General features: G+C 36.7%; 5 protein-coding genes and 4 pseudogenes across 5 annotated transcripts; 4 read left to right on the top strand and 5 right to left on the bottom strand.

Moving 5' to 3' along the window:
• Positions 1-335: 335 nt before the first annotated feature.
• LOC110104784 lies at positions 336-935 on the bottom strand (annotated as a pseudogene).
• Positions 936-15,578: 14,643 nt separating this feature from the next.
• LOC114581010 lies at positions 15,579-20,909 on the top strand (annotated as a pseudogene).
• Positions 20,910-22,020: 1,111 nt separating this feature from the next.
• LOC110104776 lies at positions 22,021-23,512 on the top strand (annotated as a pseudogene).
• A 2,370-nt stretch (positions 23,513-25,882) lies between these two features.
• Positions 25,883-26,550, top strand: LOC110104777 (annotated as a pseudogene).
• A 4,867-nt stretch (positions 26,551-31,417) lies between these two features.
• LOC110104779 (40S ribosomal protein S5-like) lies at positions 31,418-32,097 on the bottom strand. Its single transcript, XM_020834023.2, has one exon. The coding sequence runs from the start codon at positions 32,095-32,097 to the stop codon at positions 31,492-31,494; it is 606 nt and encodes a 201-aa protein (XP_020689682.1). The 3' UTR covers positions 31,418-31,491.
• A 4,335-nt stretch (positions 32,098-36,432) lies between these two features.
• LOC110104786 (60S ribosomal protein L18a) lies at positions 36,433-41,653 on the bottom strand. Its single transcript, XM_020834035.2, has 4 exons — positions 41,531-41,653; positions 41,236-41,351; positions 41,085-41,148; positions 36,433-36,995 (listed from the first exon to the last, which is right to left on the bottom strand). Exons 1-4 carry the CDS (start codon positions 41,543-41,545, stop codon positions 36,654-36,656), a joined length of 537 nt encoding a protein of 178 aa, XP_020689694.1. The 5' UTR covers positions 41,546-41,653; the 3' UTR covers positions 36,433-36,653.
• Positions 41,654-43,421: 1,768 nt separating this feature from the next.
• LOC110104771 (tetratricopeptide repeat protein 4 homolog) lies at positions 43,422-58,050 on the top strand. Its single transcript, XM_020834019.2, has 8 exons — positions 43,422-43,591; positions 43,694-43,906; positions 53,122-53,313; positions 53,387-53,587; positions 53,680-53,760; positions 54,868-55,003; positions 57,333-57,419; positions 57,539-58,050. Exons 1-8 carry the CDS (start codon positions 43,487-43,489, stop codon positions 57,607-57,609), a joined length of 1,086 nt encoding a protein of 361 aa, XP_020689678.2. The 5' UTR covers positions 43,422-43,486; the 3' UTR covers positions 57,610-58,050.
• Positions 58,051-58,476: 426 nt separating this feature from the next.
• On the bottom strand, positions 58,477-60,337 carry LOC110104788 (pentatricopeptide repeat-containing protein At5g66631; the record flags this gene model as incomplete). The annotated part of the gene is made up of 1 exon (XM_020834037.2): positions 58,477-60,337. A coding segment is annotated over one exon (1,794 nt), but the record flags the coding sequence as incomplete, so codon positions are not given.
• A 1,116-nt stretch (positions 60,338-61,453) lies between these two features.
• Positions 61,454-63,612, bottom strand: LOC110104770 (28 kDa ribonucleoprotein, chloroplastic). The gene is made up of 4 exons (XM_020834018.2): positions 63,085-63,612; positions 62,492-62,593; positions 62,106-62,378; positions 61,454-61,699 (listed from the first exon to the last, which is right to left on the bottom strand). The coding sequence occupies exons 1-4, from the start codon at positions 63,463-63,465 to the stop codon at positions 61,646-61,648; spliced, it is 810 nt and encodes a 269-aa protein (XP_020689677.1). The 5' UTR covers positions 63,466-63,612; the 3' UTR covers positions 61,454-61,645.
• Between the last annotated feature and the right edge of the window lie 8,327 nt (positions 63,613-71,939).

Raw genomic sequence — 71,939 nt, 5'->3', positions numbered from 1 at the left:
GGGAGGAGTATCCAGAATATTAAAAAATATCCTCTCTAAATATTTAATATATTTTTTTAGGGTAGGCATTTGCCCACCCTGAGTATATGAGGGATCAGCCCATGGCAGCCTAAAACCAATCAGAATAACCAAAACTATTTCAAAGAAATCTTAAAATAAAGGAGAAAATATTAAATGTAACATGAAATGATAATTAATATCTAATAATATTTTAATATTAAAAATTCTGAAACGTACAAGTACAATCTGAAGCCAGATAAGAAAATATTAAATGTAATTCAAAAGGGCAAGAAATCATTTCAGTTCAAGACTTGCATGTATTTTTGAAAAATTGGCTAATTCAAGGATTTGCCTTTAATTGACAAACATTCAATCTCATCCTTCTTCTTGATAGCATAACTGTTGGAAGAGTTGTATTAATCAATTCACCAGCAAGACATTCAGATTATCTTGATATTTCAAAAAGCACTCTGACGGGTACTTGTTGTGAGAAGATATATTGATTGATTAACCCATCTGAGAGGGAAAATATCATCAGCCTGAAGCCTAACAACACCAGCAGATCCAATTCTTGTAGCATCCTCACATGGGCCACTATTAATGAATTCATCTACAATGATATGAATTGGATTTGTATCAATAAGGAGATGAATGATGTCCATAGCATATTTAACAATGCGAACAACCTTCAGTTTCTTCCCATTATTGCGGCCATGCATCATCAAAGAATTTGTCAACCTTTTAACAATTGGACATTGTGCTTTCTTGAACCTTTTTACAGAGTACCATCCTATAGTGTGTGGAAGATAACTATCATGGTTCGAAGGACTCGCCGCAATATAGTCGGCTACTGACATGTAAGAAACCTCCACTTCTTTTGAGGACCAACGATTGAAAAGCTTAACATCTGTGACAGGAGAAGCACCAGCTGCCATGATTTCTATTTCGAGGTTCGATGCTGCTCGATTTCTCGAGGCACAGAGGAGCGTTGTGAGCGACTGTGGGAAGAAGATTGGGAAAAGGTGCAACATTAAGCTAGGAGGAGAACAAAGAGAGAGGTTATACATTCATAGAAAAAATTTGACGAGAATTTTTTTATAAGTGTGAAGAGGGTAGTTGTTCAATTGTTAAATAGAGACAGATGCCCAAAGCCAATAACAAGCCAAAACATAAAAATAGAAATAACTATATTTGAGTATTTTTTTTTTTATTTAGGAGGTAAACTAAACGTGAGGTGTGAAATGATAATTGGAATAAGAGACATAAATAGAAAGAGATAAGTATGGTATGGCATATCAATATTTAAAATTTTAATTTAAATTTGAAACACAAAATTTTTTTAGGTGCCAAGAGGGTAACTGTTCAGCTACTAATTAGAACATTAAATACGGACGTATGGCTCGAATACGAATAACTAGTCAAAACATAAAAATAGAAATAACTATATTTGAGGAATTTTCTATAACTAAATTTCATTTTTTTTCAACCCAAAATGAAATCCCACTACAAGCAACCAAATGAGCCAGCCTATGAAAACTTAGAAATCATAATATTAATATGAAAAATGAAGCTGAACAATTAAATCTTAGGTAGGGTTAGGCTGCGTAGACAGCTGCTTTGGGAAAATATAGAAGAGAAACTTTGCAGGTTGTCCTCATGACGAAACGAGACTCTACAAACATGAGAAGTTACGGCTCTATGAACGTCACATGCCACCGATAGTGGATGTTCTTGCTGAGCTTATGAATTGCTGCAGCTTGCTATTTCTGTCAGAAACATGTTCGTATGCTGGCAATGCTATCAGGCTGATCAGTAAATCATGGGAATTGAAATAGAGAATGTAGTTATCTGCTAACGCCGCTCATCTTGGTCTATTTTTTAGGAGTTTTTAAAACCAACCAAGTGGCCTTGAGTTCGAATCTTACGTATGTGATGTGTGTGTGAGTTCTTCTTAAAAGTTCAAAATCATAAAAAAAATCAATATTGGTTAATGTGAAACTCCAACTCTAGTAGTATTGCTTTTATAGTGTTATGAGTTAGATAATACTCCTTGTTTCTTTGACAGATTTGAAGCAGGTAGCTGGCCACAGATCATACGTGACACATAGCACTTTAGGAGGATATGAGAACACTTGTGCAATTTTTGAAACAAAATTAGTCATAATTAAATTTACTTTTTAAAATAAAACAAATCTAATTTTATATTCATATTCCCTAATTTTTTTGTAAGACATTTATTTCACCTTTTATTTAGGAGGTAAGCCAAATGTGAAATGTGAAATGGTAATTGGAATAAAAGCCATAGTTTTTTTAGCATTCGAGTGCTTTAGTCATATAAAGAGATTCTCTGCTGGGGTTTTGGCATTTGAGTTCCCTCCCATGTAGGGGCTTCTCGCTCATGGCCGTCGCTGATTTTCTCCTCTAATCTCTTCTTCCCCCTCTCTTTCTCTCCCTTTTCCTGGAGCCTCCTCTGAGGCCCCTCTCGACTGGAAAAATCGCCTAGCTAGCATTACGCAAGTGTCTACTGAATTTTCTAATACCCTCTCCTTTGTCCCCAACCATAATGCCACAACCCTCTTTACTAATGAACAATTCACTATGGGAGCTCCGGAGTGGTTTCTTTCTTTGGTGGGATACCCGATCAAAAAAAGACTCTATTATGAAGCTTTACTTACGGCGATCAAAAAAGCTTGGCAGCTAAAAGGTTCATTGTCTCTCCTTACCATGGATGAAGGGTTTTTCCTACTCAATTTCAACACCCGGGAGGACTTTGAGTTTTCTTGGTCGGGCGATCCCTGGTTTTTCTTTGGTAAACCGTTCATCTTACATAAATGGACACCAGATTTTGTGTCCAAGCTTGAAGAATTCCCCTCCATTCCCCTGTGGGTGAAAATTATGAATCTTCCCCTCTCCATTTAAACTCCCGAATGTATCTCCAACATAGCAAGTTGCATTGGTATTCCGTTGGCTGTCGATACCCTAACTGCCGCAAAAAGCAGGTTGACCTTCACGAGGGTTTGCATTCATGTAACGAGTTCTTCCCCTCTACCTAATGAAATCTTTTACTATGTGGATGGAAAAGTTTCTCATCTTAAGTTATTATATGACTGGAAGCCTGAGGCTTATTCTCACTGTGGGTCAATCATGCATTCTCCCTCCCTCTGCCCCTTTGATTTAGCTCCTAAAATTCCAAATAATGCTCGACCTCGGGGTAGAAGCGCTACCCGTAAGCCACGACCCACGGCTCCTCCTCAGATAACTATTCTAAAACCACCTATAGCTACGAATCCTCCATAACCCCCACATAACCCGATTGTGCAGCCTAACATTCTTCTGCCCAATCTAAACTCCCTTTCCTTTGATTCCATTTCTGACTCTATTCCTATCTCTCCCAGGTCCAATGTAATTAGCACCAGCAATAAATTTTCTGCTTTGCCGGTCCATACAGAGCAGTACCAGAATGACTTGGGACCAATTACTGTGAACCAACCTCCTATTCTACCCAACCCCCTCTGTCTTACATTCCCCCTCTCACTTCCACCCCATCTCTTCCTCCCCTGCCAAGTTCTCCCAACTCCACCTATCAAGCCTCTCTACTTTTTGCCTCCCTGATGACTTCCTCCTCTAGCCCGACTATTCTTCAAGTCCAGGAATCTATCAACCCAGGAAACTCTTCAAAATCGCTCTAGTCTAAAAACCCTTTGTTTACCTCTAATAAAAGTCCCGCCACTTCGCAAACCCAATCCTCTAGTCTCCCTCAATCCAAAAATGCAAGAGCCAAAATTGCCAAAAATGTAACCCCCTCAAACTCTAAACATTAATGATCCTCCCTAACCTTGCAGCTTGGAATATTCGTGGCTTTAATAGTCCTAAAAAAGTCTATAGGTGTAAACAACTTGTCAATTCTTACAACCTTGAACTTATAATTTGGGGGATTTTAATAAGCTGATTTTTAGTGCTGGAGTTCACGAGCTTTCCTATGTCGGGCATTTCTATACTTGGTTTAACCAACGGGTAGACAACCCTATCCACAATAAACTTGGAAGAATTCTGATAAATGACAGTTGGCTGGCTTCATTTCCTAACTCTTACTATAGAGTTGGGGAACCTCTTTGTTCGGATCACTAACTTATCATGCTTTGCTCCACGGTTACCTCCTCCAACAAACATAGGTTCATGTTTTGCAATTATTGGACCTTGAAGCATGAATTCTGGGATATGTTCAATCTCATCCTTCTTGACAGCGTAATTGTTGGAAGAACCCTTTGCTACATTAATTAATTCATCAGCAAGACATTCAGAAATTATATTGATATTTCAAAAAGCACTCTGACGGGCACCTGTTGTAAGAAGATATATTAATTGATTAACCCGTCTGAGAGGGGAAATATCAATAGCCTGAGCCTAACAACACCAGTAGATCCAATTCTTATAGCATCCTCACGTGGGCCACTATTAATGACAGCATCTAAAACGATTTGAATTGGATTTGTATCAATAAGGAGATGAATGATGTCCATAGTATGTTTAACAATACGAACAACCTTCAGTTTCTTCTTATTATTCCGACCATGCATCATCAAAGAATTTGTCAACCTTTCAACAATTGGACACTGTGCTTTCCTGAACCTTTTTAGAGAGTACGTTTAATTAAATCAAAATGAGTAGAAGGGGCGGCAATGTTTATCATAGGATAGGAGCTCCGGAAGAAAGGTAATTATGAATATTTTTTATTTTATGTTTGTGTTTTAAATTTGATGTTTAGAGGCTCTTTCAAATTATTTTGGAGATAGATTTAGATAATAAATAATTTAACCTACTGTCCGACCATCCGTTCCCGCCTCGCCCATGAGAGCTCACCGAGTCGGGTCGTGATACTAGTTGTTGGTTGCTGATTATTAAAATAAACTACAAAATTATTAATTAATTAAGTTATGAATATAAGATGTTTTAAGAAATTATTAAAATCCGTCAGAAATTCCATAGGAAAACCCGCTGGAAAGTCCACCGAAAAATTTGTCTGAAAATTAATCGGAAATATTTTAGCGTAATCCGCCGGAAAGCCGCTTGAAAAGTCGCCGGAAAAATAGCCCGCCGAAAATCCGCCAAAAATTCCATCGATAATAAATAATTTTCTTGTAGTGTTGCCTTTTCAGTTTCCTCCCTGGCTGCTTTCCCGTGACTGCCTCTTCCCGGTTCCTGTGTTGCCTACTCGGTTTCCTCCCTGCTATTTTCCCGTGGCTGCCTCTACCCGGGTTATGTGCTGTCCCTTTAGTTATTGTTTTGTGTTAACTGTTGTCCTTCCTCTTCCCCTTACTTGATTGATTTGGTTGGAGGTGGAAGTTGGCTGTTTGGCTCCCCTTTCTCTCCTATAAATATGAGGTGTTTTTATCTTGAGAAGACCCTTGATTAACTTGAGATAAGTTGCTAACATCAAATTATTTCTCATTCATTTCCTCCCCTCGTGTTGAAGAATTTCCATCATTTAGCCAATCTCCTTGCCGCACAACAGTATCCCTAGCAAGGTGAGCTAACTCAACACTGGTGATAACGGATATATGCACATCTACTAGATGCACCACAACTTCCTCATTACCTTGTCTGAAGCCACGTACATCATATGAAGTACCTAGCTCACTTGAGTCACCACCCCCTCCGGAAGCTACAGAAGCCTCAACCGATAACTCCACAACATCAACATAAGTAGGACTAGCTCTAAAGTTAATGGAACATTTATTGGCATTCATAGAACTAGAAACTATGTTAGTGCAATGAATAGCTAAACATGCCACATACTCGCCAACATAAACATAATCATTCAAGGATAAGACAGAAGCCAACGAACTACCAGCAACCAAATAAAGACAAACATCATTCTCGACAACAACATCAGTAGGACCCAGATTTAGAGTCAAATCCTTGTCAACACAAGAAACAATATTACCCAAATCCAGAGCTAAATCATTAACACCACCATGCGTAAAATAGGGCCAACATGGGCCAAAGTCACAAGTTCAGACGAACCATTCTCAACCAAAGTCATAGGCCCAATGCCACCTTCATTGCCCGAAGAAACATTACCAACCTCATTCCCAAATACATAATTATCCAACTTGCAACTAACATTAACAGTAGGAGCATAATGAGGATGTAAGATGCTACATTCTAATTTTGAGTGACCTAAGGATTTACAGTGAGAACAGTATGGGGGAAAGTCATTGAAAATTATCGATTGAATGTAACCCAAACTTTATCATGAAATTTTTTAGTAACGTCTAACTCAACAAGGACCAGCATAGGGGTGTCAATATTTGACAAGACCTGAAAATTCGACCCAAAAATTCAGGGTTAGGGTCAACCAGGACCCGAAATGGGTCAGGTTCGGATTCAGCAAATCGGGTTCGGGTTGACCCAATAACAAAAAATTGACACAAAAATCAAAGATTGACCCTTTTTTGACTCAAAAACTATATATATATATATATATATATATAAGATTTTATCAAGTTGTATTTGAGCTAATTATTGAGTTAAACATGATCAAACACCAACGAGGAACTTATTTGATAATCCTAATGTACATACTATTACTGACTTCCAATTATACAGGAGAATCAGAGGAAGGAGGAGAAAGATGAAAGAAAATGAAATACAATGTCAAGTGGAGCGATGAGGCTAATTATGATAATGCGCTTCTATTTGATCTGTCTTGAATAACCAATTTTTTGATCTCTTACATGATTCTTACTTAATGGCAACATGAAGGTTACTGTTGAAGACATAGAAGCTTACATATTGAATAGGATTCATCATGATGATCCAATGAAGGATTTTTTTTACTAGTTAGTTCTTTAATGAAGATTATGGTCAGGTTAAATGTGTTGCCAATCGGTTAGTTTGGGGTACATGATTTTGACATATTTGTTAAACGAGTAAAAACTAGGCTAAATAGATTCAAAGCTGGTTGATTTTCGGTTGGACTTGAACCCAACCCAAAAATCCATTTTGATTCATTTGTAATTTTTTTATTATTGTGGAAGAAATAAAAAGCATCATACTTATAAATATAAAAAATCTATGTAAAAATTAAGCATTTTCTTAAAGAAATTTAATAAAAAACTAAGATTATTATTTACAAAAAGATCAAAATTTTATTTTAAAAAAATTATTTGCCAATATAAGTTAATTGAGTTAAACACAAGCCATGTTGACAAATAGACAAAATATAATTCAAATGTTTGAGTGAAAAGAATCAAAATAGAAAATGTCATCAACAGGCGGAAAAGTTATAAAAACAATTATAAAGCTCCACTCACTTAAGTAATTAGTAATTTTTGTCCTCTTCCCTCCACTACCATGCCGAGTGCTCATGCTAATGCTTTTATTCTTGTTATTGTTATTGATAATTCTGTTGGGAATGCTGTGTATGGTTTAGATAATTTTGATATTACTGTTAGGCTTGTTGCTTTTCCTATTCCTAATGAGGTGGAAAATGATGTCGTGTGTAATGAAAATATCTCTGTTGTGAACATTTCTGCTTTTCATGTTCCTATATGGTGGGTATTGATGCCTTGTGTCATAGAACTATCTCTGCTGTGAAAGTTGATCCTTCTTATGTTGTTGACATTGGGGATGTTGCGGGTCATGGTGGTGTGAGCATTGATCCCTTGATTGCTGCTCTTGATGATGATGTTGAGGTTGGTGTGCCTTTGACTAGTGAGGGCATGGATGCAAATAACTGTATAATGCATCTAATATCTATCCCTATTACCTTTTCTGCTTTAGTGGATAATGTTGTTGATGTTCTTTTTGGTGGCTATTATCCATCATTACCTATAGACATTGTGCCTATTGGGTATGGGGATGTTGTTGACTCTTCTGTTGAGATTTTTGATGAATCTCCTGTGCCACTGCCAAAACCAAGACTTTTTTATTATTAATGCGTAGGGCCTATACTAAGAAATAAAAAAAATAGTTACTAAGAAATAAATTTCAATTATTAAATTATAATGATAGATTCACATCAATTATCCAGATTTTGAATTTTATATATATTTATTGTACATATTAAATTATATACTTTTAAAATTTCAAAGATCTTTGATATAATTTATTATCATGTCCAACAACTCGGATAACTAGTTTGCAAGTTCATGAGCTCGTGACCAAATATTGAGTGGGTTCCGCATTGGTGAGTTATCTCCTCCTCCGAATCATACAATTCCAACCCTCTGAATTGCTCCGCTGCTTCATCCGAGTCAGATGCTTCAAGGCCCGGTGTGCCCCTCGCTTGATTTCGCATTCCGTCCGGTCCACGCCTGCCATTCGGAACATTCGTCGTCACCATTGTCCGCTGCGGGACATTGCGTTCCAGACGAGGGTAGATTGTTCGCAAATCCTGTCTCACCTTGTTCTGAAAACGATGGACATCTGCGGCTACTTCCTCCAGGCGTTGCGCGAATCGGTGTTGTTCTGCCCACAGGGCTTCAAGGCTTTGTTCATCTCCGGGAGCCACCGGCCGTCAGCTGCTCTTTGAGGATCCTGTACAGATTGAACTTAGCAAACAGTGAGTGTAATAGAACAGGGAAGGAAGCTAAACTTCTGTAATTTTGTATTCAAGACTAAGTTCTAATTCTTCTTCCTATCACATATATCCTTCTGTAATACCCGCCTATACTAGAAATAGGATAAACAGAAAATGCTATATTTGAGTAACAACTAACTAAAAATAGGAAATAAGTGGCAGAAAGATAAACGTAGCAGGATAGTGGAGCACATTCCGTAATAATCGAACATGTGCGGGTAAGGTGTTCCTTCACCCCTGGTTTCTAAAGATGCTCCGCATCAGCATCGCTGTACCTTCCCTTCTTAGACAACCTCCCCATCTTCACCTGAGCATATTTAGACAAGCTCTCAGCTGTAGGTGGCTGCCACCTTACTTGTTTTCTCTGCTGATCCAATTCATCCCATCCTCCAAAACTCGGCCGCTCTGAATCCTTCCCCCTGAAATCATCTGAGCCGTTCTCTGCTGCAACCCATGACTGATAGGCTGCCTTTCTCTAGTTCTTAACGCTGCTTTCATCCTGCTCTTCCTTTCTGTAATCAGTTGAAGAGGTGGAAAATGGCTTCCTCCTGATCCTAGAGCTAGTCCTTGGTTCTTCCTTCGCATCAGCATTCATTAGTAAGTTGGATAACATATGTGTAGTTAGGAAGGTGATAAGGGATTGTCTGTTTCATACCATTGTTTTGAGTTAAGTAATCTTGTAGCTCATCATTTATATTAGTAGAGAATGGGACATCAATAGTAGAATTTTTAATAGGTTTAATGAACTTGATTGAAAGACCACAATATAACTTCTCCAAGTATTAGATAGTTGAATTATGCGAAGCCAAAATAATTATTCGAAAACTTTTTGAATAACCTTGTTCCTTGTGGAAATGAAGTTATTAGAGTAACGATTAGAGTAGTAATCAGATATTTGAGAAATATCCAACCAAGATCAAGAACTATGGCATATTGCTCCGTTATCAGAGTAGGACTAGCTACCATAATATGTACAAGGAGTACATGGACACCACATTAAACGGCGCAGTCGAACATATGTACAATGAAATGGCTTCTCGTCATCGTGTTCTCTTCCCATGCATTCAAATCATCAAGACTGCAACTATTCCCTCGAAGCTCTGCAAACGCGAAAGTACCAAACAATTCCATGACTCAAAGATCAATTTCCTGGCCTCTTGTGTTCAAGAAGGTTAGGCCACCATCCAGGAAGCTCAAGACTACCTTGAAGGCATCCAGGCCCAATCTCTTCATGTAAAACAAGTCATCATTGGTTTTTTTGCATGAAGTTTACTATTACTAGGTTATGCTTGAGCCTTAATTTTATTGGATTTGGCTAATATTGTTACCTCTCCAAACTTGGCAAACTTATCTGCTTTGTTTTATTGTTTTTGAATCACTTTGCTGTAGTTTAAATGTTTGATTTTGGAACCATAAATTGTTGCATGTTTTTCATTATTTCTTTTATATGGATCGAATCAATCAGGGGCGGAACCAGCCATAATTTTCAGGGGGGGCAAACATATAAGTAACTGTTCACATAAATGTCGGGGGTCCAAGGGGGCAGCGCCTCCTGGCGGGGTTCGACCTGCCCGGTCAGGTCGCGGGGTCAAGGGGCAGCGCCCCTGCAGGGGTTTCCGGGGGCGGCGCCCCCAGAACCTTTGCTGTAGTTTGAATGTTTGGTATTGGAACCATGAATTAACCATGAATTGGTGCATGTTTTTTTACTGTTTCTTTTATATGGAATATTGAAAATTTTTACTGCACTTTTGGTTGGCAGAAGAGTTATTGGAAAAAAACAGTAGAGCTTGATTATAGGGAGAGATTACATTCACAAGAAACTGCAGACTTTTTTTTTAACATGTAATTATGATTATTTTTTTTTACATTCTTGATTAGTATTATTTGATCATTATTTTATAGTAACATCTGGGAGAGGAATTACGTTCATAAGAAACGACAGAGTTTTTTTTTACATGTTATTTCTTTTTTAATTTTTACATTCTCGATTAGTATTATTTGATCATTATTTTATTGTAATTATCTTATATATATTAAATTGATGAGCATACATGGTAAAATTTTATGCATTTGAATTTGAATTTGCAGCAGGAAGATTACATCACCTGTATCACTGTCCTTTTCACAAGTTCTTTTTTGTATGTATATATTTATTTTCAGCTACTTTATTTTTGAATTGTGAGACATACATATATTTGGTAAAACAAGCCTTCATTTGTAAGTAAAGATTTTTGTATAATAAAGATTTTTTTTTTCTTTCTAAAAATATATATTGAATTTTTTAATTTAAAAACGTTGATTATCATTCTTTAATTTGAAATTTTCAATTATCATAAATATTATAAGAATTTTCAGTTATTATATATATTTAAAATAAAAATTCAATGGTTAAATATTTGTTTGACATAACTTTAATTGAGTTTTTAACAGCAGATCTGATTATTCCTCATTTTAGTAGTAAACTCTCTTGTTCACTAAATTATTCTTTTTTTGATACACAATCGTAATTTTTATTTGCCCATTATTTTTTTTTACTTACAAAAAAACGAAGACTTTTTTTTTGAAATTTGTTTATATTAATTATTCATTTTAAAATATTTCGTTATTTTTATAATTTGAAATTATGAAAATTACATTAAGCATTGATTTTTTAAATTCTATTGTATATAAACTATATACTTGTAAAATTTCAAAGATCTCTAATGTAATTACTATCATGACCAACAACTATGATAACTACTTTTCAAGTTCATGAGCTCATGACCAAATATTGAGTGGGTTCAAATTGGTCACAAAAATAATCCGACAAAAATATAATAAGCACCTAGCCAACCCATTTAAGAAAAAAGATTAAAAATCACAACTTGAAACCAAATTCGGGCCCGGCTTTACCCAACACAAAAAATTATATAAATCTTAAATGGTTATTTAAGTATCACAATAAAAAATATAAAGTCAAATAATTAATCATTATTATATCTGACTCAAATCTTATAGCGATTGATTTTAATTAAAAATTTGTGTTTAAATTTTAAATATTGATATGTAAAATCATACTTGTCTCTTTCCATTTATGGCTCTTATTCTTTTTTTTTTTTTTTTGGGGGGGAATTTTTGGGGCATAGCCAGTATCATTGATGTAAAAAAATTACAAGTAAGAAAATAGAAAAGCATCTAAAATGCTCAGGACAAAAACGAGCACCAGGTGAACAAGAGAAAAAGGAAGAAAAGGGTGCCCACATGCATGCACAATGGACTCAGGCAAATCCCACCGGATTAAGATGATGTCCCTGGTTGCCATGAGGCCATCCAAGGGACATCCAGCTTCAAAGAGCATGCATCATTGTCCATTCCAAAATCGACGAGCAAAAAAGGCGGTAACAGCTGCAAAGCAACAGATATCTCTTGTATCTTCAGAAAATAGCAGCAAATCCGTCGACTAAGATAACAGACGTATGATATCATGAAAATCCTTCCAGGCCTTAATTTTGTATGTAAATGCTTTCTTGATTTTCCTCAAAATAGTAACTTTGCATTCAAAAATGGAGCCAAATATCCTATCATTCCTTGCTCTCCAAATGTGGTAAAAAACAACACTTATAGTAAGCTTATAAAAGTTGATCCAACTGGAATTATAGCCTTGCTCCATAATTCTATCATATACCTGATAGAGGTTGGGTCGGAGGAGGAGGGAACCCAGCCACGGGAGGAAGGATTTATTTGATGACATCAAATGTAAAACAACAGTAAAAAAATAAATGCCCATGGGTTTCAAGTTCAGAATTGCAGAAAGAACAAAATCTGCAAGTAAAAATCCCTTTACGGGCAAGAACATCAGAAGCTTTGAGGCCTCCCTTAAATGCCAGCCACGCATTCACCGAAAATCTGAGAGCATATTTTTTATGCCAAACAAATTTATCCCAGTTAACCCGAGGAATATCAGAAAAGTATTTGCATCTGGAAATCCTTAAATTTAGGATTAATACCCTCCAGCCAAAGGCAGCCAGCATTTTGTTCAGCAATAAGAAATGTATTAATATAAAGGCAGAGGTTATGACAAAGTCCTTGGGGACATTCCAGCAACCATGATAAATAATATCCCTGACTTGCCAAGAGGAAAAATGAGAAATGTAGTAAATGGGGTCAACGTTCTTGGAATTTAGCCAGTCAATAATCGAGGAACCCCCACATCAAGAATCCCATATTAAAGATAAAGGGCTATTAGGATGTACAATAAACCCAACACAATTTTTAACTCTCTCAGCCACATTGCATAAAAACTTCCAGTGGGGAGAAGCTTGCTTATCAGTAGGTTTCCCAAACGATTTATACTTTCACCGTCACCAATCAAACAAGAGATTATTAGAACCCAAAAATCTTCAAATAAGAGAACAAGAAAAAGCAAAGTAAACCGAATCCAGAGCTGGGATTCCAAGGTCGCCTTTCACTTTTGGTGTGCAAATTTCCTTCCTACTTATAGTATGAAGCTTTTTTAGAGAGGTGTTTGCATAGAATAGGAACCTTGAACACATCCTATTTATTATTTTGCAGTAATTTTTGGGAATAATTGCGCCTCTTATCCAATAAGCCAAGGTGTTACTAATGGTGAATTTAATGAATTGTATTATCCCGGCCATGGATAATGTTTTGGCTTTCCAACCATAAAATTTTTGAGATTTTTTGAATAAGCGGGAGAAAATCAGATTGCCTTAGCTTTCTATAGAAAATAGGGATGCCTAAATATTTAATAGGCGTGGTAGCTTGCTCGATTTGAAGAATATTACAAATATTAGTAGTGAGGTAGCAGTTTTTTAGAATAAAATTGCACTTTTGCTTGGATTAACATGTAGCCCATATAGACAAGCAAATTGGTGAAGGATGATCTTCAGGTTAACAACATTGCTAATAGAAACCTTCCCAAATGCAAGGAGGTCAAGAAGGAATTCCCTGAACACTGTATTAAAAGCTTTAGTAATATCAAACTTAGTACAAAGTACCTTTCTTTAAAGCTCTTGTTGAAATCCCCCAAAAGTTCAGAAGCAAGTAAAATATTATCAGAAATCATCCTCTTATGAATGAACCCCCCTTGGCTAGGCTGAATAATAATATATGGCATAACCCCCTTCATCTTGTTGGCAATGATCTTGGCTATAACTTTGTAAATGACATTGCATAGATATATAGATCTGAAGTCTTTAATTGAAGAAGCAAAAGGTGTTTTGGAATTAAGGCGATAGCAGTAGCCTTGGCTTGTCTAGGCAAAGAGGCATTAGAGAAGAAAGCTGTAATAGCTTGAAAAATTTGGGGTCCTATGAGGTGCCATGTAGCCTTATAAAAAGCAAAGGTGAACCTATCCGGACCTGGAGCAGAGGAATTAGAGCCCGAGAAGATGACATGTTTGATCTCATCCATTGTAATTGGGGCAATCAAAGAAGGAATTATGTGGGAAGGGACAGTTCCTCTCGAGGTGATGCTAACAGAGGTGGCAACATTTAGTGGCTTAGTGTTAAAGAGACTTTGGTAATGCTAATGAAAGCATTAGAAATATCTGAGTGAGAGGTCAGGCTGCCACTATCAGTGATAATTTCTTTGATATTGTTGTAACTGTGTTTGATATTAATTTTCAAATACAAAAATTTCAAATCGTCCTCCCCGTGCATAAGCCACTTAGCTTTTGCCCTTTAAATTGCCCAACTAGCCATAGAGGATTGGCAGGAGATGATCTTAAGATTGGTATGGTGGAGATCTGTAGTCGGTTGAATATTATGGGGATTATTATGCACCCTAGTAATAAGAGAGCATTGATCAGCAAGAAGAAAGTCCATCTCAGCCTTCAACACATTGGAATTGCCCCATCTTTTGCCTTTAAGGTGGTTCTTGAGAATTTTAAGATTCTGATAGAAGGAATAGAGAGGGCTAACTTTAGGGCTATGAGCAAAGGAATCCATAAAAATATCCAGAATTCATGCTGGGAGGTCCAATAATTCTTAAACATAAACCTATGTTTGTTGGAGGAGGTAACCGTGGAGCAAAAAATGATAGGTTAGTGATCCGAACAAAGAGGTTACCCAACTCTTTAGTAAGAGTTAGGAAATGAAGCCAGCCAACTGTCATTTATCAGATTTTTGTCAAGTTTATTATGGATAGGGTTGTCTACCCGTTGGTTAAACCAAGTATAGAAATGCCTGACAGAGGTAAGGTCGTGAACTACAGTATTAAAGATCAGCATATTAAAATCCCCCAAATTATAAGCAGTGAGTGGGTTACCACCCACTTTTTCATTTGGGAATCTACAACAGTTGAAGTCACCAAGAATAGCCCAAGGCCCAGAAATATTATCAGAAATGCCTCTTATTTGATTCCAGAGAACTTGTCTTTCAACAAAAGAGTTAGAAGGGCACACCATAGTTACATCACAAATAGGAGAGTTAGCATAGACAATAGTGCCATGAATCAATTGGCTAGTGATAGTCAAAGGAGTAAAGCTAACAACTACAGAGTTCTATTTGATCCAAATACGCCCCGGGGAAGAGAGCGCAAAATTGTCATAAGCACCCTGTGAGGGGAAAATTTTGTGGGAAGCAAGAAACCCGGGGTCTTTAGCAGAGGAGGGGGAAGTTTTTGCTTGCAAAAGGAAGATAGGTCAAGGTTGTAAGAATTGACAAGTTGTTTACAACTATAGACTTTTTCGGGACTATTAAAGCCACGAATATTCCAAGCTGCAAGGTTAGGGAGGATCATTAATGTTTAGAGTTTGAGGGGGTTGCGTTATTTTGGCTCTTGTGTTTTTGGATTGAAGGAGACTAGAGGATTGGGTTTACGAGGAGGCCTGGGTTGATAGATTCCTGGACTTGAAGAATAGTCGGGCTGGAGGAGGAAGTCATCAGGGAGGAAAAAAGTAGAGAGGATTGATAGGTGGAGTTGGGAGAACTTGGCAGGGGAGGAAGAGATGGGGTGGAAGTGAGAGGGGGAATGTAAGACAGAGGGGGTTGGGTAGAATAGAAGGTTGGTCCACAGTAATTGGTCCCAAGTCATTCTGGTCATGCTCCGTATGGACCGGCAAAGCAGAAAATTTATTGTTGGTGCTAATTGTATTGGACTTGGGAGAGATAGGAATAGAGTCATAAATGGAATCAAAGGAAGGGGAGTAAAGATTGGGCAGAAGAATGTTAGGCTGCACAATCGGGTTATATGGGGGTTGTGGAGGGTTCGTAGCTGTAGGTGGTTTTGGAATAGTTAGCTGAGGAGGAGGCGTGGGTCGTGGCTTACGGCTAGCGCTTCTACCCCGATGTCGAGCATTCTTAGAAATTTTAAGAGCTGAATTAGAGGGGAAAAGGGAGGGAGAATGCATGATTGGCCCACAGTGAGAACAAGCCTCAGGTTTCCAGTCATATAATAATTTAAGAGGAGAAACTTTCACATCCACATAGTAAAAGATTTCATCAGGTAGAGGGGAAGAACTCGTTACATGAATGCAAACCCTCGCAAAGGTCAACCTTCTTTTTGCAGCAGTCAAGGCATCGACAGCCAACAGAATACCAATACAACTTGATATCTATGAGTTACCTTCGGGAGTCCAAATGGAGAGGGGAAGATTCATAATTTTCACCCACAGGGGAATGGAGGGGAATTCTTCATGCTTGGATACAAATCCTGTGTCCATTTCTATAAGATGAAGGGTTTATCGAAGAAAAACCGGGGACCGCCCAACCAAGCAAACTCAAAGTCCTCCCGGGTGTTGAACTTGAGATGGAAAAATCCTTCATCCATGGTAAGGAGTGACAAGGAACGTTTTAGCTGCCAAAATTTTTTTATCGTCGCAAGTAAAGCGTCATAATAGAGTCTTTTTTTTATCGGTAACCCACCAAAGAAAGAAACCACTCCAGAGCTCCCGTAGTGAATTGTTCATTAGTAAAGAGGGTTGTAGCATTATGGTTGGGGACAAAGGAGAGGGTATTAGAAAATTCAGTAGACACTTGCGTAATGCTAGCTAGGAGATTTTTCCAGTCCAGAGGGGCCTCGGAGGAGGCTCCAGGAAAAGGGAGAGAGAGGGGGGGAAGAAGAGATTAGAGGGGGAAAATCAGCGACAACCATGAGGGAGAAACCCCTAAGGGAAGGGAACTCGAATGCCAAAACCCTAGCAAAGAATCTCTTTATATGACTAAAGCACTCAAATGCCAACAAAACTATGGCTCTTATTCAAATTACCATTTCACACTTCACGTTTGTCTTACCTCCTAAATAAAAAGGTGAAATAAATATCATACAAAAAATAGAGAATATGAATATAAAATTAGAATTGTTTTTTTAAAGTAAATTTAATTATGACAAATTCTATTTCAAAAATTGCACAAGTGTTCTCATATCCTCCTAAAGTGCTATGTGTCACATAAGATCTGTGGCCCGCTACCTGCTTCAAATTTGTCAAAGAAACATGGAGTATTATCTAACTCTTAACACTATAAAAGCAATACTACTAGAGTTGGAGTTCCACATTAACCAACATTGGTTGTTTATATGATTTTGAACTCTTAAGAAAAACTCACACACACATCACATGCGTAAGACTCGAACTAAAGGTCGCTTGGTTGGTAGACAACACTCCTAAAAGATAGACCAAGGTGAGCACCGTTAGTAGATAGCTACATTCTCTATTTCAATTCTCATGCTTTACTGATCAGCCTTATAGCCTTGTCAGCATACGAACATGTTTCTGGCAGGTATAGCAAGCTGCAGCAATTCATAAGCTCAGCGAGAACATCCACTATAGGTGGCATGTGACGTTCATAGTTCCGCAACTTCTCAAGTTTATAGAGTCTCATTTCGTCACGAGGACAATCTACAAAGTTTCTCTTATATGTTTCCCAAAACAGCAGTCTATGCAGTCTAACCCTACCTAAGATTCGATTGTTTAGCTTAATTTTTTAGATTAATATTATGATTTCACAATTTTCATATGCTGGCTCATTTGGTTGCTTGTAGTGGAATTTTATTTTGGGTTGAAAAAATAATGAAATTTAGTTATAAAAAATTTCTCAAATATAATTATTTATATTTTTATGTTTTGACTAGTTATTCGCATTCGAGCCATAGACTAGTTATTCGCATTCGAGCCATACGTCCATATTTAATGATGACTTTTCTAATTAGTAGCAGAACAATTACCCTCTTGGCACCTAAAAAAATTTTGTGTTTCGAATTTAAATTAAAATTTTAAATATTGATATGTCATACCATACTTATTTCTTTCCATTTATGTCTCTTATTCTAATTACCATTTCACGCCTCACGTTCGGTTTACCTCTAAAATAAAAAAATCCTCAAATATAGTTATTTATATTTTTATGTTTTGGCTCATTATTGGCATTGGGCATCTGCTTGTATTTAACAACTGAACAACTACCCTCTTTATACCTATAAAAAAAATCATTGTCAAATTTTCTCTATGAACGCATAACCTCTCTCGTTCTTCTCCTTCTAGCTTAACGTTGCACCTTTTCCCAGTCTTCTTCCCACCGTCGCTCACAACGCTCCTCTGTGCCTCGACAAATCCAATAGCACCGAACCTCAGAATAGCAATCATGGCAGCTGCTGCTTCTCCTGTCGCATATGTTAAGCTTTTCAATCGTTGGTCCTCGAAAGAAGTGGAAGTTTCTAACATGTCAGTAGTCGACTATATTGTGGTGAGTCCTTCGAAGCATGGTAGTTATCTTCCATACATTGTAGGACGGGACTCTCTAAAAAGGTTCAGGAAAGCACAGTGTCCAATTGTTGAAAGGTTGACAAATTCTTTGATGATGCATGGCCGGAATAATGGGAAGAAACTGAAGGATGTTTGTATTGTTAAACATGCTATGGACATCATTCATCTCCTTATTGATACAAATCCAATTCAAATCATTTTAGATGTTGTCATTAATAGTGGCCCACGTAAGGATGCTATAAGAATTGGATCTGCTGGTGTTGTTAGGCTCAGGCTATTGATATTTTCCTTCTCAGACGGGTTAATCAATCAATATATCTTCTCACAACAGGTGCCTGTTAGAGTGCTTTTTGAAATATCAAGATAATTTCTGAATGTCTTGCTAATGAATTGATTAATGTAGCTAAGGGTTCTTCCAACAGTTACGCCATCAAGAAGGATGAGATTGAACATATCCCAGAATTCATGCTTTGAGGTCCAATAATTCTTAAACGTGAACCTATGTTTGTTGGAGGGGGTAACCGTGGAGCAAAGAATGATAAGTTAGTGATCCGAACAAAGAGGTTCCCCAACTCTATAGTAAGAGTTAGGAAATGAAGCCAGCCAACTGTCATTTATCAGAATTCTGCCAAGTTTATTGTGGATAGGGTTGTTTACCCATTGGTTAAACCAAGTATAGAAATGCCCGACATAGGTAAGGTCGTGAACTCCAATATTAAAAATCAGCTTATTAAAATCCCCCAAATTATAAGTTCAAGGTTGTAAGAATTGACAAGTTGTTTACACCTATAGACTTTTTCAGGACTATTAAAGCCACGAATATTCCAAGCTGCAAGGTTAAGGAAGATCATTAATATTTAGAGTTTGAGGGGGTTACATTTTTGGCAATTTTGGCTCTTGTGTTTTTGGATTGAGGGAGACTATATGATTGGGTTTACGAGGTGGAGGGACTTTTATTAGAGGTAGACAAAGGGTCTTTAGACTAGAGCGATTGTGAAGAGTTTCCTGGGTTGATAGATTCCTGGACTTGAAGAATAATCAGGCTGGAGGAGGAAGTCATCAGGGAGGCAAAAAGTAGAGAGGCTTGATAGGTGGAGTTGGGAGAACTTGGCGGGGGAAGAAGAGATGGGGTGGAAGTGAAAGGGGGAATGTAAGACAGAGGGGGTTGGGTAGAATAGGAGGTTGGTTCACAGTAATTGGTCCCAAGTCATTCTGGTACTGCTCCGTATGGACCGGCAAAGAGGAAAATTTATTGCTGGTGCTAATTACATTGGACTTGGGATAGATAGGAAAAGAGTCAGAAATGGAATATAAGGAAAGGGAGTTTAGATTGGGCAGAAGAATGTTAGGCTGCACAATCGGGTTATGTGGGGGTTGTGGAGGGTTTGTAGCTATAGGTGGTTTTGGAATAGTTACCCGAGGAGGAGCCTTGGGTCGTGGCTTACGGCTAGCGCTTCTACCCCGAGGTCGAGCATTATTTGGAATTTTAGGAGCTGAATCAAAGGGGCAGAGGAAGGGAGAATGCATAATTGACCCACAGTGAGAACAAGCCTCAGGCTTCCAGTCATATAATAATTTAAGAGGAGAAACTTTTCCATCCACATAGTAATAGATTTCATCAGGTAGAGGGCAAGAACTCGTTACATGAATGCAAACCCTCGCGAAGGTCAACCTGCTTTTTGCGGCAGTTAGGGTATCGACAGCCAACGGAATACCAATACAACTTGCTATCTTGGAGATACCTTCGGGAGTTTAAATGGAGAGGGGAAGATTCATAATTTTTACCCACAGGGGAATGGAGGGGAATTCTTCAAGCTTTGACACAAAATCTGGTGTCCATTTATGTAAGATGAACGGTTTACCAAAGAAAAACCAGGGATCGCCCGACCAAGAAAGCTTAAAGTCCTCCCGGGTGTTGAACTTGAGCAGGAAAAACCCTTCATCCATGGTAAGGAGAGACAAGGAACCTTTTAGCTGCCAAGCTTTTTTGATCGCCGCAAGTAAAGCTTCATAATAGAGTCTTTTTGTCATCGGGTATCCCACCAAAGAAAAAAACCACTCCGGAGCTCCCATAGTGAATTGTTCATTAGTAAAGAGGGTTGTGGCATTATGGTTGGGGACAAAGGATAGGGTATTAGAAAATTTAGTAGACACTTGCGTAATGCTAGTTAGGAGATTTTTCCAGTCGAGAGGGACCTCAGAGGAGGCTCCAGGAAAAGGGAGAGAGAGAGGGGGAAGAAGAAATTAGAGGGGGAAAATCAACGACGACCATGAGGGAGAAGCCCCTATAGGGGAGGGAACTCGAATGCCAAAACCCTAGCAGAGAATCTCTTTATATGACTAAAGCACTCGAATGCCAAAAAAATTATGGCTCTTATTCCAATTACCATTTCACACTTCACGTTTGGCTTACCTCCTAAATAAATGGTGAAACAAATATCATACAAAAAATTAGAAAATATGAATATTATATTATAATTGTTTTATTTAAAGTAAATTTAGTATGACAAATTCTGTTTCAAAAATTGCACAAGTGTTCTCATATCCTCCTAAAGTGTTGTGTCATATATGATCTGTGGCCCGCTACCTGCTTCGAATTTGTCAAAGAAACATGGAGTATTATCTAACTTTTAACACTATAAAAGCAATACTACTAGAGTTGGAGTTCCACATGAACCAACATTGGCTGTTTCTAAGATTCTGAACTCTTAAGAAATACTCACACACACATCACATGCGTAAGACTCGAACTAAAGGCCGCTTGGTTGGTAGACAAAACTCCTAAAAAATAGATCAATGTGAGCACCGTTAGAAGATAGCTACATTCTCTATTTCAATTCTCATGCTTTACTGATTAGCCTTATAGCATTGCCAGCATACGAACATGTTTCTGGCAGGAATAGCAAGCTGCAGCAATTCATAAGCTCAGCGAGAACATCCACTGTCGGTGGCATGTGACATTCATAGTTCCGCAACTTCTCAAGTTTGTAGAGTCTCATTTCGTCATGAGGACAACCTGCAAAGTTTCTCTTATATGTTTTCCCAAATCAGCTGTCTGTGCAGTCTAACCTACCTAAGATTCGATTGTTCAGCTTAATTTTTTAGATTAATATTATGATTTCACAGTTTTCATTGGCTGGCTCATTTTGTTGGTTGTAGTGGAATTTTATTTTGGATTGAAAAAATAATGAAATTTTGTTATAAAAAATTCCTCAAATATAATTATTTCTATTTTTATGTTTTGGCTAGTTATTCGCATTCGAGCCATACGTCCATATTTAATGATGACTTTTCTAATTAGTAGCTGAACAGTTACCTTCTTGGCACCTAAAAAAATTTTGTGTTTCAAATTTAAATTAAAATTTTAAATATTGATATGTCATACCATACTTATCTCTTTCCATTTATGTTTCTTATTCCAATTACAATTTCACACCTCACGTTTGGTTTACGTCTAAAATAAAAAAAATCCTCAAATATAATAATTTCTATTTTTATGTTTTGGCTCGTTATTGGCATTGGTCATCTGTCTGTATTTAACAACTGAACAACTACCCTCTTTATACCTATAAAAAAAACCATCGTCAAATTTTCTCTATGAACGCATAACCTCTCTCGTTCTTCTCCTTCTAGCTTAACGTTGCACCTTTTCCCAGTCTTCTTCCCACCGTCGCTCACAACGCTCCTCTGTGCCTCGACAAATCCAACATCACCGAACCTCAGAATAACAATCATGGCAGCTGCTGCTACTCCTGTCACAGAAGTTAAGCTTTCAATCGTTGGTCCTTAAAAGAAGTGGAAGTTTCTGACATATCAGTAGTCGATTATATTGTGGTGAGTCCTTCGAAGCAAGGCAATTATCTTCCACATATTGCAGGACGGTACTCTCTAAAAAGGTTCAGGAAAGCATAGTGTCCAATTATTGAAAGGTTGACAAATTCTTTGATGATGCATGACCGGAATAATGGGAAGAAACTGAAGGCTGTTCGTATTGTTAAACATGCTATGGACATCATTCATCTCCTTATTGATACAAATCCAATTCAAATCATTTTAGATGCTGTCATTAATAGTGGCCCACGTGAGGATGCTATAAGAATTGGATCTGCTGGTGTTGTTAGGCTCAGGCTATTGATATTTCCCCTCTCAGACGGGTTAATCAATCAATATATCTTCTCACAACAGGTGCCTGTCAGAGTTCTTTATGAAATATCAAGATAATTTCTGAATGCCTTGCTGATGAATTGATTAATGTAGTAAAGGGTTCTTCCAACAGTTACGCTATCAAGAAGGATGAGATTGAACATATCCCAGAATTCATGCTTCGAGGTCCAATAATTCTTAAACATGAACCTATGTTTGTTGGAGGTAACCGTGGAGCAAAGAATGATAAGTTAGTGATCCGAACAAAGAGGTTCCCCAACTCTATAGTAAGAGTTAGGAAATGAAGCCAGCCAACTGTCATTTATTAGAATTCTGCCAAGTTTATTGTGGATAGGGTTGTCTACCCGTTGGATAAACCAAGTATAGAAATGCCCGACATAGGTAAGGTCGTGAACTCCAGTATTAAAAAACAGCTTATTAAAATCCCCCAAATTATAAGTTCAAGGTTGTAAGAATTGATTGGTTGTTTACACCTATAGACTTTTTCAGAACTAATAAAGCCACGAATATTCCAAGCTGCAAGGTTAGGGAGGTTCATTAAATTTTAGAGTTTGAGGGGGGTACATTTTTGGCAATTTTGGCTCTGGTATTTTTGGATTGAGGGAGACTAGAGGATTGGGTTTGCGAGGTAGCGGGACTTTTATTAGAGGTAGACAAAGGGTCTTTAAACTAGAGCGATTGTGAAGAGTTTCTTGGGTTGATAGATTCCTGGACTTGAAGAATAGTCGGGATGGAGGAGAAAGTCATCAGGGAGGCAAAAAGTAGAGAGACTTGATAGGTGGAGTTGGAAGAACTTGGCGGGGGAAGAAGAGATGGGGTGGAAGTGAGAGGGGGAATGTAAGACAGAGGGGGTTGGGTAGAATAGGAGGTTGGTTCACAGTAATTGGTCCCAAGTCATTCTGGTACTGCTCCGTATGGACCGGCAAAGCAGAAAATTTATTGCTGGTGCTAATTACATTGGACTTGGGAGAGATAGGAATAGAGTCAGAAATTGAATCAAAGGAAAGGGAGTTTAGATTGGGCAGAAGAATGTTAGGCTGCACAATCGGGTTATGTGGGGGTTGTGGAGGGTTCGTAGCTATAGGTGGTTTTGGAATAGTTATCCGAGGAGGAGCCATGGGTCGTGGCTTACGGCTAGCGCTTCTACCCCGAGGTCGAGCATTATTTGGAATTTTAGGAGCTGAATCAAAGGGACAGAGGGAGGGAGAATGCATGATTGACCCACAGTGAGAACAAGCCTTAGGCTTCCAGTCATATAATAATTTAAGAGGAGAAACTTTTCCATCCACATAGTAAAAGATTTCATTAGGTAGAGGGGAAGAACTCGTTACATAAATGCAAACCCTCACGAAGGTCAACCTGCTTTTTGCGGCAGTTAGGGTATCGACAGCCAACGGAATACCAATACAACTTGCTATCTTGGAGATACCTTATGGAGTTTAAATGGAGAGGGGAAGATTCATAATTTTCACCCACAGGGGAATGGAGGGGAATTCTTCAAGCTTGGACAAAAAATCTGGTGTCCATTTATGTAAGATGAACGGTTTACCAAATAAAAATCAGGGATCGCCCGACCAAGAAAGCTCAAAGTCCTCCCAGGTTTTGAACTTGAGCAGAAAAAACCCTTCATCCATGGTAAGGAAAGATAAGGAACCTTTTAGCTCCCAAGATTTTTTCATCGCCGCAAGTAAAGCTTCATAATAGAGTCTTTTTTTGATCGGGTATCCTACCAAAGAAAGAAACCACTCCGGAGCTCCCACAGTGAATTGTTCATTAGTAAAGAGGGTTGTGGCATTATGGTTGGGGACAAAGGAGAGGGTATTAGAAAATTCAGTAGACACTTGCGTAATGCTAGCTAGCAGATTTTTCCAGTCGAGAGGGGCTTTAGAGGAGGCTCTAGGAAAAGGGAGAGAGAGAGAGAGGGGGAAGAAGAGATTAGATGGGGAAAATCAACGACGACCCTGAGGGAGAAATCCCTATAGGGGAGGGAACTCGAATGCCAAAACCCTAGCAGAGAATCTCTTTATATGACTAAACCACTCGAATGCCAAAAAAATTATGGCTCTTATTCCAATTACCTTTTCACACTTCACGTTTGGCTTACCTCCTAAATAAATGGTGAAATAAATATCATATACAAAAATTAGAAAATATGAATATTAAATTAGAATTGTTTTATTTAAAGTAAATTTAATTATGATAAATTATGTTTCAAAAATTGCACAAGTGTTCTCATATCCTCCTAAAGTTCTATGTGTCACATATGATCTTTAGCTCGCTACCTGCTTCGAATTTGTCAAAGAAACATGGAGTATTATCTAACTCTTAACACTGTAAAAGCAATACTACTAGAGTTGGAGTTCCACATTAACCAACATTGGTTGTTTCTATGATTCTAAACTCTTAAGAAAAACTCACACACACATCACATGCGTAAGACTCGAATTAAAGGCCGCTTGGTTGGTACACAAAACTCCTAAAATATAGACCAAGGTGAGAACCTTTAGCATATAGCTACATTATCTATTTCAATTCTCATGCTTTACTGATCAGCCTTATAGCATTGCCAGCATACGAACATGTTTCTGGCAAGAATAGCAAGCAGCAGCAATTCATAAGCTCAGCGAGAACATCCACTATCGGTGGCATGTGACGTTCATAGTTCCGCAACTTCTCAAGTTTGTAGAGTCTTATTTCGTCATGAGGACAACTTGCAAAGTTTCTCTTATATGTTTTCCCAAAGCAGCTGTCTATGCAGCCTAACCCTACCTAAGATTCAATTGTTCAGCTTAATTTTTTAGATTAATATTATGATTTCACAGTTTTCATAAGCTGGCTCATTTGGTTGCTTGTAGTGGAATTTTATTTTAGGTTGAAAAAATAATGAAATTTTGTTATAAAAAATTCCTCAAATATAATTATTTCTATTTTTATGTTTTGACTAATTATTCGCATTCAAGCCATACGTCCATATTTAATGATGACTTTTCTAATTAGTAGCTGAACAGTTACCCTCTTGGCACCTAAAAAAATTTTGTGTTTCAAATTTAAATTCAAATTTTAAATATTGATATGCCATACCATATTTATCTCTTTCCATTTATGTTTCTTATTCGAATTACCATTTCACACCTTACATTTGGTTTACCTCTAAAATAAAAAAAATCCTCAAATATAGTTATTTCTATTTTTATGTTTTGGCTTGTTATTTGCATTGGACATCTATCTGTATTTAACAACTGAACAACTACCCTCTTTATATCTATAAAAAAAAAACCATCGTCAAATTTTCTCTATGAACGCATAACCTCTCTCGTTCTTCTCCTTCTAGCTTAATGTTGCACCTTTTCCCAGTCTTCTTCCCACCGTCGCTCACAACGCACCTCTGTGCCTCGACAAATCCAACATCACCGAACCTCAGAATAACAATCATGGTAGCTGCTACTTCTCCTGTCGCAGATGTTAAGCTTTTCAATCGTTAGTCCTCAAAAGAAGTGGAAGTTTCTAACATGTCAGTAGTCGACTATATTGCGGTGAGTCCTTCGAAGCATGGTAGTTATCTTCCACACATTGCAGGACGGTACTCTCTAAAAAGGTTCAGGAAAGCACAGTGTCCAATTGTTGAAAGGTTGACAAATTCTTTGATGATGCATGGCCGGAATAACGGGAAGAAACTGAAGGCTGTTCGTATTGTTAAACATACTATGGACATCATTCATCTCCTTATTGATACAAATCCAATTCAAATCATTTTAGATGCTATCATTAATAGTGGCCCACGTGAGGATGCTATAAGAATTGGATCTGCTGGTGTTGTTAGGCTCAGGCTATTGATATTTCCCCTCTCAGACGGGTTAATCAATCAATATATCTTCTCGCAACAGGTGCCCGTCCGAGTGATTTTTGAAATATAAAAATAATTTTTGAATGTCTTGCTGATGAATTGATTAATGTAGTAAAGGGTTCTTCCAACAGTTACGCTATCAAGAAGGATGAGATTGAACATATCCCAGAATTCATGCTTCGAGGTCCAAAGAATGATAAGTTAGTGATCCGAACAAAGAGGTTCCCCAACTCTATATTAAGAGTTAGGAAATGAAGCCAGCCAACTGTCATTTATCAGAATTCTGCCAAGTTTATTGTAGATAGGGATGTCTACCCATTGGTTAAACCAAGTATAAAAGTGCCCGACATAGGTAAGGTCGTGAACTCCAGTATTAAAAATCAACTAATTAAAATCCCCCAAATTATAAGTTCAAGGTTGTAATAATTGACAAGTTGTTTACACCTATAGACTTTTTCAGGACTATTAAAGCCACAAATATTCCAAGCTGCAAGGTTAGGGAGGATCATTAATGTTTAGAGTTTGAGGGGGTTACATTTTTGGCAATTTTGGCTCTTGTGTTTTTGGATTGAGGGAGACTAGAGGATTGGGTTTGCGAGGTGGCGAAACTTTTATTAGAGGTAGACAAAGGGTCTTTAGACTAGAGCGATTGTGAAGAGTTTCCTGGGTTGATAGATTCCTGGACTTGAAGAATAGTCGGGCTGGAGGAGGAAGTCATCAGGGAGGAAAAAAGTAGAGAGGATTGATAGGTGGAGTTGGGAGAACTTGGCGGGGGAGGAAGAGATGGGGTGGAAGTGAGAGGGGGAATGTAAGACAGAGGGGGTTGGGTAGAATAGAAGGTTGGTTCACAGTAATTGGTCCCAAGTCATTCTGGTACTGCTCCGTATGGACCGGCAAAGAAGAAAATTTATTGCTGGTGCTAATTACATTGGACTTGGGAGAGATAGGAATAGAGTCAGAAATGGAATCAAAGGAAAGGGAGTTTAGATTGGGCAGAAAAATGTTAGGCTGTACAATCGGGTTATGTGGGGGTTGTGGAGGGTTCGTATATATAGGTGGTTTTAGAATAGTTATCCGAGGAGGAGCCGTGGGTCGTCGCTTACGGCTAGCGCTTCTACCCCGAGGTCGAGCATTATTTCGAATTTTAGGAGCTCAATCAAAGTGCAGAGGGAGGGAGAATGCATGATTGACCCACAGTGAGAACAAGCCTCAGGCTTCCAGTCATATAATAATTTAAGAGGAGAAACTTTTCCATCCACAGTAAAAGATTTCATCAGGTTGAGGGGAAGAACTTGTTACATGAATGCAAACCCTCGCGAAAGTCAACCAGCTTTTTGCGGCAGTTAGGGTATCGACAGCCAACGGAATACCAATACAACTTGCTATCTTGGAGATACCTTCGGGAGTTTAAATGGAGAGGGGAAGATTCATAATTTTCACCCACAGGGGAATGGAGGGGGATTCTTTAAGCTTGGACACAAAATCAGGTGTCCATTTATGTAAGATGAACGGTTTATCAAAGAAAAACCAGGGATCGCCCGACCTAGAAAGCTCAAAGTCCTCCCGGGTGTTGAACTTGAGCAGGAAAAACCCTTCATCCATGGTAAGGAGAGACAAGGAACCTTTTAGCTGCGAAACTTTTTTGATCGCCGCAAGTAAAGCTTCATAATAGAGTCTTTTTTTGGTCGGTTATCCCACCAAAGAAAGAAACCACTCCGGAGCTCGCACAGTGAATTGTTCATTAGTAAAGAAGGTTGTGGCATTATGGTTGGGGACAAAGGAGAGGGTATTAGAAAGTTTAGAAGACACTTTCGTATTGCTAGCTAGGAGATTTTTTCAGTCGAGAGGGGCCTCAGAGGAGGCTCCAGGAAAAGGGAGAGAGAGAGGGGGAAGAAGAGATTAGAGGGGGAAAATCAACGACGACCATGAGGGAGAAGCCCCTACAGGGGAGGGAACTCGAATGCCAAAACCCTAGCAGAGAATCTCTTTATATGACTAAAGCACTCGAATGCCAAAAAAAATTATGGCTCTTATTCCAATTACCATTTCACACTTCACGTTTGACTTACCTCCTAAATAAATGATGAAACAAATATCATACAAAAAGATTGGAAAATATGAATGTTAAATTAGAATTGTTTTATTTAAAGTAAATTTAATTATGACAAATTCTGATTCAAAAATTGCACAAGTGTTCTCATATCCTCCTAAAGTGCTGCGTCACATATGATCTTTAGCTCGCTACCTGCTTCGAATTTGTCAAAAAAACATGAATTATTATCTAACTCTTAACACTATAAAAGCAATACTACTAGAGTTGGAGTTCCACATTAACCAACATTGGTTGTTTCTATGATTATGAACTTTTAAGAAAAACTCACACACACATCACATGCGTAAGACTCGAACTAAAGGCCGCTTGGTTGGTAGACAAAACTCCTAAAAATAGACCAAGGTGAGAACCGTTAGCAGATAGCTACATTATCTATTTCAATTCTCATGCTTTACTGATCAGCCTTATAGCATTGCCAGCATACGAACATGTTTCTGGCAGGATTAGCAAGCTGCAGCAATTCATAAGCTCAGCGAGAACATCCACTGTCGGTGGCATGCGACGTTCATAGTTCTGCAACTTCTCAAGTTTGTAGAGTCTCATTTCGTCACGAGGACAACCTGCAAAGTTTCTCTTATATGTTTTCCCAAAGCAGCTGTCTATGCAGTCTAACCCTACCTAAGATTCGATTGTTCAGCTTAATTTTTTAGATTAATATTATGATTTCACAGTTTTCATAAGCTGGCTCATTTGGTTGCTTGTAGTAGAATTTTATTTTGGGTTGAAAAAATAATGAAATTTTGTTATAAAAAATTCCTCAAATATAATTATTTCTATTTTTATGTTTTGACTAATTATTCGCATTCGAGCCATATTCGCAATCAAACCATACGTCCATATTTAATGATGACTTTTCTAATTAGTAGCTGAACAATTAACCTCTTCGCACCTAAAAAAATATTGTGTTTCAAATTTAAATTAAAATTTTTAATATTGATATGCCATACCATACTTATCTCTTTCCATTTATGTTTCTTATTCCAATTATCATTTCACACCTCACATTTGGTTTACCTCTAAAATAAAAAAATCCTCAAATATAGTTATTTCTATTTTTATGTTTTGGCTCGTTATTGGCATTGGGCATCTGTCTGTGTTTAACAACTGAACAACTACCCTCTTTATATCTATAAAAAAAAACCATCGTCAAATTTTCTCTATGAACGCATAACTTCTCTCGTTCTTCTCCTTCTAGCTTAACGTTGCACCTTTTCCCAGTTTTCTTCCCACCGTCGCTCACAATGCTCCTCTGTGCCTCGACAAATCCAACATCACCGAACCTCAGAATAACAATCATGGTAGCTGCTGCTTCTCCTGTCGCAGATGTTAAGCTTTTCAATCGTTAGTCCTCGAAAGAAGTGGAAGTTTCTAACATGTTAATTTTAATTGGATGTTAGGGACAACTTAGACTTAAGTCTTCTTCAAATTACAAATATTGGTTTTTTTTTCAAAAATAGTGTTAAGCATATAAAACGTAAACCCAAAAAGAAATGATTTTTCTTTTGGAAGTTTTATGGTTGTAGTTTTTTGGTTTCTTGCTTTTTGTGGCCATCTTTTGGTCTTATGGTGTGTTAATCTTTTTATGTAATGGAATTTTCTTTTGAAAAAAAATATGAATTTTTAGGGTTTATGAGAGATGAACCACAAGAAGATATTATTTTGAATCTTAGGGGCTATTTGGATACGGTTATGATTAAACTCAAGTAGGATTTAGTAAATCCTTTAAATTTGGATATACTAAATCCCAATGGTGTTAAATCCAGAAAAATGTTTGCATTGTAGAGGTTAAATTCAATTAAATTTTCATGTGCTACTTGGATAGTACTTTTAGGATTTAAAGTATTAACTAATAAAATTGTTGTCGGCTAGAATATACGCGACTATAGAGTTAAAAAGTTTCTGTCTCAGTGTTGTACGGATATCTAACACACAAACATGAGAGAAAAAACAACACCATGATTTTTACGTGGAAAACCCTGATAGGGAAAAAACCACAGGGTCACGCCGAGTTGAAAAAGTTCCACTAGTGTTTTGCTTGAGATACAAGAGGCCGACTCATCCACAAAAGTTAGGATGGTCAGATTATAATGAATCACATATGAATTGAAATTCAATTATAATGTCGGGCAGAGTTCCCGCGTCTCTTGGAAATCGGGCAGAGTTTCGGCGTCGCTTGGGCGTCGGGCCGAATTCTAGAGTCACTTTGGCATCAGGTAGAATTCCGTAGTCACTTGGGCGGAATTCTGGCGTCACTTGGGCGTTTGACAGAATTCTGGGGTCACTCGGGCGTCCGGCATAATTCCGGTGTCACTCGGGCGTCAGGCAGAACTCCGGCGGTGGTCGAGGAGTTATTCCCACCTATCCTTCTCTTCTCTACTTCTTCTCTTCTTCTTCTTGCTTGGGTCCCCTCTCATGAAAAATGAGGAGTCTATTTATAAATATTATAGAGTGGCATAGTTTGTAAATAGGTGTGAGATCAAGGGCAAATAGGGAGTGTTCGAATGGACGGCTGATAATATATTGAATCTCTTGATCATGCACGGTTCACCGTTCATCAGACATTTGAAGGTCTTAATGATGCCGGAATTTGGCAATCTTGGGCTCGTTGGATTTGTCTCGTCGAGCCGCTCGATTCAATTATAAGAACATTATATTTGGAAACCGTTTGGTAACTCAAATTATGGTTTGAACTTTTCAACTGCACTTTGAGTGCTTGATTTGGACTCATTTGGGCTCGGATTGAGTCGAATTTGGTGTCATTGAGCTCGTATTACCCAGACGTTCAGTTTGAATATAAGTTTGCTTAAATTGGAGTTCATGTGATCCCGAATTTAATTTTTGAAGTTTACAGCTTGATTTTGCCTCGAGATTCGTGCCCGATCAATATAATTTTTTGAGGATATATCAAGAATATTTTAATAACAATTATTGATGATTAATATCTAATCATATTTTAATATTAAAAAGTCTGAAAAGTACAAGTACAACCTTAAGACCATATAAGACAATATTAAATGTAATTCAAAAGGGCAAGAAATCATTTCATTTGAGGATTTGCATGTATTTTTGAAAAATTGGCTAATTCAACGATTTGCCTTTGCCACACGTTCAATCTCGTCCTTCTTCTTGATAGCGTAACTATTGGAAGAACCCTTAGCTGCATTAATCAATTCATCAGCAAGACATTCAGAAATTGTCTTGATATTTCGAAAAGCACTCTCACGAGCACCTGTTGTGAGAAGATATATTGTCTGATTAACCCGTCTGAGAGGGGAAATATCAACAGCCCGATGCCTAACAACACCAGCAGATCCAATTCTAGTAGCATCCTCACGTGGACCACTATTAATGACAGCATCTACAATGATTTGAATTGGGTTTGTATCAGTGAAGAGATGAATGATGTTCATTGCATGTTCAACAATGCGAACAGCCTTCAGTTTCTTCCCATTGTTGCGATCATGCATCATCAAAGAATTCGTCAACCTTTCAACAATTGGACATTGTGATTTCCTGAACCTTTTTACAGAGAACCGTCCTGCAGTGTGTGGAAGATAACTACCATGCTTCGGAGGATTCACCGCAATGTAGTCGGCTACTGACATGTCAGAAACCTCCACATCTTCGAAGGACCAACGATTGAAGAGCTTAACATCTGCGACAGGAGAAGCAGCAGCAGCCGCCGCCATTATTGCTATTGGGGAGTTCGAGCGAGGTTCGGTGCTGCTGGATTTGTCGAGACACAGAGGAGTGTTGTGAGCGTCGGTGGAAAGAAGACTGGAAGAAGGTGCAACGTTAAGCTAGAAGGAGAAGGACGAGAGAGGTTATGCATTCATAGAGAAAATTTGATGAGGATTTTTTTTTATAGGTGCAAAGAGCGTAATAGTTTGTTTGTTAAATACAGACGGATGCCACCAATGCCAATAACGAGCCAAAACATAAAAAAAGAAATAACTATATTTGAGGATTTTTTTATTTATGAGGTAAACCGAACGTGAGGTGTGAAATGATAATTGGAATAAGAGTCCTAAATATAAATAGATAAATATGGTATGAAGTATCAATATTTAAAACTTTAATTTAAATTTGAAACATAAATTTTTTTTAGGGGCCAAGAGGGTAATTGTTCGCCTACTAATTAGAAGAGTCGTCATTAAATACGGACGGAAGGCTTGAATGCGAATAACTAGCCAAAAAATAAAAATAGAAATAACTATATTTGAGGAATTTTTATAACTAAATTTCATTATTTTTTCAACAAAAAAAAATCCCACTGCAAGCAACCAAATGAACCGGCCTATGAAAATTGTGAAATCCTAAGATTAATCTGAAAAATGAAGGTGAACAATCCAACCTTAGGTAGGTTTAGGCTGGGTAGACAGCTGCTTTGGGATCGGAAAACATAGAAGATAAACTTTGCAGGTTGTCCTCATGACGAAACGAGATACCGGCTCTACAAACTTGAAAAGTTGCGGCACTATGAACCCCACATGCCACCGAGTGGTTGTTCTCGCTGAGCTTATGAATTGTTGCAGCTTGCTATTCCTGTCAGAAACATGTTCGTACGTTGTCGATGCTATCAGATCGATCAGTAAAGCACGAGAATTGAAATAGAGAATGTAGTTATTTGCTAACGCCGCTCACCTTGGTCTATTTTTTAGGAGTTTTGGCTGCCAACCAAGCAGCCTTGAATTCGAGTCTTATATATGTGATATGTATGAGTTCTTCTTAAGAGTTCGGGATCATAGAAACAACCAATGTTGATTAATGTGGAACTCCAATTCTAATAGTATTGCTTTTATAATATTAGGAGTTAGATAATACTTCATGTTTCATTGACAAAGTCGAAGTAGTTAGCAGGCCACAAACAAATTTGAAGAGTTAAATAATTTTTTTTAGAGTAATATGAAAGTAGTGGATAAATAAAAATTATTATTGTGTATCTGAAAAAGAATAATTTATTAAAAAAAAGTTTACTATTAAAAAGAGGAATAATCAGATCTGCTGTAAGAAAATCAATTAAAGTTATGTCAAACAAATATTTAACCATTGAATTTTTATTTTAAAATATAAATAATAAAAATAATAACTAAAAATTCTTATAATATTTATGATAATTGAAAATTTCAAATTAAAGAATGATAATCAACGTTTTTAAATTTAAAAAAAAAATCAAGATATATTTTTAGAAAGAAAAAAAAAATCTTTCTTATACAGAAATCTTTACTTATAAATGAAGGCTTGTTTTACCAAATATATGTATTTCTCACCATTCAAAAATAAAGTAACTGAAAATAAATATATACATACAAAAAAAAAAGATTTGTGAAAAGGACAGTGATTGAGGTCATGTAATCTTCGTGCTGCAAATTCAGATTAAAATGCATAAAATTTTACTATGTATGCTCATTAATTTCAAATATATATATATAAAATGTCGTTGCTCCGCAGGACCACCACCTGAGGCCCTCTCCTACGCCGGACCACCGCCTGACGTCGTTGCTCCGCCGGACCACCACCTGAGGCCCTCTCCTCCGCCGGAGACCACCACCTGAGGCCCTCTCCTCCGCCGGACCATCGCCTGACGTCGCTGCTCTGCTGGACCACCACCTGTGGCCCTCTCTTCCGCCGGACCACCGCCTAACGTCGTTACTCCGCCGGACCACGACTTGAGGCCCTCACCTCCGCCGAACCACGACTTGAGGCCCTCACAACCGCCTGACGTCGTTGCTCGACCGGACCACCACTTGAGGCCCTGTGCTCCACCAAGCCACCACCTGAGGCCCGAACTTCCGCCGGACCATCACTTGAGGCCCCGAGCTCCACCAGGACACCACATGATGCCCAGAGTTCTGCCGGACCGCCACCTGCGTCCCAGACTTCTGACGGACTGCCACCTGAGGCCCGAAATTCTATCGGACCACAACATGAGACTCAGACTTCTGCCGGGCCACCACTTGACACCGAGAGTTCTCCCGGAGTACCACCCTTCTACTACGGTATTTTGGACCCATGTCTCTTGCCGACTACAGTCCTTCTGACCTCTATCACCTATAAGCTCTTTCTGACCTCCATCACCAGACAATGGTCTTTTTGACCCCGGTCTACTGTCAACTATGATCTTTTGGACCTCTGTCTTATGCCAACTACGGTCCTTCCAACCTATGTTACATACTATGGTCTTTCCGACCTCCATCAACAAACAATGGTATTTTTGACTCCGGTGTCATGCCAACTACGGTCTTTCGGACCTCTATCTCCTACCGATTATGGTCCTTCCGACCTCCGTCGCCTACTATGGTCGTTCCGACCTCCATCACCAGACATCGATCTTTCCAACCTCTATCCAATCGACTATGGTCATACCGACCAAACAAACACATCTATGTTGATTATTGTAACTCCCACCATGTAATGCACTCTATATGATGAACATTTGTGACATCAAGCCAAGGCTTTCTCCTAAGGAATGGCCTCATTTGTAATCGACTGCAAATACTAGTGGATTCATTCAAACTGTGCCAGACCCCATGGTTTTTTCCCTTTTTAGGGGTTTCCACGTAAAAACTCTAGTGTCTCTTATGAACGCTACTCTCTATCTTATCTACTTGTGTGCTGAATCTTCGTACAATGCTAAGACGTTAAACTATACATTTCTCTACCACCACGAATATTCCAAGACACAACATATATATATAACAATATTAGCAAAATCCAACAAAATTAAGGCTCAAGCAAAACCTAGTAATAGTAAACTTCATCCAAAAAAGCAATAATGACTTGTTTTACATGAAGAGATTAGGCCTAAATGCCTACTCTACTTAACCACTACTCTAATTGTTACTCTAATAACTTCTTTCCCGCAATTGTTACTCTAATAACTTCTTTCCCGCGAGGGATAAGGTTATTCAAAAAAATTTTGAATAATTATTTTGGATTCACGGAGTTCAACTACTTGGAGAATTTATGTTGTGGTATTGCTATCAAGTTCATCAAACCAATTAAAATTCTACTATTGATGCCCCATTCTCTGTTAATATAAATGTTGAGCTACAAGTTTACTTAACTAAAAAAAAAGTATGAGACAGGAAGTCCCTTAGGGCATCTCCAATCAAAAATCTCAATTTTTACTCCAAAATGCAATGTAATAAAAAAAGGCGTGATTTCATCTCCAATTGAACTCCATTTTGCGCCCAGGTAACCGTCTTTCTCCTTCGCGCGTTTCTTTGACAAATCTAGTAGAGATAGAAAAATAAAGCAGGTGAACAGTGCAACATCAATATTAACGTCGCACTGTTCACTCACAACCAAATACCGGGAGTTTTGCCGTTCGGTTAGAGTTCGCGAGCGACGTCATTCATGTGTTTGGAGTTCGATTGGAGAAGGCCTAATCCCCTACCTAACTACATACTTGTTATCCAACTTACTAATGAATGTTGATGTAAGTAAAAAATATTTCATTTCCATCAATCTTATCTATGAAGATGAATTGCCTATTTTTAGCAAAAACAAAATGAAGCCATTGGATACCATTGGTCCAAATTCATCTTTAACAGTGGAACTTTTCATGAACTCCACACAATTTTTAGCAAAAGGCCGTTATTCCAAAGCTAAAGGCGCATTGGTCCATCCCTTTCATACATAATCTAACTTAAGATAAAAAACATCAGGAGAAGTATTCATAAGTTCAATATCTTGATCAAGAGAGGACATTCACCCCTTTTATTATTATTATTATTTGTTTGTGAGTAATGCATTATATGAAAGCAGCATGAAAATAAATATAAACAAAAATAAAAAATGAAAAAAGGGCATTGATAAAGTTGATCTAACCTTCTTGCTGCAAATTCTAATTCAAATGCATAAAATTTTACTATGTTTGCTCATCAATTTCAAAAAATTATAAGATAATCAACTTTCTCACTGCAGTTTGTTGTGAATGTAAATATGTAATCACTCACCTTATAAACTCTACAGTTTTTTTTCCGAGACCTAATCTCACAAAAAAAAAAAGGAACTAAAACTGCCGAAGAAATTATGAATATTCCATATAAAAGAAACAATGAAAAACAAGCACCAATTCAAGGTTCCAATATCAAGCATTCAGTGATTCAAAAACAATAAAACAGATCAGATAAGGTTGCAAAGTTTGGCGCAACAAAATTAGCAAAATCCAACAGAATCAAGGCTCAAGCATAACCCAGTAATAGTAAACTTCAAGCAAAAAAAGCAATCATGGCTTCTTTTACATGAAGAGATTGGGCCTGGATGCCTTGAAGGTAGTCTTGAGCTTCCTGGATGGTGGCCTAACCTTCTTGAACACAAGAGGGAACTTGATCTTTGAGTCATGGAATTGCTTGGTACTCTCACGTTTGCAGAGCTTCGAGGGAATGGTTGCAGTCTTGATGATTTGAATGCATGGGAAGCGAACCCGATGACGAGAAGCCATCTCATTGTACATATGTTCAACTGCGCCATTTAATGTGGTGTCCCTGTACTCCTTGTACATATTATGGTAGCCAGTCCTGCTCTGGTAACGGAGCCAGATGCCATAGTTCTTGATCTTGGTTGGATATTTCTCAAACATCTGGAAAAAAATTGGAGTAAATGTTGTTAGCGTTTGTAAAATCAACCTTGATAAAAGTCTAAGAAATCAGCCCGTGGATTCTAAGCTTTTCTACCCAATAAAAATCAATGACTCTTCAAAAGTATTATATATTACATAATGTAATAAGGATGTCGGGGAAAGAAGAAACACACAAGGACCATAATGCATGGAAACGAAAATGATGACTACTATATATAAGGCTCCTCCAGGATCAAAGCTATTAGCATATACATTACCGTCTCAATTACAGAACAACAACATATCTGTTCTGGAAACAATCACTAAAAGCAGGTCCTAAAGGGAACAGAGAAGTGAACTGACATTTCCTCATCAGCCTTAACCCATCTATTTGAGAATGCCTCAAAGAATTATCATTTTTCATTTATTTCTGCAGGACGCTTTCAGAAATGCCAAACCTATAATTGAAAAATTATGTTTGAACAATTTCTAAATCTAATACATTTTCCTGCTAATCCTTCGCTACTAATTTTCTTAATCCTTATATGGGTGAATTTCCCACCCGTCGAGTTATGCAGGAAAAAATATACAGATTAAAATTTTACAAGAAGTATGTCATCTTGACAGGCTAAACTGAAAAGTAGAAGTTACAGTAAGCATCGACCAATATTGAATATATAGGTGAAAAAAATGCTCCTTATGGATATAAGGATAGGCATCTGCATATAATTGGCATAACTTTCTGGTAGCAGACTCTGGATTAAGATTGAGCTCTTCCAATATAAAATTTCATCACATAATTACTTGACCTTAGTTGATTCATAGTTTGGTTGAATTTTTGGACTCCAACCAATTTCCATTGATAGCCATCGATGTGGCCAATGCCTCCTTTAATAGGAATAATATGAGAGTCCTCTCATACCGCTAGTTCTACTTCTTTGCTTTGTTAGATGATAACTCCCCTCTCCCTAGCAAAGTGATGGACTTCAACAATTGCGTTTTCAGGTTATCCTTTTGGACCTTTCCAACTTGGGGCTTTCTTTCTATTAGTTTAATAATCAGCTTAACTCTCCCATTAGATTTAAAAATTATGGGACTTTATCTAATGCAAGCTGGTTTGAGATGTTCTATGATTCTTATTATAATATCGTGCCTACTCTATCCGACCACTACTCTAATTGTTACTCTAATAACTTCATTCCTACAAGGAATAAGGTTATTCATAAAGTTTTCGACCAATTATTTTCGCTTCATGGACTTCATCTATCTAATACTTGGATAATTTATGTTGTGGTATTCCCATCGAGTTCATTAAACCTATTAAAAATTCTACTACTGATGTCACTTTCTCTATGAATATAAATGATGAGCTAAAAGATTACTTTAACTTAAAAAAAGGTATGAGATAGACTGCCCCTTATCTCCTTCCTAATTACATATATGTTATCCAACTAATGAATGCTGATGTAGAAAATATTTCAAGCTTACTTTTTGAAAAGACATTTCCATCAATCTTATCTATATAGATGATTTGCTTATTTTCGGCAAAGCCAAAACTAAGCCATTGGATACCATTTATAAAATATAAATTGTTAGATCAATTTTATATTAGTAATAAGCAATGGCTAAGTCTGTCCATAACTCTTTTTATATAAGTGAGATCCTTAACATCAAATGCACTACTCTCCCCCTTTAAATTATATATGGATTGCACTCTTCTGCTTGATATGATAGCTCACTGGCTCTTTTGTTGAAAGCAAAAACCATTATCATATGCAGGAAAGCTCCAATTTATCAAATCTGTCATTTGAAAACATTTAGTTTGCTAGTTTAGATATTTAATCATTCATAAATATGCCATGAATACAATTGGCAGTTATTGCTCCAGATTTATCGTTTTCAGTGAAATTTCTCATAAAGTCCACAATATTTCTTAGCAACAAGCTGCTATGCCAAATCTAAAGGTTCCTTGGGATTTCCATGCCCTTCCATCCATAATCTCAACTATAAGATGAAAAACATTTGGAGAATTATTCATAAGTTCAATATCTTGAGCTCTTAGAATACCTTATATGGTTCCATTAGGATCAAGTAAAATGGTAAAATCTCTTCTTTTTTTTTTAAGGAGCTTAAATATGTTGCCTCCCAAATGTGTAGAAAACTTACATATAAGAATGACTCTTAAAAGTTATTGTCTTCATATCGTTGACAATTGGCTAAACATATACTGTTTTGAAAGCTAGGGGATCTCGAATATACACATTCCCAATCCCTAACAAAATTCTAAAACTAATTGCCTTAATGCTATTAGCTACATTATCATTTCTCAGAAAGATGATGTAGTTCTCTGACATGAAAACAAGAACTTTGCATTACATGCTCCGATGCTCGAAAGACAGCTATCTATTTGAATATCCAATGTATTAATTGGACAAAATTTGTTTTGGCTCAGAGGGATTGTTTTGGGGTACTAAATTTACACATGGATGGCAAGCTTGAATGCTCTTCAAATGATTGATGTGATGGCTATATGAGGTTATATATCAACAAATCATGTGGCTTATCAAGAATGACAATTGCAGTGGCCAAAACTTTCTTTTATGAAGCCTAAATGATACAAATTTTAGGGCATAGTTACTTTTCCACAATTATAAATGCTTCAAGAAATTATATCTTCTAACTAATACGATTCTCTTAAATAACCTTTGTATGGAGAGAAATACTTGTGTTAATACTTTGTATGCTTGAAAATTTATTGTTAAAGATCAAACACTATGTGAACCTCAAACATAAAGCAATCCAGCTTGGTTGCCTAAGATAAATGCATACATACCTGGTGAATTGAATACCCATTAGTTGCCTTTATTTTATTTCTTTTCACAGTCTACTATCAACAATTTCTAGTTTATTGTTGGTTCAGTTCTCTTTTTGTTTTTTGGCTCCCAGGCCTCCACATTGCATGTTCTTTGTGTGTTTGCATTTAAAATTCTTCCATCTTTGGTTTTCCTATCGGTTATGTGATTTTTATATTTTCACTTATGGCAGAGAACATTTATTGGATGGTGGATTTTTTGTTCTTATATGAGACTATCATGTGAATTACCATTTCCCTTAACATATCTGCATGTTGTTGAGAATACGTCATGCAAGCATTTTGTTATCAGTCAATGTGGCAATTATTTTGAAAATTTATGAATGGATTTTGGACTTTTGGGCGGCTTGGATGTTAACAATGATGTCAAGCATTCCAATGTTGGCCATCCAACTCCCCTACCTAACTAGGGTTTCTTTTTTTCATAAGTTCGATAGGAGCAACCTAGCCTTCAAGGTTTAGTCGCGAGCCAAGGAATTTGATTCTTAGCTACAATTTATCTAGAACAAATTCTCAGGCATAAACAAGGTCCTTTAAATCATTATTTTGGCTCATGGTTTGGCCTATTACTTGATCTCTTCGAGTATCATCTAGCCATAGCATAGCTAGGTATTTCTTATACGTTCTAATAAGATAAATTTACTGAACTATGGCTCTCTCACTACTCCCAAGAAAAGATATTTGCAGCCCGTCAGCATTTATAAAAAATCTATCAAAGTTGACGCGTTTATGTAAGAGAGCACTGAAAATTTTTTAGATCATAATAGGCCCACACTAGCTCTAATATATAGATAAAGTCAGAAAGGCAAGCAAGCATTGAATAGAATTTTTCAAATGATGAATAAAATGCAGATAATAGAAAAATGACAAAAAAGTAAGTGTTGGATGTGAAATATCTTAATAGCCTGTTTTCTCCAATGTAGCACAACTGCTAGAATATTTTCAGTTGAACCAACAACTAAAACAAATTGAGAAACCCAATCAAAATGTGTAACTGGTTAACCCCGACCAGTCAAGTCATCAAAAGCAAAAAATCATAGTACGTGGGTAAAACCAATACCATTTCTAAGACAACATTAAAAGTATGCTTAGTTCATCTTATGATTCAAAGCATCAGTGAAAAATCTAGCAAAAAGTGTCAATACAGCAATAAGAAGCAAAATAAAATAATTGCTAGTATGAATAAAAGTAGTATTTCAATGCCACAATTAACCTGCACACATTAGACAAGAACGAACCTCGTTAATAGCAAGGACTTGGCCGTTACTTTTCTTCACCTTCTTCAGTTTTCTCAGGAAGTACCTATTACAATGATGGACGAGAACAAGATCAATACAAAAATTATTAAATGTAGACAAAAGTTTAAAAATACAAGGCGGGTCTTCCTACCAGAACTTGGATTTTGCCCGGACTTCATTAGTAGCCCACAGCTTCATGCGATAAATCTTTGGATGCTCATCGCTTGGGGTTGGAAGGGCACGACCAACCACTTGGTACTGATGAAACTGCCGAAATCAAGAGCAAATAGATAATTTTATAATCCAAAAATCAGCATACACCGCAAAAAAAAAATTGTTGATGAACATAAAGATTAAACACTTTTAGGGCAGGAGGCCAACTCAAAAAATTTCGAGTGGAATAGAAGAGAAAGAAGGGTGATTGCTACTAATTTACCCTAGCTTACCCTGAAAACGGCCATTGATCCTCTGAGATTCGTTGATCGAAGCACGCGCAACCGAAGCAGCCACGAAGAAATGTCGGCGAGTAAAACCCAAGAAGCGAAAAGCAAACCCTAGACGGCCTACTAATTTATATAATTTAAGTATTAATAATTAATTATATTAATTATATAATATGTAGCATAATTGAGTAATCTAATTTAATTAATTTAATAATTAGTAGCACGATTGTCATTAAATTAGTTTAATTAACATTTGTAATTTGTTTGTTATTATAGTTATTAGTAGTATGATTGTCATTAAATTAATTTAATACTTAAATTATTAATTACATCATTAATATGAGTATTAATTAAATAAATTATAATTTTAAAAATTATTTATTTATTTATTTAGAATTTAAGAATATGATGATATAATAAGTAATCTGATAATTAACACTAAAATAATTAATTTGCTAATTAGTAATAATTAAGTTGGTTTTAAATTATATTATTTAGTATTATAACTTATTAAAGGTAATTAAAATTAAAGTTAATAAGAAACTCATAGTTAACAAGCAATTTAAATTCAAAGCGCGTTAAATTTAATTTATAAATCAACGAATTGCCTTAAATTGAGATTTACATTGATATATAATTTCTTATGATTAATGAGGATTTAATCATACCAAACGATTTTCAAGATTTAACACCCTCATAATTTATTAAATTCAGATTTAATATTTACTAAATCCCATTAAAGCTAAATCATACTTGTTGCCAAACACCCCTAGGCTTTATTTGGAAGAGTTTATATTCCATTAATTGTTTTTTAATAAGATTTAGTTTTGATTTTGAAGATTGTTGGTTATTGAAATCAAGACTCATTCACATTTTCTATTATTTGTTGGTACAAAGCTCAATAAGTATTTACACTTGGTGAACACATGTTTTGGACAATTTTGAGTGTAATGCATTTGAAATGTGGGGGTTTTTAGTTTTGCATTGTTTTTTTAGAAGTAAAGTAAATTAATATTTTTTAGGAGATTGAAACTCACCTAATAAGTTATTTTTAGTGTATTCAAAATTAAACAAAATAGAGTATTTGGAGTACAATGCATCATGAAGCGCTTCATTCATATCAACCCCACCTCTGCCTTTGGTTATTCACCACAAACAGGCTCGCTACTATGCATAAAACACTCCTATCGTTACCTCACATTTGCCTCTGCCATTACCTATGAGTCCTCAACATACTCAAGAACTTTGTGTCTTGACAAAAGAAGTTATTAGAAAGGCTAAAATTTTGATTCACTTTACGATAATCTAAACATTAGAAAGTAATAATCTTCTGATTGATTCACCCAACTTCAACACTTACATATAAAAAAAGATTCACTTTAAAGCAATCAAAACATTAAATAGAGTGGTTCACATACGTATTATAAAGTAATTATGTATTTATTTATAATATTTAACTATAAATTTTAATATATATATAATATGCCTCAATCCCTATTTTTTATCAAAGATATATTAATAATTAACTTATTTAAAACAAAAGATAATATTTTATGCACATATTTTGATGTCATTTAGGTTTAGCATGGTACATTTATATAAATAGAAAAAATTAAATGTTATATATGTAAATATACAAGAATTTAATGAAATATGTGTAAATACTCAAATTAAAAATTTGTTCACAATTAATCAACATTAACAGATATTTTCAAATGCATTGAGTTATTTTATTTTATATTTAGAATGCATATGAATTTTAATATTACAACAATTATTCATAATTATTATAAAATAATAGAAATAGTATTTATATGACAATGGGAGAGCAATGGTTTAATCGGAGGAAAAGAAATTGCTTAAATTTCTTCTACAAAAAGGAAGTGTTGGCCTGTCTTCAGCCTATAGGCTTCTAACCCGCGTTTCATCTCTTCTTCCAAAAAAGCAAGGGGTGGGCTGATGGCGCTGTTGATGGCCGCGGGCTCGGAGCCCCAAACCGATAGAGAAAGGGAGGACTTGGATGCCATTGCTGCCCTCAAGGAGTCTGCTGCGATAGAACTCAAGGTGAATCTCCTTCTCCTGGATGTCTTGTGCATCCGTACCGTTAAAACAAAAGGCGGTTTTTTTAGATGTTTGTTTCACAAATCAATCGCGTTCCGAGTACAGGAGCAGGGCAACAAGTATGTGAAGATGGGGAAGAAGCATTACTCGGATGCTATCGATTGCTATAGCAGGGCAATCAGTCAGAATTCCTTGAGCGATTCAGATCAGTCGGTCCTTTTTTCAAATCGCGCCCATGTGAATTTGATGTTAGGAAATTACAGAAGAGCTATTTCAGACGCGGAAGAGGCGATCAAACTCTGCTCAACCAATGTTAAGGTAGATATTCTACTTCAATTTCTTACAAGGCCTCATTTGGTTGCTTGGAATTTGAATTTATGTTTTCACTCGTTTGGACTGCGAAAAATGTAATATGTGACTTTTGCTGGAGTTATAGGGAGGTTTTTAGTGTTTGAAATTAATTTTAGTTTCTAATTCTATCAAACCAAATGATGCATTCTTTATTGTTTTGAAAAACCTGTTTTGGAATTTCAAGCATCCACATGAGCTGTAACTGCTAGATTTGTCTGTGAATGAAACCTGGATCTTACTAGTAGGACTGCAAGGTTATTAGCAGAACTAAAAAAAGAGAAAGAGAGAGGCAAAAGATCTTTAGATAAATAAATGAGATCGAAGAGGGAGAATCTCAAAGGATTTTATTGTTAAAATGATCAAAATAACGTGATCTATCGGTCTACTTAAATGACCTTATGATCACATATTTATAGGGTTTGTGCACTCTAAGGAAAGTTAATTAAAGAAGAATATATTTCATTGCATAAGACAGCTAGTCTAAAATATAGATAGGACATATATAAGAAGTACATGTGAATAACTATTGATCAGAGCTTCATCTTGAAGGTTGGAATTCCTGATTGTTATTATCCAGCCGTCGACTCGCTTGAAGAATTAGCCAATTTGATGGGCTGACTTGTTAGATGAAAATGCTTTCGGGATGAAGTGACCAATACGTTGGTTGAAGTTGCTATTGTGCCGGATAAAGTTGTCAACTTGCTGGGTAGCTAGCATGCTATATGGCTGACTTTTTGTGTGACCGACTTGGCAAGGAAGTTGCCACATTGTTGACTTATTCGAAATATGTTTCTTATGATCGAGTTGTTCTCCAGTGTCTTGGATTGTTTTGACTTTATTATAACTGAGCTATTGAGGTGTTTATCTCTACATTTAAATGATTTAATTTTCCGATTCTCTTGTATTTTTCAGAAAGCAACTTGCAAAATGTTCATGAGAATGAACGGAACAAAATATCGAATTAGCAATTAAATGGTAAAATAATCATTGCGATTTGACATTTATTGATTTTCACTCAAAGAAGATTTTTGGAAGCTTTCAAAGCTAATCTATATGCACCTTTCTTTCTATTAGGCCATGGATCATATTTCAAAAATTTATGCAAGAGATCTTGCTATGTAGCTAGTGCAAAAGAATAAATATAGGTAGGATAGCAGGGAATTTGAGGAGACTTCTTCTCCTTCCTTGAAAAAAAGAAGAAGTAGATGAGAGTGGAAAGAAAATTTTAGTTGAATTTACTACTCAAGTAAATTCTCAAAATATCTCTCCCAACAACAGAGGGTGACAGTGGTTTCTCTAAGCAAAGTTCTACTTGTTCTACTTGGATGGAGGCAATAAAAAAGATTTTAAAATTTGCTCCTATCGCATCTGATCAACTCGAAGGCGATCAAATCGTCGATTTACCAACTCACATTGTATTTAGATAGCCAAAAAATTAGTTTTGGAATAAGAAGTAGAGCTAGGAAACTTATAGAGTTGTAGACTAAGGCTGCGACGATTTCAGCTCTTGACTTTGAAATTATGAAGAAAGCACTTGCCGACTTCCAAGCTAAGTTCGATGCTACAAAAATGAATACAACAAAGAAGATTATTGAAATTTAAATGTTTGGTGAATCTGAGAATATTCTCTTTAAGGATTTGTTGGAGAGATTTGTGAGATTGACTAGTCATATAACAACCATTTCTACCGAGGTTGCCCCTGACATCAGGATAGGTTCAATAATTTGAAGGCCGAGGTATTTATGCTGTGAAAAAGTGTGATTTCTTCACATTGGATATATTTATTGGGGGTGTTGAATTCTTGTTTCAATATCTTATTTTTCAAGGCTTAGGCTTCGTTTGGGACGGCTTTCTTTCTATTTCTTAAAGCAGATTATTAGAAAGCTGCTTCAAGAAGCAGTAAAAAAGTCGTCCCAAACGAAGCCTTAGTTGCCAAAAAGCTGCTTTTTGATCCTGTTGTGCAAGCTATATTGGGAGAAGTGCTTCTTCCTTGAGTTTCGAATTAAAAAATGTACTGGCAACTGGTACTCCCCATGTTTGAATTGCTTGTAATAGTGTTTCATTAATAATATTTTATCTGTTTATTGTGGAATGATATGATATTCTAGTTAATTCAAATATACTCTAATCATTTAGAATTATGATGATTTGACTTCCAGCAATATGACAGCGAAAGGCTCTAGAAATAGTTCCATGCGCATTTCATTGTAACATTTTCCTATCAAGACTTTCTACTTTCTCCTCAACTTCTTCTAATTCTTTATTCATTTTACAAAACGTTGCAAGCTTTCTCAGTTGCGCTGACAACTTCTAGACTTCTAATTGAGAATGCACTTCACTAGTTTCTCACTACAACTTTAAGTTGTTTGTATGAGAATGCATGATTGGAGAAGGTTTCGCTATCCGAGTTCCAAAAGCAGGAGAGTTTACTGATTTCGTGCAAGAGGACAAGCTGTATTTTTGCAAAGATCAATTTTGCCTCAGATTGCAGCTTCCTTTCCTCCCAATGATTGCAACAATCATTCATTACAATGCCTTGGTATTTGCATAAATTATGCCCAACTCACTGGCAAGGATGGTCACATTCATCATTTAACTGCAAGAACAATGGATAAAATGGTGGCAACTTCCATCGCTACAAGGAATTCAAGAAGACGTTAAGGAAATGATGATGGGATGTCGGCAATTAGCTAGGATAAAGAAGGGAGAATATTTGTTGATGTGGATGTCCACCCCTTGCTTCCAACATATGGATTACATTCTAGAGCGTATGACCTCGATCTTGCTGTATGCTCGAAATAGATGTATGAACATTTAGAAAAGATGCTGACAATTGCACATGTCAGTCATCAGGTGATTTGTATCCTCTTGGTAGAGCACATTTTATTTGATGAACTCGCAAAATACACTTATTTAGACTTATATTACTTTAATTGGCGAGACGGAGCAACTTGTGAAGGAGAACCAAGCTTTGAATTAGTTAATTTTAGCTGAACAAGTATCTAATAGTTATATGAAAGATCTTAAGAAGAAGGTTGTCTAGGACATGAATGCTTGTAAGGAAGATATGAAAATAAATATGGCAGACATTCAATTTTCTGATAATCAAAAAGTTGTTGAGTTACAAAGTAAAATAAGTGTCTTAGAATCTTCTCTCACTGAGTCAAAATTCTCTAAAAAAAGAATTGCTCAATCCTTTTATTCGGCGCAACTACGAATTATCGAATTGGACGATCACTGGAAAAATTGAACTCGTATCAAGCCTTGACTTCCCAAGCTCTTGCTCATGCAGAGTTCCTTAGTTTTGCTATAGATAAAGATAAATTGATGAGCAAATTTTAAGATTGTATACTTTTCTACTTGGATGACTTGGTCGACCAAAGCATGATAAATTACGTGTTACACAATTTGAGCTTGTTTTATGAAATCACTAACAGATTTTTGCAAGGGTGAAGAGAAGCCAAATTGTGAAGACCATGAAAATTTTCCAAAAAGTCATTCATCTAAGTGAGCTACCTTCATTGTTTCCTTACATTTATTTTTTGTCAAATTCGATGTAATTATAATTAGGCTTTTTTGTAAATAAAATAAATAATTATATTTTTTAATGCAATATTCATTTTCTTTGATATCAATACTTGTTTTTGAATGATTTAACTTGAATGATTCCACCATCATTTTGTAAAATGATTTGAAGATAACTGGACAAATATAATGAAGATCGAAGTGATTAAATCAATTTGTCGAGTGTAATGAATTTTGGAAGTTATTTCGCCGAAGAAAAATAATAAGTTATATGATCTAATATAATTTCCTTTTCTCTCATTATTATTAGATTTCAATTGTTTTCTTAGATGGGCCTTATCTCATGTCATATCTTTCTGGAGGTAACCATCTTAGACTTGCCGACTAGAATAAACTTTCTTAACTCAATACAATCTTATCACAAAGAGGAGAGTCTGATTTTAGGCACAAACCTTTCGTCCCTTGACACCATTAGGAATTTAGTTAATTAATGATAATTCCATCGAATCGAAGTTGTTGGATGATAAATTCCACCCCACTAAGTGTAATTATATAATAAATAATTTTCAAAAATATATATCATGGAGTAAGTAGGCGAGTTTTCATATGCATTGAGGTATTACTCCAATAGATTTGCCATAAGCTCTGAGTTATTGAACTCCAATAGGCGAGTTGCCATAAGCGCCTTGTTATTCAACTCTGATATGCAATTTGTTGTATGCGTTGAGTCATTGAACTCCAATAGGCAATTTATTTTAACTTGTAAGCGCCGAGTTATTCAACTCCAATAGGCAAATTTTTGTAGTCATATGGTTATTCAACTCCAATGAAAGAATTGTTGTCCTGGTCGGGTTATTGAACTTCAATGGATGAATTATTATAGCGATTTCAATTTTATCCCGACGAGCTTTGATGAATTTGATGATTTCCATCACCTTAAGAATTTTGTCCTGAAAAATATAATTTTATAAGATTTTTCCCAAGTGAAATTTAAAGGTTGCATAAATATTTATTTTAATGAGCTAGTTAGATGTGATTTTTCCTCATTATGAAACTTAACCATGGAATCAAGTCTAAATGTCAACTTTGTTGTGCACAAACTATCCATCTACTTGGGGGCCTTGACTCTCTCCTATTGTGAATAATCTTGCATCTATTAGAAGACTCTATGTTAAGATCATTTTGATCGCAAACATGAGTTAGTTTTTACTTTACATAATTGATTGTTTGTTTAAGAAATAAGTTTCACCAACTTTGATTCAAATTACTAATGTACAGACTAATTTAAAGTTTGTTGGCTTCAAATTTGAAAATCAACATTGAGTTTCTAGATCTAATTCTTGATATATAATCATTCGATTGTGTGTTTGGACTTTCAAATTGATGTGATATCTTATTTAACACATTGGACGAATTTGTTGAGTAATTGTCGAGATCTGAGAATGAGTTCCCTAAGTTATCATCAATATTGAAGAATGAGTTCCTTGAGTATTAGATTTGAATGCAAATTCTGGATTTTTTTGTGCTTATGGATCTCCATGTGTTAATTCTTTCACATTGCCTGATTTTTTATCACTAATATCAATTCACTCTTATCGCTTTTTTTCAGATGCTGGATTTAGATTTGTTTGTATATGACACCTGAACCTTACTTGTAAGACCGCTTGGCAATTAGTAGAACTCAGAAGAGAAAGGAAGAGCAAAAGATCTTAGAGAAATGAACTCAAAGAGAGAAAAGCTCTTGGGATTTTATTGCTAAAATGATCAGAATAACATAATCTCTCGATCTCCCAAAATGACCCTATGACTCCGAATTTTTAGGAATTTGGGCGCTATAGGGAAAGCTATTTAAAAAATAATACATTTGATTACATAAGGTATGTAGCCTAAAATGTAGCTTAGACATATAAAAGTACGTTTGGATAACTGCTGACCAGAACTTCATCTTAAATGCTTGAATCTTTCATTGATATTATCCAATTGCTGATTTGCTGGAAGGAGTTGTCGACTACCAGTTGAAGTTGTGGCTTACTGGATGAAGTCATTGACTTGTTGGATGAAGTCGCTGTCCTACTGAGCTGACTTGCAAGGCAGCGGACATGTTGTATGACGGATTTTTAGCATGACCAACTTGTTGAGTGAAGTCATCACATTTGTTGACTTATCTAAAAGACATTTATCATGAGCAAGTTGTTCATCAAAGGCTTGGATCGATTCTATTTTACTTGAACCAGACTCTTGAGATATTTGGGTGCACACATAGCTCATCGCATCGAATTGAAATGCTTAAACTTATTAGCCCATAATAATTTGCCTGTGATTCAAACATATATGCATGTGTTGCAAAATACACCAGCATACTATTTTAATATGTTTTTTATTGTTATATATTTATGTGTCCATCACTCGAATAGCATTACTTAAGCCCATGGCCACATCGGAGATGGCAGTAGTATTGACATGATGAACAAATTGCTCTTTTGAAGCATCTAAAGTCAGGTCATCTTGATTATAACTTATCTAATCTATCAGCTAGAAAGTTGTTTTTTTACATAGATGTATGAATCTGAGGATTTATTTCGGGTAAATTAAGTAGGGGAGATGAGCAACTTTTGTAGTCAACTGAGACTTACAAACTGCACTGAAATCATTTTTAGGCTTCTGGTTTTGGTATGAGATCCGTAAGCATTATCACATGCTCTGAGCTTTTACATTTTGGAAATCCTTTAAGATTGAATTAACTTCTGTATTATAACTCATTGAGTATGATTTTAGATATAACTCGTTGCATAGAAAGTGGTTAAAATAATTGTTGCTAGTAGCTGGATAGAAATGATGATACTTCAAAGAGAAACTTTGTATTGGATATGCTTTTCCATCTACAGGCTTCATAAGACAGAAGTTGATTTTGTATGAAGTAATTCACTGATGAAAATTATGTAAGTTTTCACCATTTGGTGTTTCCACCTTCCAGGGATTGTAAAGAATTATACATTTTTATGAAATAAGTTGTTTACTCTGTAGAAAAGTAAACATGTTATATAAAACAAATTACCGGAACCTTCTAAAATTTAAAACCGTAGCACTTTTTATGTCAAATTATTAAGACTCTTTCTTGACCTCAATATGTAAAGATAATCTTCATAAGTAGTGTTATAGTCCCCAACCACGAATCAAGTGACTGAGTGGAATTAATCCTTGGGCTACTGATGAGGTCATCGATCAACGGTTCAGACACGTGTATCGCCGGAAGCATCGCCGATCGATGGCCACGATTCAGAGCTTATATTTTTAGTTATTCATGCATTTTCAGTTTTCAGTATTCCTGTTTTACCCTTGTGTGTGAGTGAGTTATGTTGGGGCCCCGAGGGCGATTTAGTCAATTGTTGTGCTTTTTATTTACTTGTATCCCATGACCTATATATAGGGGTCATATATCATTGTACGAGGGGAATGAATATTTGAATGAAATTTTATGTTATCTTCTTCTTCTTGCATGAGGGCTAGAGAAGGGTGATTGAGCTTGAGAGCTTGAGAGATAAGAGAGAGGAGACTTAGGAGAGGCTCCACCCGAAATACCCAACAGCCCGCCCCGGCGAGCTCTTGGTTTTACTTGTGAGTTCACTGTTTCTTCCTTCCCCACCAATTCCTCCACACATCTGCCTCTTCCCCTGCAGCCAAATCCCGAAATTCCCTCTCCCTGTTCCGCCCGACCTCCCTCACCCGCCCCCTGCCACCGGCTGTGCCAGCCGCCGGCTCCAGCCAGGCCAGCGAACCCCCTAGCCCATCCCGTCACTGCCCTGGGAAGATCCCGCCGCCCAATTCCCCTTGGATTTTGAAATTCCTGCCATCAAGTCTATCATTATTTATTTCCTAATGTAACTCCCTACATTTAGGAATAGATCTAATTGAAATCTCATCCTATTTGAATTCCAATTTCCATCTCCTTAATTGATTAAATTCCTGAATATTAAAATATGGATTTAATTAATTAATGGGGCCCACTACTTAAGAAAATTTCCCCTCTTTCTTTCTTTGCTTGGCCGGCCCCAACACCTCGCCGTTTCTCTCTCTTTTCCACCTAAGCGTCTATTAATTACCCCCTTAATTTCTCTCCCTAATGTCTGCCCCCCTTTTAATTTGATTGAGGGAGAGTTTAATGCTAAAATAACTTCTCCCTCCAAGCCTAAAAAAATCTGAAATTCAAATTTCATATTTTCTCCTTGTCCCTCCCTAGCTCTCGGCCCAACCCTCTTTCCTTGTTTTCTTCCCGCCTTGCCTCAATGTTGAATGGCGGATCCGGAGCTTGAGTGGGGATTAGTCTTCCACGCCGACAGAAGCATTGATATCCCACGCTCTCCTTGCTTTGACGTAGGATTTGAAGACGACGCCACAATCGAAGAGTACTAGGAGCGAGTCGTCCCGATTCTCGCAAGTATCTTCGACCGACAGTTTCTTGATTCCACTTGGACGATCATCGGACGCCATCCACCATCACCTTCTCCGGCGACCACCTCTCCGGTAACGAAGTCTTTCGTCTCTTTTTCCGTAGTGGTGCTCTCCATCTTCGCGTGGCTCTTTCTTCTCCGCTAAAACCCAAGAGTGAACGAGTGAGAGGTTGCTCAAGGTTAAATTCTTCCTTATTAATTGTGGGATTATTGTTATGAGCAATTAAGTATATCTTTTATTTTTGGATTGTTATGAATTGTTGGGTTATCTCAAAGCAACTCTTCCCCTAAGCGAGTTAATTACCTAGAATAATTTATTCCTCTATTTTGTTGGTAATAAATTTGTATCGGCAAGTTTTAATTAATTCTTGTTTTAATTTCCGCACTCAATTCCTCCGTGGTCTCACATCAGGGATAGTTCAAAAGATTAGAATAAATTTCAGGTGCCATATCAATTACCATACAAACAATAACATGTAAGTGATTCAATTGCCATGTTTCTTTGAGGGATGAAGCAATTATCATAATGACTAAGATTTGAGTGTCACGTTAGCATTAGAATTGATATGGTAAATTCTTCACGCTATGTATTTACATTGACAAAAAGACCAAAATGATTATTTGATTGTTTATGGAAGATCAAAATAGTCTCCAACTATATTTAAAGATTATTTTAGTTCCTAAACTTTTAAAGAGGAATCAAAATAGTCTCACGGATGATTATACTATGGGACTATTTTCATTTATTTTTAAAGGTTTGAGGGATCAAAATGATCATTTAATATATTTGGGGACAATTATTGTACTTCATAAAAATCTAATGGGATCATTTTGTTTATTTTCTATATTTACATCTATTTAAGGCTCCAGCACCATGATTACATCTCAATAGAAGGTTTCACCTTTTTTTAGCTTGCATGTAAGATGAACCTTGGTTAATCTCTCGGCTTTATTTGATTATATATCTATGTAGAAACGGTACCAAAGTCCCTAGTTGGAGCTGTAAATATTGCGCTGGCTTAATATGCTTGATGGCACTCTTTTTTTTTTCAGGGTTCATTGCTTCATTTGAATAAACTAATATATATTTTGGTCGGTTTTCATGTTTCTTCTCTTGATGTTGTTTAGTATGTTTCTTCAATAAAAAATTGATTTTGCATCGTGATAAAAATTGAAAATGACAATTAATGAAGCAAACCTGTGAACTAGGCCTACTATCGTGCAGCAAAGGCAGCCTTCTCATTAGAATTGCTGATGGAAGCTGAATCATTCTGTAATAGGGGTCTAGAACAATTTCCATCCAATGAGGAGGTGAAGCAGTTGTTTGTGCAGATTGATTCACGAAAGAAAGAGTATGAGCATCACAAAACTCAACTTTCCAAAGTTGTGGAGACAGCCAAGGTTAGTAATTTAATAAAAACATAATTTTTTTGAGTTGCTTGTTTAATATATATTCTAAATGAGAAATATACAGGAACTAGCCTCTGCTTTTAAGAGTAGAGGATTGAAGCTTGGAAGGACTATGTATCAAGAACTTACCGGAGTGAAAAAACCGATCTTGGATAAAAACGGCATCCTTCACTGGCCACTTCTTCTTCTTTATCCAGAAACTATGTCAAGTGATTTCATTGAAGAATTCTGCGAGACTGATAGATTTTCAGCTCACCTTGATCTAATATCCTTTTTTGGTGATTTCAGTTCGGGTGTCATTAAATATTGTTATTATATTGATATCTTGAACTTTTGTAGTTTCCTTAATTTTCAAACATGTATTCAGACAGTTATTCAACACTGCCATGGGACAAGGAGAATGCTTACACCCGTGAAGATATTGAATTGTACTATCAGGTTTTATTCAGTTCTATGAAGATATTTCCTCTAAAATTTGAAAGTAAAAGTGCAGTAGAATTGTGTTGGCAAAACTGAAGTTCTTTTAGATTTTATGAGCATATCACTTTTGTTTAGATGTGTATATCTTTTGTTAAGTAACATTCATTTACAATTAGCATACTGATATGTTCACTTAATGTATCTAACCTTTTCAGAAGAAAGTTCTTACAGTTCTTAGCAATTATGTCCTCTTTCATGTTGATGGTATATATGATATGTTCCTCATTGGAAAGTGTTTATATTAGAGATATATGATTTGATAGTCTCATAATTTCGGATGTTATTCTCCTTTTATGTGTTCCCTTCTTTGCATTCTATTGCATAGTTATTTATAGGTTCAGCATATATGGTCAATGACACCCATAAATTCCTTTCTTCTCAACTTGGTATTAAAGCAAAAACAAAAAACAAAAAAAACCCAGCTTCCCTCCTGATTGATCCGCTTTCTACATGCCTGCTTCGCTTGCATCCCACCCCATTGTCACTTGTGTTGTCACTCCCCCACGCATTACATGCTTGCCCCACCCGCCCGCATGTTGTCGCTTGCATGCTTGTTGTTGTTTGTGGGTTGGCGGATGCACCCATAACTATGTCCACGTGGGATTTGTGGATTGGTGAAGGCACGTAGAGCTGCGTCCATCATCCACGCCTACTAATTTTTCTATGAAGCGTGATGTGGTGGCGTTTAAAAATCCGTAATTATTTTGCTGCCTGTCTTAGTTAGTAGAGATCATTGAAGTTGCTGGCAAGAGCTTGAGATTGAATCCTGCCTATATAAAATTTGTGATTCGATGTTTGACATTAAAAATAGTAATTTTCAGCTTTAGGGACTCATTCCTGGTTGGTAATTGCGCTAAATGTATGGATTGCAATTTTAGTGGAGTTTCTAGTGAGTTTGATGATGATTGGCGGGCCTATGTTTACGATGACCCAAACCACGGGACTTCTAACCTTTTTCCCCTTCTAATAGTTATATATTCACCGTTTCAAGCTGAATTTCTTGTTGCTCTAGAGTACATGTGATTAGAAAGTATAATCCGGTAAACTGATCTGCTAACTCTGCAGGCTAATACGGGAGTTGTACTCTCAAAGAAAAAAGTGCTCGAGTATCTTCTACAGGGGACTGTCGCTTCACATTCAGAATGTGACTATGATGAGGATAAGGATGAAGTCGATCACACTGAAATTCCAAGCTCATCAAGTATTACTCTATAATACATTTTAGTTATTTTCTGTGTATCTTTCATCAATATTGTTGCTCTCTTCCCGGTTTCTGCTTTATATTCACTAGATTAGCGGCCAAATAGGCCAATCGGGCTGTTCACATGGAAACAATATTTCGAGTGCTCAGATTTTGCATCCTCTTGTAGAAAAGCTGGTGTGCACCTGTACATCTTAGGAAAATTGTATTTTCAAAATATTTTGCTAAAATAAAGGCATTAAAAGTATAATTTCTTCAATTCTGTTACTTTTTCTCGTCTTCTATCATTTAAGTGTCTTATTGTGGTGCTCCTCACCTATTTCTATTTTCGGAATATACAGTGATGAAAAACGAACTTTGCTTTATTTTTCTCCTTTTTGGAATTTTCACTGGTTTTTGGAAATTCTAAAAACTAATGTTTACATCTTGATTTATGAATTCATGTTATATCTTTGTTATTACTTTATTATGTTATTTTTTGTTTCTAATGTTTATATATGACCAGATAATTCCCTTTAACTCCAAAGCCATAGAAATTGCCTTAACCAGCAAATTTTAAACTTCGTTGACAAGACCGAAATTGAGTTTGAATACCCTGGACTAATCCATATGGTAATTATTTTAAATAAGAGAGCTTGGATTCACATTAATAGCAAATATAATTATTCCTCGGGAGATTGATGAAATTTATCTTAATAAAAATGTGATCTGTTTGGTTGTGACTTAGTTTTTTATCACTGTTAACTGGAAGTCTTTAAATCACGTCTCTCATCCTTCTTAATTTTCATTTTTTTTTCAATCTATTAGCTATTTGTTGTAGAAAGCAATGACATTGTTCCTAGCATCTTCTTTCCTTCATACTTTATTCCTTTTCATCTTCTTTAATTTGACCATTTTATTTTCAGTCCTTGTGTAACAGAAATGATCAGTTCTGTGGAGACAAGAACCTTCCTAGTCTGTCTTTCCATTCAAAATTTTACTAATATTTTCTTTCAATAACTTTTGGAGGTTATAATTATAATATGGTTGAAGAATCCATTGTACCAAATGATTTTGTTTCCGATTCATGAAAAGTAATCCAATGCTAGAAATACACTTAGAAAGAAGGTTTATTAAAACATTCTGCAATGTGAAAACATTTTATTGCTGATTAATTTTTGCTGCTATGGTTTTATCTTATCTTCTTATCTTATGTTGGCATTGTTTGTTACACTCTAAAGTCTAAATTGGAAGAATTCTAATCTTTTTAACTTTTAATCATAAAATTTAAATACCAGAGCTGTCTAATTTTTTAAAATAATAAAAATATTCATAATATTCATATTTATCAATAGTATTCTTATCATAGTATTCTTAATCAATAATATTCATAATAACTTTTAATCAATAGTATTCTTGCCAAAAAATATTCATAATATTCATATTAATCATATATAAAATGTTACATGGTAGAAATTCAGTAAATCAGGAGAAATATATATATATATATATATATATATAGAGAGAGAGAGAGAGAGAGAGAGAATTTAAATTAGTAGAAACAAAATCATTGAAAAAAGGTGAGTATTAGGGTACTTAATATGATCAAAAAAAATTTCTGATTGAAACAAATGACGAAAACAACTAAATTTGGCTTTCTCTCTCTTCCCTTTCTCCTCTTGCTCTCCCTTTCCTTCTCATTCTTGCTCGGTAAGCTGCGGTTGAGGGGAGTGGATTTGGGTTTAGGATTTAATATATATAAAAACACTATTAGTGGCCTAGTGCTGTAGCGGTCAGATCCAATGTTGCAGCGTCACATGTTGAATCCATATTTACTATAGAATAGAGATTCCAGCGCCATGATGCTCATTTCTGGCACCGTAGCGCTGAAGGTCACAATGCCACAACGTTCTAGTTTATAAAGAAAATTCAGATTTTTCATATCTTACATTTAAAAATAATTTTCATATCATCAGATTGTTACACTGTTCCTCGTGTCTTCTAGAGTATTTCATTGCATCGCCCTAAGTGCGTCTTGTATGGACAAACTTTGTAGAGTTATGGAAAGATTTGTACAAAACAGATCCAAACCTTGGTTATGGACATTTTATCATGAAACATGAGGTTCAATACATGTAATTCTGACTACCCTGTAGCTCTTTTAGATTGCTTTTTGTTTTTCTTCTTCATCATATTCATAATCACTCTTATCCAAAATATTAGAGGCCTGCTTATAAATATTAATTCTTCATTCTTCCTCTTGACTGTTGCAGCTCTTGATTTTTTTTTTTTGTTGTTGCTTATTATTGGGAAAGACTAGTTTGGTGCCTAATTTACATATCATGGCCAGGTTCTGGTAAGTGGATAAAGGTGAATGAGAAGAAGACACTTATTGATATTCTAAAGCAGTCAGATTACATAATCCCTGCAATACCAGGTATATTTTTTCCTTTGCTGTTAAAATCAAATTATGTCAGTTTAACCATTTCATTTTATCTATGAGAGATTTATGATTTCAAAGTATCATTTTGCTCCTTTTTTTCTTTTCTTCTGCAGTTTTCTTTGTTATTTCAAAACGATCAAGCTTGTATAAGGAGTTCAGAGCTGGCAACTGGTCTCATCCTTAAATCTTCTTCTCTGTAATGGAGCCTGTAAGTCATGGCAGCTTCTGTGCTTGATGATAGAATGTGGACTACTGCAAATTAAGGCTTCGTTTGGGACGACATTCCTACTGCTTCTTAAAACAATTTTTTAGCACAAAAATTTAATTTTTGTTCTTAAATTTTTGTACTAAAAAATTGTTTTAAGTAGTAGTAAAAAAACCGTCTCAAACGAAGCCTAAGTTATTGCCAAAAGTAGAAGGTTAACTTTAGCATAAAGTTTTTTTTTTTGTTGAAATTGTTCAGTTAGATTGTTATGAGCATAAATTATTAAAATTATGAAATTTGAGGCTTTTTCTGCTAATATGTGAGATTTGGATGTGAATTTGTAAAATTGTGGATTTGGGGGTTTTTCTCATAGACAGGCCATTCGAATTTGAATGGAAAAGCGTTACTTTTTTGATTTAATATATGTAGCTTACAATCAATAAATTCTAAGCTCTCTGATACATTATAGTTGTTGTGTTTGATAAGGCAGTATGAAAATTGTCCTAAATGAACCTAAACAAAACTTAAATTTTAGTTAAATCTCAATTCTAATTTGAGCTGAATATGATACAAATATTTTATTTATATAATAACCAATTTATTTATATACTAATAAATTAATAAATCAATAAAATTGTAAATTAATAATAAATAATTTAAAATTATATTTGAATGTATTTATATTTATTTATTTGATTCATGGCAATAACACAATTAAATATATTAAAGAAGGTAAATATGAATATTTAAATGATAGATATGTAAATAAAAAAATATACTATTGTATATACTTATATCGTCCTCTATTAGTATATATTTATAATATATAATAAAAATTTTAGAGTGTGAATAAAAAAATTAAAATTAAAAGCATTTACTTGTCAAATGTAAATCCCCTTGAAGAAGAAACCTACTAGGCTACTACACCCCCGCTATTTCCAAACCCGCCAGAATAAATAGCTCGCACTCGATCAAAATCAGCAGCACTCACAGTCCAGACATGGCCCGGCTGCGCCGCCGGCAGCTCACCGATCTCCTCGCATTTCTCCTCCACCATCGCTGCCTCCCGCAGCTTTCCCTCCTTCCACAAGCTCTTCACCAGAATCCCCTTCGTCCCTTGACTGAGCAGCAATCCCGAACTAAGCATTTCGTCGAACACCCTCAACGCAAGCACCGCCCTCTCGTGTTTGCAGTAAGCCCTGATCAGCACCTGATACATAAACGCATCTGGCTTCAGCCCACACTGCTTCGCCGTCCCAAACAGCCTGTGTACGCTCTTCAGATCGCCTTCACCTGCAAAATATTCCATCAAGCCCGAAAACGTCTGGATGTCGAGAAGAATGCCTTCCATCATCATCTCCTCCAGTAGAGCCAAGGCGTCGTGACCTTTCCCTGACTTGACGACGGTGCGGAGCAGAGATGAGCTTAGGAGCATGAGGTTGAGACGTGAAAGAGGGCCGCAGATGGAGGCGGCACTGCGGTAGATTCTGATGGCGGCGTTGGCGTTTTTCGAAAGACCGTAGAAGTCGATGAGGAGACGGACGGTGGCGAAAGGGAGGAGGATACCCTCCGATTGGAGCTTGGTAAGGAGGCGGTCGACGAGTTCGACGTGGCCATCGCGGGCGAGGATGGAGATCATCCGGGAAACAGTATGGCGGTCGTGAGCGAATCCGCCGGGCTGGTAAGCGACCCAACAGAAAAACTCCCACGCCGTTTTCGCCGTGCGGAACGATCTCAGCAGCTTGCAGACGAGCCGAGTGGACCAGATGAAGCCAGCGGCCTGCAGGAGAGAGACGTCGCCTGGATCCCAGCCCTCTAGAGCTCTTGCGAGGGCGGCGGGATCAATCCATGGCTTTAGCTTAACACGCTCATCATCTTCCTCTTCTTCTGTTTCCTCTTCGTGGTCTTCTTCTTTAGCACAATCCAAGGCGTAACCAATTCTTTGATCTGGGGACAGTTCTCCGACAAACTCCTCTGTCTGGTTAACATATCCAGCGGCGCGAAGCTTAGCAATGGCGGCAAGCATTTGGCGGCCTGGGAGGACGCCATCGGAGTTCATCTCTTTGACAAGTTTCAATAGGCGGTCGAATTGGCCAGAGGAGGAGAAGGCTTCGGCGAGAACGTTATACTGCTTACAGGTGCGACGAACGCGCATCGACGGAAGGAGGTGGAAGACCTCCACGGCGGCATCTGTATTGTTAGCTCGTACTAAATGATCGATGATGACGGTGTATGTTCGCGAGTTGGGGATAGCGCCGTCTGCAAGCATTTGGGAGAAGGTGGAGACGGCGGACGAGTGGGCGCCGGCGGAGGCGTGGAGGCCAATGATGAGGTTGTAGGATTCGGTGCATGGGTGGGTCCGATGATGCCTGCGGCGGGAATTAGGATCGGAGCGGAGAGAGGAGAAGGTTTCGAGGGCGGACGAGAGATCGCCAGCTGCGGCGAGGAGGCGAAGGCGGTGAAGGGGCGAGAGACGGAGGTCGGGGAGGATGAATAGGAGGTTGGGGAGGCGGCGGGAGAGCGAGTGAAGGAGGGACGGGTGAGGAAAAGGAGAGAAGGAGGGTAGGGAGAGCAGGGAGCGGAAGAGTGAAAGGGCAGATTCTGGCGAAGAAGCGGAGCGAAGGGCGCGAGCGGCGACGAAGGAGTCGAGGAGTGGGGAGGAAGGGAGGGGGAAAGGGGAGGATGGGTCGTGGGAGTGGAGGCGGTTGTGTGAAATTATATTTATATTATTTTTTAAAAATGATTTACAAACCTATCATAAATTTTTTATATATATATTTATGTATTTAATTTACTAATATTTTAATATAAAAATTATTATGAGTGATATTTTTTATGTAATTTATATATTTACTTTTGATTCAACACCAAAAGCAGTTAATTACTCTTGTTATATTGCCTTTGCGTAAGTTTGATCATACTGTGCAGACACTAGGCGTCATAGATGAGATGAATCAGGATATGTCATATACATTCTGATTTGCTTCTAAACGATCCAGTGTCTGCACAGAATAATTTCTCGATTAAAATTATGGAGAATGTTGACATGTTAATGGAGATCGTCTACATATTTTTTGTTCTCTTCTACACCAAGGGCTCTAAGTAGAAGGGGAACAACATTTAGGGAGGAATGCAATGGAAGATGTTTACAGGTATGTTATGGGAATTTTTCCAAATAGAATTGCTCGATATTGGGAGGTTTCTCAGGTCTTATAAGTGTTTGACAAATGGTTCAAACTATTCTTCGGCTATTGGTATGGGTTATATGTTCATTTGAGAGTGACACTTTGGTTGTAGAAGTTGCATCATAAAGAAAAATATTAAATTTGATTTACAAGTTTTCATAATAGCTAATGTTCCATTACTTAAGTAGAAATATTGGTATGTCGCCATATGATCCTCTTTATTTACATAGGATTAATCCCACAACAGACACAATTTTATCTAAACTATAAGTAATATACAAAATTTTTTCTTAAATTCATTTGCAATTATATATATATATCATAGAAAACGTACCATCACACTTAAAATCTAAATTCTACAATTAGGTGGGAACTTATTGTAATTCTCCGCTTACAATTTCGTTTGCGACGACTTTCTTATTGTTTCATAAAGCAATTTTTTAATACAATTTTTTTATTTTTTTACTAAAAAATTGCTTTAAGAATTAATAAAAAAGCCGTCCCAAACGAAGCCAAAATTCTACTCTTGAACTTCACCTCTGGTGATCTTGAATATGTAGCTATGTTCAAGATATGCATATGCAGTTTGAGTTATTCTGTGCCTTGCCCTTCTTTTCCAGGAACAAAAAAAAAACATATGAGATTCAAGAATCAGAAAAACCTTTCATATTATTTTTACTACAACAGTTCTGAATCAGGAGCCTATAATACAGCTTGTGCATCATTAGACCTCAAAGAAGAAAATCTGAGCACCATATGGAAGCTAAGGAGAAGCAGTGCCAACGTAGGAAAACAAGGGAATAACACTAATATCTGCCTTCCCCAAACATTCAAGCCTTCTTCCCTAAAGCCAAGCTTATCCTCATAGCCCTGCCTTCCAAATCCTACAGAGGCAACAAACATAATTACTTATGTTACAATATAATAACTTATTTTCAAGTGAACTACTTTATTCATATGCAGAATATCTTATGCCGGCATGAATTTTTTTTTTTTTTTAACGGGGATATCTATCCGCTGCCACTCCAAATGAAGCTCTTGGCAGCATAACTAATCCTTCGGTGGAACCTAATGAGATCATCCACCAACATCGGACCCACACTTGCTTGTGATACTATAGATAAGAGTAACTATGTATCCCAAATAAAACAGCTCTTGATGTAGTACCAATATAAACTTAGATCAATTTATAGATTATGTCACTCTTAATCCTAAAATGAGATAATCCATCAATCTAAATTGTAGACTTTCTAACAAGGTGCTAGTTAAGAAGAATCCCAGAAAACCTACCACTTCATTAAGGGCTTCCTTGGCAGCTTCCATCTCTTCCTTGGTAGAGTAGCAGACAAAGCCGTAGCCACGAGATTGGCCGGTCTCGCCGTCATAGAGAACTCGAGCACCGACCAAGTTGCCATACTCTTGGAACACCTGTGTCAGAGCCTCAGAAGTAACTGACCATGAGAGATTGCCTACAAAGAGCTTGAACTCACTCTCCGGATATAGAGGTGTTTTAGGCTTCGGTTTGTTTGAAAAGTTAACCCTTAATGTTCGACCACCATATTGCTGAAATTAGTGAAAAATAATCTTGTTTAAGAGAACTCATACAAAAGCAATGCCAAGGCAAATAATTCAATAATCTTGTTTTCTGATGGTAAGCAAGGGAAGGAATACTCAACACTTCCATCAAGATTGGAGATGACAGCTTCACAATCTTCCACAGTACTCATAGTGGCAAATGCAAAACCTCTGCTCCTTCCTGTGTCTCTGTCATATAGCACCTGAAAAATAGCAAGAATAACTAATTCTTCAACATTTTATGATAACATTGCTGCATAAATATATTCATTTCATTCATCTCAGTATTTTTATACTAAATATGGTACCTTTTATCAAGAGGTGTCTATTATAAGAGAGATTATTCTGTGCGGACACCGGACGGTTAACCATCCGGTTACGCTTAGTACATAGAACGGTACTGAGCGCTGTATATTTTTGGGATGACGTGATGAATTTTTATTGGTCTTCGAATCACATCCGGACTCCACACCTATTATTTATTTTTTAGTTTTACTTTTTTCTATAAACATATACTACTTTTTGCAGACATCATTACTGTTGCAATCCTTTTATTTCCTAACTTTCTCTCCCTTAATCAGGATTACAAAATTACAACAGATTATTACTAAAAAATAATACAAATTAATCAAAGAAGGAAAAAATAAAACTATGAACGGTAAAACTAGATCACAGATTAGTGATTTATTCTTACCTCAACCATCTCAGGGCTTGCATATTCCTGTATTATTCCAGCCAGCTGCGCACTATCACAATGGTAAGGCAGATTCCCAAAATAAAGCTTGGTGTTCTCCATAGCTTCCCCTTCTTCTTTCCCTTCCTCTTCCTCAGCCTGGATCATCTGTTCCTTCTCCACAGCAGCCGCTTCCTCTTGTGCCACGGCTGCCGCAATCCTAGGAAGGTTTCTTCCATGGGAAACAGCACTGACTGAAAGCTGTTCGATGAAATGGCTGAGAGACGGAAACGGAGGAGTTCGGGTGGCTATGGCTTTGACGAAGAAGTCGTAGCGAAGGTGCCGGCTAGCTATGGTGGTGGGGAAGCATGAACCCACTGCTGCGGCAGCGGCGGCATTCATTTTTGCCGGAGTTTGGTGGCGGCGTCGCCGGCGGTGAAGGTGGTTGGAGGAAGAGATGAAATTGGGGATAGTGGAGGGGGAGGCTCCAGTTTCAATGAAAATAGGAGTTTCGACGTGGAGAGGCTCTCATCCAATGGAGGAGGAGAAATGGATAAGGTGCTCGGATTTATGATTCATGAAGAGGTATATTTTGAAAATCAAATTATTAATTAATAAAAATTAAAAAATATCAAAATTTTGATACCAAATTCTATTTATATCAATATCACGTTTCGTTAGTTAGCAAACATTTCAATAATTAAAAAAAATAAACAAGTCAATGCTTTAATTTTCTTAAACTTTATAATATAATATAATTTCGCACTATTTTAATGAATATTTTAATATAAGTATCTCAATATATAAGGATTATTTTATTAATAAAAAAATTATTTAGTTAACATAGCATTCCATATTTCCATTTAGATTAATATTATTTAACAACATGATAATATACACTAATAAAAATTTTAAAAATAAAAAAGTATTGTATACTATTCTTTGATAAAAAGACAAAATTATTAATTTTATTCTTATAAATAATTCTAATCATTAATTATCTTAGTAAAAAAGTTTAGAAATTACTTTTATATAAGAATTGTGTAGATACTATTATTAGTTATTTTTGCTCATTTTATTAAATTAATCAGGATTTACCCCAAAGAAATCATGACGAAGCTGCTTTATAGCCATAATCTGTAGTAAAAATAATGCTAATTAGTGATAGCTAATGTTATGCAAGAAGCATACATTTTAAACAAAAAATTAAATAGTAACAGTTTTATTTGAAGCTTTGTCCTAACTATTTGATGTTACATTGATTTATTATTGCTTAGATTAGGCTTTGTTTGAGATGAATTTTTTAATGATTCTTAAAGCAACTTTTTAGTACAAAAATTAAAAATTTTATGCTAGAAAACTGCTTTAAGTAGCAGTAAAAAAGCAATCCCAAACGAAACCTTACACTTGGTTTGGGATGACTTTTTTACTGTTTCTTAAAGCAACCTTAGTACCAAGCCACCAAGGAGTGATTTCATTACTTGAGCATTGATTACGAGCTTTTGACTAAAACTTAACTTGAGGACTACAATATTACAAGAGTATAAATAACCAATAGATTATATGACGAAGTTGGTATAGGGTGAGAGCCGTTCGTACAATTGTGGCTAACAAGGGTCAATCGGACAAAGGTTTGACATACACAATCGGGTAGCAAAGTTCCAACAACAATAGCTCAATGATGATGGTTTGACGCCGATGGTCGGGCAACGGTTAAATGGTGAGGTGGTAGTTCGATGACGTTGGCTAGTTGATGAAGGTTGAAGTAAAATGAATGCAATGTGAAGCCCAAAAATGTTGGTGGATAATGGCCAGTGGCAGTATTTGCCAGCAAGGGTGGTTGTTAGTAAGTTGTGGTGGTTGGCAGCCATTGGTGGCAAACTGTAATAGCGGTTGATGGTGGTTGCTAACAGTGCCAAGGACGAGCGGCCAATGACGGTCACACTAGTCGGTTATATTGGCAGGCAGTGGACGACATAGCAGGTGGTGGCTGGAAACAACAACAACAGAGAATTTACAATATATTTGAAAATAAGACAAATCTAATGGTTAAAAAAACACCAAAATCAAGCTAGAGGTGCATTCTAAATACGTCAAAATTTTATTATGCATTTCTTTTGCTTTAGATCAAACATCAATATTTTCAAAACTTTAACATTTGAAATATTTTACATCCATTTTACTTTAAAGTTCAAACCAAGCAGCCCTTAAATTTAATTAAAATAATATCATCTTTAATATATATTACTTAAATACTTCCTCTAATATAATCATGTATCAATTTATTATTTCTAAACTTGTCACATGTCCATAGTAACATTCTCATTTATATTAGTTAACTTAGTTATCAATGACCTTTTAACAACAAAACATTTGAATCCATATAACATCACCAACCCAATCATTGTTTTATAATATATACTTTTAAGCCCTATAAATATAATATTATCATACAAATTTAAGGCATTTCTTCATTTTAATCATCTAGCCTTAATTCTAAAAGTTATATCATCTATAATTTTATTTTGTTGTATAATATTTCCAAGTTATTTAAATCTATCACACTTATATATATATCACATACCAAGTTTTTTTTTTTTTAATAATGTAATGCATTTATCTTCTAAATAAAATTTATAAAACTCCTCATGATAGTTTGAATATTTTGCTTAGCCTCATTTAATTTCTCATTAAAATTAAGTAAAGTTCTCGACTTAGAACTCCTTTAATGCTTCTACTTAATGCATCAAAGGAAACTTCAAAATCCTAATTAAACTTTGGCAATTTAAACATGGGTGCATTCATAAGCATTTTCTTAATGCAAAAGAATGATCAGCTGATTTTGTCTAAGTAAACTATGCCTTTTTTGGGCACTTGGTCATTGGAGCCATTACATTACTTAATAAGTGAAAGGTCAAAGAACATTGTTCGTGATTACTTTGAAAGTATTTGATGTAATTTTCAATAAATAGGGAATCATCAATCATTTATACAATTCATCTTTAACTTAAAAAAAAAGGTTTTTATTCATCTTTCTCTTACATTCTTACATTATGAAACCACTTAAAGTCATGTTTCTAAAAGATAACTATTCTAACCATCATTTCTAATATATCATACAACCTAAGCATTGAAAATTGATATTGGATGATAATGTTGTTGATCATTTGATACGCCTAGATCGGTCTAGCCGGCCCAGCACTTGGGCCGACTCATCACATACAGAAAGCGGAAGCCTATAGTGCCGCAAGCTCCCAATCTTGCCCCGTTGGGGGTGGGCTCCACTGCCTAGGGAAGAGAGAAGGGGGTTGTTTAGTCCTTTTGTGTTATTTTTATATTTTTCTTTAAAAGAACTTCTTGAATATTGCTGAATTTTCTATATGGTGCTTGGCGTCTTGGGTTCTAGCGACGTCTAGAGATTTGGAGAGATGATCCTCCTCTCGAATAGAGGATCACTTCTATCTTGTTACTTTCCTTCCATTTCCATCATTTCTAAAAGATAATTACTGTTTTTCTTGGTTTGGAGGGAGATTTTGGGTGATTTTTGCTGTTTTCTTCCGATATCGATAGGTTTCACGTGAATTCTTCAAGCATTACCTATCATCATTCTACTCTCAAGACACATTTGTCAATTATTATCCTTTGTTTAGGTAATATAGGACCCGAATAAAGACTCATGTTTTCCATAATATGTCTTTTCTTTAACAAACAATCTACATATTAAGTTCAATATGTTTAGTTGAATTCATTTTATAATATGTCAAATTAGACGACGATGGTCTTAAGAATCAAATCAATAGTGGATTGTAAGCTCAGATGTTGACTAATTGTCATTGGGAAGATTATTTGGACATATGTCTTACAAATTAGGCAATTCTTTAGTAATATTTTCATATGTAATCACACTCTAAGGCACCTTTTTCAATTTCATAGCCACCCAATCATAAATTAATCCTAGCTACGTTATGACTCTTTTTGATAAGAATGTTCGTTCAAAATATGCCGCTATTATTTTATTTCATTTGAGGCATTAGATTCTTTTGCAACTAATATAGAACTATTCTTAGACTTAGCAGGCTTCAAAATTATTTTGCTTCCATTATTTTTAATGTATATGCATTAGACTTTCCGAACTAAGTCACATCTAAGTAATAAATCACGATTTACCCAAAATGAGATGACATACATCCATAAACAAATCATAATACCAAAAGTTATCATTAATTATACGTAACAATTTGAATGGGTAAAAATTAATTCTTTGTTATATAAATTATAGTTCTGTCTATCTGTTCATGTTTCAAATTCATATATATGGCCAATAATAATTTTTTTTTTAGTTAAAACCCTCAAAGGGGCCTACGTGTTAATATCAAAAAAGCGGTTACATGATCCTTAAAAGGAACCACTAGCTCCCTACTGCTCGAACGAGCTACAATCAAAAAGTAAAGAAAAAGACCTATACTACTCCCACTATTTATATTAGGTTTTAAAAGTATATCATCATGCTTGAAATATTGAACTTTTATAATCAAACTAAGTTTTATGATTAGCAATGATACATTGCATGATTTTTAATGAGTTTTCGATTTAAGATTCTTTTGAATTACCTAACTATATCAAGCGAATTAATGAATGTCCTCCCTTCATTATTTTAATTATCATTGTTGAGTCCTGGAATATTCGCGGCGGTAGAGAAATATATAGTTTAACGTCTTAGCGTTGTACGAAGATCCAGCACACAATCAGATAAGTGAGAGGGTGTAGCGTTCATAAGAGACACCAAAGTTTTTACGTGGAAAACCCCTGAAAAAGGGGGAAAAACCACGGGGCCTGGCCCGGTTTGAATGAATCCACTAGTATTTGTAGTCGGCAGGAGACCGTAGTCGGCAGGAGACCGTAGTCTGCCGGAGACCGTAGTCGGCCGGAGATCGTAGTCGGCCGGAGACCATAGTCGGCAGGAGACCGTAGTCGGCCGGAGACCATAGTCGGCAAGAGACCGTAGTCGGCCGGAGACCGTTGTTTGGTGATGGAGGTCGGACGGACCGTATTAGGCGACAGTGGTCAGAAGGACCGTAGACGGTAGGAGATAAGGAGTCAGGTGTTAGTCCCAGTGTCACTTGGAGATCGGATGTTGATGGTCTGGCCTTGAGTAGGACGTCGGTCTTAAGCAGGACGTCAAGGTCTTTAGCAGGACGTCGGTCTTCAGCAGGACGTCGGGACTTAACGTCGGGCCTTGAACGAGACGTCGGGTCTTTGGCAGGAAGTAGGGACTGAGTGTCAAGCCTTGAACAAGACGTCGGGTCTTTGGCAGGATTGTAGGTACTGAGTGTCGGGCCTCTGAAACAAGACGTCGGGTCTTTAGCAGGACGCCGGGGATAAACGTCGGGCCTTAAGGTGGTGGTTCGGCGAGGTTTTGTGGTGGTCCGGCGAGGTTCCTGCGGTGGTCCGACGAGATTCCTGCGGTGGTCCGGCGGTGATCTGGCTGGTCCGGCGGTGGTCCGGCGGCTGTCGAGGAGGAACTCCTTCCTTCTCTTCTCTCTTCTCTCTCTTGCTTGGATCCTCTTTGTGAAGAATGAGGGCTCTATTTATAGATTTTCTGGAGTGGCATGGTCCGTAAATAGGTGTGAGATCAAGGGCGAATAGGGAGTGGTCAAATGGACGGCCGATATTTAATCTCCTACGATCGTGCCACCGTTTGTTGGACATTTGGAGGCCTTAATGATGTCCGAATTTAGTGATCTTGGGCTCGTTGGATTCGTCTCGTCGAGCCGTTCGATTCAAGTATAAGCTTTCAAAATCGGAGACCGTTTGGTAACTCAAATAGCAGTTTGAACCTTCCAACAGTGCTTTGAGCCCTTGATTCAGACTCATTTGGGCTCGAATTGGGTTGATCTTGGTGTCATTGAGTTCGTATTTCCGAGACGCTCAGTTCGACTAGAAGGTTGCTGAAATCGGAGTTCGGGTGTGCTTGGAATTAATTTTTGAAGTTTCCAACTAGCTTTTGCCTCGAGATTCGTGCTCGATCAAGATAATTTTTGTGATGCCGTATCAATCATCATCCTCCAAATCAACATGCAAGCTTCTGCTAGAACAATCATTTGCAAAAATGATCCATTTGATTCATTTAAAATAGGGATTTGTAGAAAATTTAAGGTCAATCGGAGTAGTAATATATATTATTTGATAAAATAATCAAAATGATCCATTGACTTTGTCTTTTTGGAAAATGTTCCCTTGACCTTCATCACCCACCCTGTTCATCAACTTTTTGTCAAATTAAACATCAATTCTATTATCGTACTATTTTGGATTATATTTGAAGAGACGAGGGATTAAATTGGACAGTTAAAATAATATGATAACAAAATAGCTCCTAAAAATAATCCAACGATCATTTTGACCTTTTTTAAATATCTTTTTATAGACATCGTTAATAATATTATGAAATCCCATAGATGAAGTGGTTGGCCAGGGTTGGTTGGCAACCTGATCGGCCCTTTCTTACTTTGTCCAGTGGATGGCCCCGCCCTGGCAACCCGAAGCTAGTCTGAGTCCGACTTTATCGACCCTTATCCTAGTTGATCTTTGCTTTATTTTTACCATTTTCCTGTAATCTCTTGATGTGGCCACCTATGTGGTCTTCCCTTGTACTGTTCTTTTTATGAATGTATTCCTATTTTAAAAAAAAAACTATTTAGAGAAAATATATATTTTTTTCGTAATTCTAAGTTTAGTAGTAAATTTCAACTTACTTTCAAAATTCAATACTAGTTGTAAAGCAAGTTCAAATAAGAGAATGTGATGAGAAGCCATATCTTTTTGTTTAATATTCTTTTAAATCATATCTAAGTAGAGCTGTCAATATTGGACCCGACCCAAAAATCCGACCCGAAAATTTCGGGTTTTGGTTGACCTAAACCCGAAGCGGGTCAGGTTCGGGTCCGAAAAGGTCCGAAAAACTGACCCGTTTGAAAAACCGGGTCGGGTTCGGGTTGACCCGGGAACCCGGGAATGACCCGAAATGACCCCGCCCCGTCGCGTAGCGTCCTGAGGACAGGCGCTGGCCAGCGATCGCTCACGTATCAGTAAGGTTGCCGTATGCAAACGTCTCGCTCCGCCGGCTTTCTACTGTCGCGAAGAGCACATCCCGGAATTTGTTGGCGCTGCGTCGGCCCACCGCGCGCCTGCCAGCCCACCGGGCAGTGGTTTTCTGCTTTTCTGGGCGTCAATTCCTGCGTCCCGCAATATGCGTGAGTCCCGGCGTCCCGTCCGCAAACGTCCATGCTTCTGCTCCCGCTCCCGTTGCGTCGCGTGTCCCGTTCCGGCTCTAAAGTGCGTATTCGCTGCGTCCCTGCGGACCCCCGGGGTCATGGGTTCAGCAGGTTCAGTGAAAATCGACTCCATTTGTCAAAACACGCGTTCGAATCGATACCGCGATACCTGTAATAGTGTTGGGTCGGTTTCGGGTTCGACTCGAACTTGACCCGTGACCCGAAATTGACACCTCTATATCTAAGCCTAGGAAGTGACATTTTAGGATCTTTAATGATTTTAGAATGCAAGATAATACATCAAATTAGTTCATAGATTCAATGATAAACTTTGTTCCTTATTTAAAGCATTAAATTCATCAAGAAACCATTCTTGATAAGATAACAATATATACTTTTAATAAAGTTCTCTTTTTTTCTTTTTTGTTTGGCATAATGAGTTATCTGTTCTTTACCCAATCTTTCCATTTGTTTCTCCTCACTCATGAAATATATTTTAGCTTGCTGTATTAGTTTTAATCTTGCAAATCATAAATGTCTTTCAATCGAAAGAGTTCATCATTCAAAGAATATTATCCCATCAAATGTAGACGTCCCAAATTTACTTTCCTAGTAATAATATTAAAATATTCTATTACCTTCAAGCTTCAAAAACAATCCAATAAACAAACTCCGGACTTATATGCCAAGACTTTGGAGTCACAAACAATCCCATAAAAAAAATGAGAACTCTATTGCTATTTGCAGTGAAGCTTCCCAAAAGATCTATAACTAAAAAAATTTATGGAAACCGAACAAATCGCAAGAAATAGTCAATATAGGATAGGACCAGTACTTACACAAGCTAGTGGATGGGAGCGACAATAGGAGCTGAGACGCGAGAGCTCCTCCGGCACTTTCGAAGGTCAATATGACCATTTCGGGAAGAGGGCAATGCCGAAGAGATCCGAAAATGGCTGAAACTATATCGCGACCAAGCCCTAGCTCCTTAACCCCCGGAACTACTGCCCCCTTAACGACAGAACTCCTATTTTTAGAAAATTATCTTATTTCATTTCTCGTTTTCTCCTTCTTTACATTCCTCACGTCGCTCCAACTAACGAACTTCCGCTCTTCTTCTATTACCTCTGATTAACCAATCTTCTTCTTAATAACACTCCCATTTTATCACTTATAAGTTTCAGCCAAATTTAAAAGATTTAAGTTCTAGGAAAACTTATCATGGACGGCATTGAGATCAGTTTCGACGATGAAAACTATTCGTCTTTGGTAATTCAGGATCATTACTTCCTTGTAATTTTTTTGATTTTTTTTTTTTGAATGGCTTCTTATTTCGTTGAATATCGCAGATATATGATGTTGAATTTTTATATAGATAAAAAATACTTCAAGATTTTATCATATTACGATGGGGCCGGCAACATTAACATTTTTTCTGGCTTATGTATTGTAAAGAGTCAAATTCTTATTTAAATATAATAAAAAATTTATTTCTAATAATTCTAATTAAGTATTAATATAGAAGAAGGAAAAGAAATTTGTAAGATCAAAATCATTCAACAAAAATATGTGATAAATCTTTTATTCTTATCGAAGCAATTA

The sequence above is a fragment of the Dendrobium catenatum genome, unplaced genomic scaffold (assembly GCF_001605985.2).
Source record: "Dendrobium catenatum unplaced genomic scaffold, ASM160598v2 fragScaff_scaffold_1470, whole genome shotgun sequence".
Lineage (NCBI taxonomy): Eukaryota > Viridiplantae > Streptophyta > Magnoliopsida > Asparagales > Orchidaceae > Dendrobium > Dendrobium catenatum.
The sequence above is the reverse complement of the archived record's forward strand: the minus strand, read 5'-3'. Positions and strand labels throughout refer to the sequence as shown.

Coding starts and splice junctions, on each gene's coding strand:
- LOC110104771 (XM_020834019.2), top strand. CDS start 43,487: ATGGCGCTGTTGATGGCCGCGGGCTCGGAGCCCCAAACCGATAGAGAA. Junction 53,314..53,386: donor AAGTTGTGGAGACAGCCAAG/GTTAGTAATTTA, acceptor AGAAATATACAG/GAACTAGCCTCTGCTTTTAA. Junction 53,761..54,867: donor ATATTGAATTGTACTATCAG/GTTTTATTCAGT, acceptor CTAACTCTGCAG/GCTAATACGGGAGTTGTACT.
- LOC110104770 (XM_020834018.2), bottom strand. CDS start 63,465: ATGAATGCCGCCGCTGCCGCAGCAGTGGGTTCATGCTTCCCCACCACC. Junction 62,379..62,491: donor TCTCCAATCTTGATGGAAGT/GTTGAGTATTCC, acceptor CACTAATTTCAG/CAATATGGTGGTCGAACATT. Junction 61,700..62,105: donor AGGAAGCCCTTAATGAAGTG/GTAGGTTTTCTG, acceptor TTGCCTCTGTAG/GATTTGGAAGGCAGGGCTAT.
- LOC110104786 (XM_020834035.2), bottom strand. Junction 41,149..41,235: donor CGGGCAAAATCCAAGTTCTG/GTAGGAAGACCC, acceptor TCATTGTAATAG/GTACTTCCTGAGAAAACTGA. Junction 36,996..41,084: donor AAGTCCTTGCTATTAACGAG/GTTCGTTCTTGT, acceptor ATTTTTTTCCAG/ATGTTTGAGAAATATCCAAC.
- LOC110104779 (XM_020834023.2), bottom strand. CDS start 32,097: ATGGCGGCGGCTGCTGCTGCTTCTCCTGTCGCAGATGTTAAGCTCTTC.